The sequence below is a fragment of the Hemicordylus capensis genome, chromosome 4, assembly GCF_027244095.1.
Source record: "Hemicordylus capensis ecotype Gifberg chromosome 4, rHemCap1.1.pri, whole genome shotgun sequence".
NCBI classification, from domain to species: Eukaryota; Metazoa; Chordata; class Lepidosauria; order Squamata; family Cordylidae; genus Hemicordylus; species Hemicordylus capensis.
In genome coordinates, this window is record NC_069660.1 from 252,060,350 (window position 1) to 252,113,907 (window position 53,558).

Sequence of the window (53,558 nt, forward strand, 5' to 3'; positions counted from 1 at the left end):
AGTATCTAAAACAAAACCAAACGATTACTATACTAAGGCTGTATGTGTATTTTTTGCAGTGCTTTCCTTTGAACACAGTGGGATTTACATCTATAATAGTCTGAGTAAGTAAGTATTATAGGGTTGCTTTGCAGACGGTATGTAGTCCTTAAAAGCACTCGAAATTGGAATACAAGTGTAGATGGTATGGTCACACACTCAGGCTTCAAAGGCAAAGCCTACAAAACCGACGCCTTTAGCTTGGCCGAGAAGTATTAGTATTGTGGTCTCTCTCTGTTTTCTAGCATTAGCATTTCCAGCGAGGCTGTGAGCCAAGTGTTGACGGATACAAAAGAAACGTGCTCGACAGTGAAGGATGTTGTTGTGGTTCTTTCTTTCCGTGTCGGTACAACTACGACGCATGCACGCAGCAAAGTCTGATTTAATCAGGGTCAGAGAAAGAAAACATTGCACCAGCAGCAAAGCAGGCCAGAGACTGGCTGGATCGCCCCTTTGTGCAGTCGAAAGGTGTCGGGTTTCACCGCGCCGGCTTGGCCAGGCCCCGCGGCCGCCAATAACACTTCCCTTAGCCGGGCGGGCAGCTGCAGTTAGACCCAGCGTGGCCCCGGTGCTTGCACCTCGCAGATCTCCCACTTCCGCGGGTGCCGTTTGTTTCAACGCGAAAACCTTGCTCAAACTTGCCAGACTCCGGGCAGCGAAGGACTGCGGCGCCCCGCAGGCTCGGCAGCCCACCCCAAGAGACTTGAGATCTGCTGCGAGGTGTGTATTCAGACGATGGGATCCGTGTTAAGCAACGAAGGGCGGGAGGCGGCGGCCCCTGCAAGTGCCAGCAGCCCTCAAGAAGGCATCCGGTTCCCGTTGCATTTGGGGAGAGCTGGAGAAGAGGACCACCAGCAGCAGGTCCCCTCTTTTGACTGCTCCATCTGTTTGGAGGTGCTCCACCAGCCCGTAAGGACACGATGTGGCCACGTGTAAGTGCAACCTTTTGGCTCCGTGTGTGGGAAGAAAGTGCATCTCAAGCTGCACAGTGCGAAAATCCTACAAGATGTCTTTGAGTGCGCCTCCCGTTCAGCCCCCCGTCTTTTTCGCTTTTGAATAGCTGCTGTTAAGTTTCAGAGAGTTGGTTCCTGTTTAGGACAGCAGGCCTTTCAGTACTTGAGGGGCTATGCCCAGTGACCACCGGGGAACTTTCTTGTATAGGGTTGGACACATGCATATACTTAAAACAAAACCAAAAAAAACCCAACCCAAAACCGCACCTTATTTCGATAGCTTTTTTCCTGCTAGAGCGCCAAGGATGATTTTAGTCCTGTGTATTAAGCAAACTCCATTTTGCGGGGTGCGGGTTAAATTAGGGAACTAGATCAGTTTGGGATTAGAAAACAAGGCCCCTTTTGTTGGTAGTGGCAAAGATCCAAACAACAAAAATGGGTTTGGTTGGCTGGCTGGTTGGTTGTTTTTTCTTTAAAACTATTTGAAAGCAGGGGCAAAGTATAACCAATTTAACTTGACGTTTAAAGGCCGGTGGGAGGCGGATTCGAGATTTAGATGATCAGTTAGATTTGGACAATGTTGCTAAAAGATGTTTTTTCGATTGCATTGCTTAATTCTTGTTACTATTTTGGTGGAACAAACTAAGTAATCTAGGGGAGATAGACGGGTTTTGGACGATGTTGCTAAAGTTGTGTCTTTTCGATTGAATTATTAACTCTTGATATGGCAGAAACAAACTTTGAATGAGATATCTAAGGGAGAGCGGGTGTATGCTTCAGATCTGTTTATATTTATCAGCTCAGCTGATGTAGTGTAGTACTGTATTTACTTGAATCAAAGACTAGGGTTTTCCCTTTTTTCTTTCTGTTAATATTAGAAATTGGAAGGACATCTTAAATGAGAGCCAGTCACTGGGTGTCTTTGGGCCAGTCATGTATCTCTCAGCCTAACCTACCTCACAGGGTTGTTGTGAGGATAAAAATAAGTTTGTATACCACTCTGAGCTCCTTGGAAAAAGAGCGAGATAGAAATGAAAAAAAAAATTGCAGAGTCCTATTCCTTTTGAGTAAATGCTGGTATAACCTGTATTTAACCTATTTTTTAAGGGACCATCTTAAATTCAGAGTTGTCTTCTATTCAGGTAAATATGGTAGTTAAAAGAACAGGGTTTGAATTTTACCTTTGCTATGAATTCACTGTAGCCTTAGGCAGCTATCTTTGTGACACAATCCTGTATCTGCAATATGCAAATAATACTACCTACCTTATAAGGTTGCCCTTGTAAAGTTAAATTAAGAATGACAACAAGATAATTATGTAAAATGTTTGAACACTTGAATGCAAATACAAAATACTATTATTATTTTGAGATTTCAACTGACTTCCTAGGTCTCTTTTAACATCACACAATTGCTTGTAATGTATTAAATCAAGTAATAGAGGATCTATTTCAACTGCATTGTCCTTTGTATTTTGATAAGTATTGTGATGCCTTAAATTGAAATTAATATACAAGTGTGTATCCTATTATGCTAATAATTTTGTTTGTCTTGTAACCCATTGAACAATGGTCCAAAATCTGGGGGAAGCCGTACACCCCACTTTGTATTTACTGATATTGAGTCATATCTCCCACCTACACAGTGCAAATATCAGTACAGTTCTCTTTCATGTCAGTTTTCCCAAATACTGGAGGGGAGTGCAATTGTCCTCACTCAGAATTAAAAATCAAAGTCCACCTATTTCCCCATTGCTGCTTGTGGACAAATGGTAGGTGAGCCAAGTTTCATTTTTTTTTTGCTTGATTGCAAGGTGGCTAGAATTTAGATGTAGCGATATATAAATAAGAAGCAAATATTTATATACAGATGCCGCTTTTACTCATAAAGAAAAGGCCTATTGGTTGAACTATTAATAGCCACAATTAAGTTGTTTTTGGTTCTTCAACTGTATGTGTGTTTCTTCAACTGTATGTATGTGTGTTTCTTCAACTGTATGTGTGTTTCTTCGCTAGAATTTTTGAAACCAGTACAACAAGCTTTACTACTGCCTGTTGAGAAATAGAACTCTAAAATGACAATATTGTAAACAAAACATAGCAGTTGGCATTCATCTCATATTCATCCCACCCGCTGGCCCAATGCAGACACAGCAGCCAGACTGTGGTTTGGCTATCACGAATGAGTTTCATGCTTGTGCACTCCAATTCCCTTCCTAACTTTGTTGGAAGTGCACATCATAGTTTAGTCAATTCAGACTTCACAGCAAACTATGATTTACATGAACCAGGAAGTGAGGGAGGGATTGCGGGAGGAGGGAAACTGCAAGCATGAAGCCCATTCATGAGAGACCAAAAAGAATGAGCAAATGTGGGATCTTAGCTTTTCTGGCATAACTGGTTTACTGTACCAGTTGAGAATTTATCCTAGCATCCTCTCTGGTGCTGCAAAGAATCTTGGGGTACAGTGTTACTTCTCACAGACACACCTTGATTTCACACTATTTATGGCTGCAAGAATCTTGAGCCATTCTTGTATACTAGCAAAATGGCAGAACCTACCACTGAAGAGTTCAATGGTATTCCCCACTGTTAGAAATAACAGCAACTGCATACATATGAGCAATTGGCCCATGTAGTTTAAAAGTACAATTCATGTTTAATTGAACTTCATTTAGTTATTGCAAAGATATAACTATTATTTGTAAGCCCTGTACACTGGAGAAAATCAGAAGGTGGAACTTCGATGGCTTAAATCTCTCTAACACAGATGTACTCTGCCAAACTCATTAACTAGGGTTCATTGTTTAAAACCATGCACATGTTTTGAAACACAATGAAAGTTTCCTTTGGATGAATAAAATGCAGAACTTCTTTTCAATAGATGGGGAAAGTGATAAAAATTTGAGCTTGCTCCAGTAATCCTTAGTACAAAAAAAGCCCATGACAACATTTCCTTCTTAACAGGACATGTACAAAAATTAGATATAAAGAAGTCAGTGTTTTGCAGGAATAATTTTTTTAGGGGGCAGGAATAAATAAACTCTCATTCTAATTGTTTAAGCACATTTTAGGTAGAAATTAAGGCCATTAAAATATTTCCTATAGTCAAAAAAGTGGTTGGTAGAATACTGTATAGCAATTATGACCAGGAGTCTAGTATTGGAACCCACAATTATGGAAATTAGTCCCATAAAACTGAGTGGGATGTACTAAGTAATAATGCACATGACTGTGCCACTGAAGTTTTCCCAAAGTGATGCTAAGAATAGTTTTTCAGTCTGGAACACACCAGATTTTAAAATCAAAAGAATATTCTTGCCTTTGTAGGATTTACATGAAAATTAAACATTGGAAATGCAAAAACAGATTTAAACTTCAATTGTGAAAACAGCTTTTTAAAACAAAATTGCTGATTCTCTTATATTTATCAGGAGGAGAGAGACTGTCCCTATCCAACCCTAGCACAGCATCCTTTCACAGTAGTTATTGCAAGTATTTACCTTACATTTCTTTTTAGCTAGTGAGTCCTTTTGTGACATGGGACCATCTTGTTTATTTAGTAAAGCTAAATGTAGAGTGTGCCATCAAGTTGTTTTTTACTTCTGGCACTCACAGAGCCCTGTGGTTTTCTCTACCAGTACTTATTATTCTATGTAACCTGCTTTGAGAACTTTTGTTGAAAAGTGGTATATAAATATTTATAGTTGTAGTAGCAGCTCAAGCCACCTATTGGCGCAGCGGGGAAGTAACTTGCCTAGAGAGCAAGAGGTTGCTGGTTTGAACTCCTGCTGGTATGTTTCCCAGACTATGGGAAACATCTGTATCAGGCAGCAGTGATATAGGAAGATGGTGAAAGGCATCATCTCACACTGTGCGGGAGGTGGCAGTGGTAAACCCCTCCTGTATTCTACCAAAGACAACCACATGGTTCTGTGGTCACCAGGAGTCGACACCGAATCGACGGCACAACTTTACCTTTACTTTAGTAGCAGCTCATCATCATTAGTCATCAACTACCACATAGTGGCTCCATAATCAACCAGGCCTGCTCAACTTAGGCCCCCCAGCTGTTTTTGGACTACAACTTTCACAATCCCAAGCAAAAGCGGCCTATAGCCAGGGATTGTGGGAGCTGTAGGCCAGCATTTGCAGGAGGGCCAAAGTTGAGCAGCCCTGTAGAGGACCAAAAAGTCTTGGAGCTTGTTGAAGGAGGTCATCCTACCTTCATTCAAGACTTATGAAACTAGGCTGTTTTACCATCTGCTTCAAGTCATATTACTAATTATCAGAATGTATTGCACATAGCGGCAACCCTACTCATGGTTTAGCAGGGAAATGACTTGATTTACAAGCTAGAGGTTGCCAGTTCGAATCCCCGCTGGTATATTTCCCAGACTATGGGAAACACCTATATTGGGCAGCAGTGATATAGGAAGATGCTGAAAGGCATCATTTCTTACTGCGCGAGAGGAGGCAATGGTAAACCCTTCCTGTATTGTACCAAAGACAACCACGTGGTCGCCAGGAGTCAACACCGACTCGATGGCACACTTTACTTTATTGCACATAGCAGTGTGCTATTTATTGTAGCATAAGTTTCCATGGACTGTAGTCTGCTTGGTTCTTTAAGGTGTCTCAAGTCCTTAAGACTGTTGCTTTTGCTGAAACAATCTAACACAACTATCCCTGTGGAAGCTATATTAAGTTTGTTATTGTTGTATTCCTATCAAAATGATTCAGGAAGCCACATGAGAGGAATGTAGTTATCTGCCCTTCCTATACCAAAGATGAATTAAACCTTGTGTTTTGTTGGAAGAAAGTTTTTTTTTTAAAAAAAAAGAAAGATAATTGGCCCAGTTTGTGATCAGGACAACTAATTAGGGTCAGCTCTCATTGTCTCCAGTACTAAAGAACTAGACAAAAAGTGACAATCATGGCACAACTGCTGCAGTAGTGTAAATCCAGATTAACCAAGGCTGGCATCAGCACAAGATATTCTGGGGCAATTCCCTCAGGATGCAGCACTTTGCAGGTGCACTACTGATGCCCTCCCTGCTCCCCTGGAAAGGACTGGGCCCAGCCGGCAACCAGTGGGTGAGGCCTCCTCCCGACTGGCAGCAAAAATGGCAGCAAAATGGGTTTCTTTCTTTCTTAGCAGGCCAGCAGTAGTAACAACAGTATTTTAAGCAGCAGCAGCTGCTCCCTATGGTTCCTCCCTACTCCAGGCATTGTTTGGATGCTATATGGAGCATTGTGAGAAGGAGGAGGGAACATGGTGGGTGTTGGCTATAATACAATTGTTGCTGGCCTGCTGCCAAGAATAAAAGAAACCTGTGTCTGCTGTCACAGTAAAGGGAGGAAGGCTCACTGAAGTAGGAGGGGATCCAAAAGATGTCACTTTGATAGGGTCCCCTCAGGCCTGGAGCTGACCTTGAGAATAACATCCTAGCATAGATCTGTTCCACTTGCTGTATCAGTCTTGCATCATATTAAGCTGGTGAAGTATCCTCACAAACAACACTTCATCAAGGAGAACAGGAGGGAGGGAGGGGCACGGGAGGGGCAACAGAGATTAAGCAGGGGGAAAAGAAATGGGAAAGATGTCAAAAGACAGCCAGATAGGTGTGAGGAATAGGTGAGAGATGATGTGGGTGGGTGAGAAGGTATGTGTGGGTTCTTAGGAGTGGAGTGGATCTCGATCATATGCATGATTACTCAGAAACAAGTCCTGCTGCTTTCAGTGGGGATTACTCCAGTGAGGGAATGTATAGGATTGCAGGAGGAAGTCACACCTATAGTAAAACTATACCCTTCCCCCAACACTCTAGAGAATCACAGCCTGATGCTATGTATATCTCATTGGAAGTAATCCCATTGAATTCAGTAAAGCTTACTTACAAATAAATGTGCATGGCAGCCCTACAGCATGTTTGCTTGGAAGCAAGTCCCTTTGTGCCTGGTTCCACAAATCTTGGCTAGCCTACTAAAGGTAAAGTGTGCCATCAAGTCGATTTCAACTCCTGGTGCCCACAGAGCCCTGTGGTTTTCTTAGCCAAGCTAAAATTTGTGGTAGCCAGGACCCTGCCCCCTCCCATGCAATTCTATCCATTGCATGCTGACTTGGTTCCATTGTTCCAGGGCGGCTTACTCCCAAGTAAGTGTGCATAGGATTGCTATATATACTTAACTATGATTAAGTCCCATTGAACTCAGTGGGTCTTACAGTACATGCGGTACAGTAGAGTACAGCACAGTACATGAGTCGACATGCCTTGGATTGTGTCACTCCTCCCATAGTTCCCATAGAGCTATAGTTCAAGTTTGTTCTTTTATTTATTTATTTGATTTCCATACTGCCCTTCCAAAAATGGCTCAGGGCAGTTTACACAGAGAAATAACAAATAAATAAGATGGATCCCTATCCCCAAAGGGCTCACAATCTAAAAAGAAACATGAGATAGACACCAGCAACATTCACTGGAGGTAAGTTGGAGAGGAAGGGAGAGAGGATGAGGATTATTCAGTCTCAGCCAAGAATCCGCCCCCCACTTTCTAGCTTTGCGCTTGCTGGGTGATGAGAGCACCAGAGCCAAACTGAGAAGCTTGCTTCCCTTTTCAGGCTGGAGAAGCAAGGCTGGGGCTTGTGGTGGTGCTAAGAACACTTGGGAATTGCAATGCCAAGACAAACCCCAGGCACCTTCAAAATCCTGGGGCTTGGGAAAGGGTGGTATCACCCCCCTACATACACAGACACTTCCAAGTAGGGATGTGCTCAAAGCATTTTGACACCTCTATTTCCAGGTGCCAGAACAGTTCGAGCTGCCTCAGCCGAATCGTTTTGGTTGGGGGTGAGCAGGCACTTTAAAAGGAGGAAAGCAGGTTGTGCCTACCCCTCCATTGCAGCTCCACCACCGCCCCAGAGCGGTGCTGTTTGTATGAAGCAGCCGGGCTCTCTGCTTGCTGGCTGCATTTGCTCAGGAACAGGAAGTTCCCTGTTCCCAGCAGGAAATGGTGCCTGAGCATGTGTGGATGCCATCTTGATTGGTCAGCAACACTGAGCACTCAAGATGGTGTCCACACATGCTCAGGAGCCATTTCTTGCTGGGAACAGGGAACTTCTTGTTCCTAAGCAAATGCAGCCAGCAAGCAGAGAGCCGGGCTGCTTCATACAAACAGTGCCGCTTTGGGGCGGTGGTGGAGCTGTGACGGAGGGGCAGGCATGACCTGCCTTCCTCCTTTTAAAGTGCCTGCGCTCTGCTGCTCCAGATGTGCAAGAAACGCTCCGTGTACATCCCTACTTCCAAGGTTGGGAGGTAGCCTTGGACTTGCTGGTTAGAGGACACCTGAGCAATTCCTTTATTCTCACATAGGTGTTTGTTGGGCTGCAGACTTCCTGTTTCAGATCAAAGAAACATTTGGGGGGAAAGAATTACTATTTATTTATTTACTACATTTATATGTAGTACAATCTTCTGGAGAGGTCCGGTTATGGTTGCCACCAGCATGGCTTTCTCTGTGGCTGCCCCCAGGGCTTTGGAATAGGTTCCCTGCTGAAATAAGAACATCTCCTTCTTTGTTTGTTTTTCAGGAAGCCCCTCAAGACTCTCCTGTTCTCGCAAGCTTTTAATTAAAATTTTAATAATTTGTTTTATATTGTTTTTACTGTGTTTTGTATTTTAACCTATTATTTTTAATACTAGCCAACCCCCACACAGAGCATCTGTGTGCTCTTTGGGGCTGGCTACCTCTCCCCCTCCACCTGCCCCAGTCTCTGGCCGGGCCCAGGCTGCTGGGCCAAGTGCCGCCGCTGCGGCCGGGCCCGCCTTGCCTAACCTCAGTGGCCAGGCCTGCCGCCTTGCCTCCACGGCCTGCCACTACCTCACCTCTGCGGCCGGGCCCACCTCCGTGGCTGCCCGGCTGGCCAATTCTCCTGGGTGTGCCTTAGCCAATCAGGCGCCTCCGCCGCCCAGCCAATCAGCTGGGTGCCGGGACGCACATTCCAAGGCATACCCAGGAGAATTAATATAATAATTTGTAAACTCCCTAGAGATTTACATATCAGGTGGTATTAAAAATATGATAAATAAATGATAAATGCGTATATCCCGCTCTTCTTCCAAGTTGCCCAGAGCAGTGTACATGGTTATATTTGTCCTCACAACAACCCGGTGAGGTAGGTTAGGCTGAGAGATATGCGACTTACCCAGAGTCACCCAGTGCATTTCATGGCTGAATGGGGCAGAATGCAGCCCGGATGGTGCCCAAATACACTTAACTTTCTCCACTTTTCACCGTGCTGAGTGGCTTTCTATGACGGTCATTGTTGCCTGCTCTGGTTTTTACTCCAACTAAAAGTAACGTTTACATTCATCCTTTGAACCTGGCTATTTTATTTCCATTGAACAGACATAAACAAGTCAAGACAGGTTTTGATATTTATTCTATCCTGAAATGTATCTATGCCAATTGTTTAGGCCACTGGCTAGTAACAGGCTAGTCTATGCATACAGTACATTTTTGTGAATGAAACACTGAGCCAGTTTAGTGCACTTAAGATACTGTATACTGGAGTCAATTGGCCTTAACATTTCTGTATGGAGAAATTCAAAGATATTCAGTGGGACTTAAGCCTCCATAGTTTCTCTCTCTCACACATGCCTTTCCTTTGGTTCAGTTTCTCCTTTACCCTACCCAGGGGTGCACAACTCAAATGCCTCAGTGGGCTGGAAGCAACCATGATTTGTTGTGAAGGGGCCAAAGTTAATTTTCAGCACATTAATTATTACATTAAAATAAATTAAATAAAAATATTAAGGAGTGCGAGGAGGCAGAGGGGTGGAGTCAGGGGGAAAGGTGGGATGATGTCAGTGGGCTCCAGCCCAGGGTGGGGGAAATCTGCTGTTAAGAAACCAACTTCATTCAGCTGCTGGTGGTGGTCAGCAAGACAGACCAAGAGCTCTTCATGGTTCCTGCTGTTGCAGCAGGATATTCCTACCTCTGGGCCAGCAAAAAAGGCCCCGAGGGCCAGACCTGGCCCCCAAGTCTTATGTCGCACAGGTCTGCCTCCACTGTATAGCTAGGATAGAACCTTTGTAAAGGAACAAGGGGCATTCTTCTGTCATACCTTGTGGCATTTAAAGAAAGAGGTTCTCTCAAATTCTGTATGTGCTAAAAATAGAGCATTTATAAGAAAAAATATTTTCTTTCTTAGACTAGTGTCTGAACATGTCTAATGTCTAAAGAATTATTTTGTAAACACAGTTGCAACACAGTGGCCGAACTCCATTTCTAGTCTCTCTTTTTTTTTTTTACAGAGTTATAAAAATTGATTTTCTTTTATGCAGTTTTTGCAGTAGTAAAAAAATGGATGTTCATAATGCTGTCATTAATTTTAGAATACCTTGACTTAGTATTGGTCCGTATGCAATGCATTTGATTTAGTATGCATATATCTGAGCATCAGTTACACTTACATGATCTTAACCCAAATCATTTATTTAGAAAATTCCTTCCCAGAACTGTGTTGATTAAGCACTGCTTGGTTTGGAGATGCTGTAAGACTCCATCTTGTGTGTTTAGAGCAGCATAGAACATATGAAGAGCAACACATATCACACAATTTGTGCAATACGCAAGGCCATTTTCATGCTTTGGGAGACGGTATGTGGAGAAAGGGGTGGGGAAGGAGGGGGGAATCAAAGTTTAAAAACTGAGCTCAGGTTTGTTGCTTCAGCTTTCATTACAGCAGTCTTAGACACAACATCAATAAAGCTTTCATCATGCTCCCAGCATTATCTCCAAAGCCATGTGGACACTATTCTGGCAGTTAGCCTCTTCACAAGTGTATCCATAGAAGCATGTTAGTGCTTGTGTGCTTGGTGTCAGAAGCATCACAATTTAATATCCATAAGACTTGTATTTTATCCTGTAATATGCCTGGTAATTTCAGAAATAAGATCAGCTTTGGTTCCCACTGTCTGCTCTAGGACTTCATTTGCATGTACTCTTTTCCTCTGATTGAATCTGCCATGTTGCATTTTTATTTCAGATCTATTGAGGACCATGACATTCTGCAGTGCACACTCTCAGTCATGTTATTCTTGTGGATTATTAATTAACCTGATTCTAATACAGAGATAACACATGAAAAACAAACAAACAGAACTCTTGCACTTCTAATCAGCTACCTATGGTGTGATCCAGCCAGCGTTAAACACTTGATAGTCCCATTGGTTTCAATGGAAATGTAAAGCACAAGTTTAACTCTTATTTAAGTTTAGAGCACCTAAAAGTGCTTATTCACCTGGATCATACCTAATGTTCTGTTTGCAGTGTTTGATCTTTCATGGAGCTTTACTTATACATAGAGTTTGTAATCACTAGTAGATAGGTACCAAAATGCTAATGAGTAACTTTTGATAATACATAGATAGCCTCATAAGAGAACACACTATCTTCTGTAACCTCACTTTATCAGTTGTCTTATGGATTGTAATGCTCAAGTAAACAAAATGATTAAGAGGCAAGAACTTCAGTAGGAACCAATCTTCTTATAAGGTCATATCCACTCATCATAACTGTGTTAAATTTCAAATTGCTTTTTTAAAAAAGCTGAGTTTCATGCTTACTTTCATCTCTGCCAGATTTTGTCAATCCTGTATTGCCACAAGTTTAAGGAATAACACATGGACATGTCCTTATTGCCGAGCGTATCTGCCTTCTGAAGGGCTCCCTGCAACTGATATTACCAAGATGATGAAAAACATATACCAGAACTGTACAGAATGTGAAACACAGGTAAATAACTACCAGTATTTCATAAATTATTGTCTCCTATGTATTTAGGCATTCTGTCTAAGTTCCATGCACACTTATTTAGGTGCTCGTCCCATTGAATTCAGTAGACATTTCTTCAGAGTAAATGTGTTGAATTGGGCTATAAGTGAAATCAATGCACATTATGCCCAAATTAATATTTGCTTCTGCATTATATTTGCATGATTTACCTTCATGAAAATTAGCACTAATAATTTTCCCTGTAACGATTATCTAGCAAATGCTGACATTTAATATCTTGGAATTTTCCACTTAATATCATTTAGGCTGAAATACAAAAGCCACCTTTTTGGAAGTCAGCTTCATGGGTTACACTCGGGAATGGGGTATTAGTAGGAACCAGTGGGAATGGGCTCTACAGTAGAAACACCCCAGTTTTATTTACTTCAGAAATAGTTTTCATTGAAAGCAGTGGGTGTGATTTCAATATAATATATAATAATATATAATTCTAAATAATGGGCATGATCTGATCAAAGTAAAGCATATTTAAGTATTGATTTCTGCAGAAGTAGTAAATAAGTGCTTAAATTACTCTCTTTGGAACTTAAATGTGCATAATGTTGTCTGAATCATACTCAGTGTGTGTAATAATGGCAAGTCTCATTCTATAGTATTATGGCTTTGTTCCATGGGATACTACAAACAGAGCTGAATAGTAATAAGGATGTTCAGCTATCTCTGGGAAGCAATGCTGACTGAAGATCAAGTACTTGATTAAATTTTAAATGACAGAATGGGAAAAAAATTATACTGGTTCAGCCAGCCCTCAGTGTAACACAAGAAGCCTGGTCAGAATGGCCAACAGGTACAGAGTAAGTAGACAGAACAGGAGATAAGAGATCAACCTACAGAAACTGCTTAATTTCACTGATGTGGATATGAGACGGTGGGCATTCCTATGAAACAGTGATTTACAGGAACATAAAGAAAGTGGAAAGCAACAATGAATCAGCTTTATTTTTCCTGAGTTGGTGCAGCCTTGAACACCTCACAATATCACGTTATAAGAGGAGAAGCAGTTAATATCCAAATGTTCATGCACAGTACAAAATATTGGCATAAAACCAAACATTTCACAGCACGTGGCCCTCTTTTTCTTCTTGCAAAGTTGATCAATTCCCCTCAGTTTTTTGTTTTGTTTTGTTTTTTAAACAGTAGAACAGAATCTCCTTCTTGCTCCCTTTGGCAAGCTCCATCTCTGGGTTTCAGTCAGCTTTTCTTCCTTTTTATTTGGACAGTGATACAAAATCATAAAAAAGCAAACTATTGTTAAGGTTTCTGTTATACAGAAACCTAGTGTTAAGATTTCCATTATGTAGTCAGCAGTCATCATCAACATTATATTGGAGCCACAAGCCAGAGCACCACAGTTAGACAATAGGGTGGGAAATCCAGTTTGTGAGAGCATTCATTAGACCATCGTTTCAATGCCTGTCACGTGGGCAACTTATCAGGCATGTTCTGCTGGGACACCCATAGTGAATAACTCCTTTGTGCATGCATTATCATGAATTTCACAAAAGATTAATTGGATAATAGATAAGGAGGTAGAATTCTAAGTGTATGCCTTCAGACTGAAGGTAGGGTCTCATGTTTTGAATGCTCCCTACGTAACTCCTTGCATATAGTAAACTAGCACAGCAGGGAGAAAGATTTAGCGTAGTGTTCTCCGATGTGCTAGTTTTCTAAATGAGTTTTTATTAGATGAGGCAGCATTAAAAAAACAACATCGCCCACCTGCAATTTGGTGAAATCCACAATTCAATTCTAGATTCTCAGTCTATCAGCTGTGGAATGTGTGGATCAGGTTTTGAGTGATATTTTCATAGGGCCAGTAGTTTATGCAAACTAAGTCTGCAGTCCTATGCACATTTACATGGAAGTACTTAAGCCCCATTCAAATCAGTGTGACTTACATCTGAGTAAATATGTCTTGGGATCAGTATGTCCATGAACAGGATTTTTCTAAATAGCACTATGTAGTCTGAATGAAAGACTGACTATATAATTCTTAATATGATTTAGGTGTGCCTCAGTGAAATGAGAGCTCATCTGAGGACCTGTGACCAATATATAGAGAAATATGGACCTCTACAAGAGGTTGCATACCCAGTAACAAGGTAAAGTATCTTACTACAATCATGTCAAAAGAAATCTACCCTTCTCCTGATTAAAATATTTCTGACCCACCTTATTGCTGAAACATACAAGGCATCTTACATCATTAAACAATTACCAATTTTAAAACACCATAAACGAACAACAAAAATACACAAGGAAAACTGCTAAAACAATTCACAGTAAAATAATTTGAATTGGGCCCAGAAACAGACCAGTGAAGACATTTTAACAAGAGAGTTGCATGCTCCTGGTAGTTGGCTGTGGTCAACCATCTAACGACAGAGAGTAGACCGTATGGACCAGCTGAAGTTTCTAAACACTTTGCAAAAGCCAGTTCCATACATAATGTATTATAGTAATTCAACTGCGATGCAACTAAGGCATGTGTTGGTGTGGCTGGTCTGCCTTCTACAGGAGTAGACACTGCTGGTACATTAACCCAAGATGGGCAAAAGGCACTCCTGGCCATGGCTGCCACCTGGGTATCCAGGTTCAAGGCCACACCTAGAAGTACCCCCAAGCTGCAAATCTGAGTTTTCATTGAGAATGCTACCCCATCCAAAACAGGCTGACCTCCTAATGCCAGATTGGCAGTTCTCCTAATCAGAAGCACCTCTGTCTTGTCTGGATTAAGCTTCAGTTTGTTTGTCCCCATCCTATCCATTACTAACCTTAAGCACTGATTTAGCACCTCAACAGCCTCCCTAGAATATGACAGAAAGGATAGATCAAGTTAAGAGTCATCCATTTTCTGGTGACACTGTACTCCCGACTCTCAGGTGACCACTCCCAGTGGTTTCAAGTATATCTTAAACAGTGGGGGATGGGGGCAGACAAAGACAGACACCATAGGCCAGTGTATTAAGCAGGAGTCCCCCAGCAGCACCTTCTAGAACCATCCTTTTGAAACAATTCCTCCAACCAGAATCAGAGCCACCGTACTATACTTTAGTGCCCCCAAGTCCCATCCCCACCAGGTGGAACAAAAAGATCCCATGATTGGTGGTAGTGAAAGCCTCAGATGTCCACTGCAGAGCCAAAGGGGATGTACTTAATCATTCCCTGCTGCTGGATGAGGACATCTCATGGGTTATCCTCCCCTACACAGCTGCAGAGGGCAGGACTATGCAAATTAGATAGAAGTCTTCAAATATGCTGGGCAGGATAGCAACCCCCCCCCCCATTCTTCTATTCCTGCGCTCCAGAGACAGCACCTTTTCTCTCTCTAAAAGCTCTCGCTCCTACCAAAAAGATGGGGGGAACTCAACTCTTGTCACCCTTTGATTCCGCCTTTCCTCTGTGTACTGGAGTCAGCAGTCAGGCTATGCAGAGGGGACCTCATCTTTGGAACATCCTTGTTCCTAGAGAAAGGCAACATAATTTTACATTCCTTTTACCGAGACCTCCTATCAGCTCACCAAGCACCATTAGGTCCTTGCCGTCAGTTGCTTTGGAAATTGAGGCTGTGGAATTGAGGAAAGGGACATTGGGCTTCCTGCCACCTGGTCACGAGCCCCATTATACTGTACCTCCTGCCTGGCAGTCCTGGTTTTCAGAGATGTTAGAAAAATCCCTCCAGCAAAGCACAGGATAAGAGGGGGCAAGTGGAAAAGAAAAAGGAGAGATCGTTCTTTGTCGTCGTCATCTTCCTTAGCCCACCTCCTAAAGTCAAAAAAGAAGAGCAGCATACAAGGCCCTCTATTCAAACCCATCCAGTCCATACTGCTTCGCCTACTATCTTATAAATTGGCCTTCCTGGTGGCAGTTACCTCTGCCAAGAGAACCTCAGAACTCCAGGTACTATTCTATAACAAGCATCTCTGCATTTTTCCCTTGGACTTTGTGTGACTGATTCCTGGCCCATTAGACACCAGCAACAGCCACTGGAGGTACTGTGCTGGGGGTGGATAGGGCCAGTTACTCTTCCCCTGCTAAATAAAGAGAATCACCACGTTAAAAGGTGCCTCTTTGCACCTACTAATTTCTACTAATGAAATTTGTAAAGTGGCAACGTGGTCATCTCCATTGACTTTCATCAGACACTATAAAATGGATATACACCGCTCAGTAGAGGCCACTTTTGGTGGGAGGGTCTTGCAGCAAGTACTCCCTCTGCAGTAAACCAGGGTGCTCTCACCCAGGAATATCAGCTGTGGCATGTCCCATGAGATGTCCTCACCCAGCGGCAGGGAATAGAGCCTGCTTACCGTGAAGGTTTCTTCCTGCTGGTGGAGTTGAGGACATCTCGGATGTCCAACCTTCTGCTTGGGCTGCCCAGGTCTGTTGCAGAGACTAGTTCCTCAGGGCAAACAAGATGGGAATTTTTACTGCTTTTGTCTCCGGCTCTCTCTGTGTTTTCTCATCTTGACTATTCAGAACTGGGTGGGCTATCCTCCCCAGCGTACTTAAATACTGCTATCTAATTTGCATAGTCCTTCCCTCTGAAGCAGTGTAGGGGTGGATGTGTTCAACTCCAGCAGCAGGAAGAAGCCTTCATGGTAGGCCTCTCCAGCTGTTTTTGGACTACAGCTCCCATAATCCCCAACTACAGTGGCCAATATTCAGGGCCAGTACTCTAAATTTTTTTCATCTGTGCACAGAATGAGTTTTGTTCTTGTTGGCAGTATCAAGGCAGTGCATGCTCATGTGCATTCAGATTGGGGCCTTCCTGATTCAACCTGAGTGGTATCTAAAATCAACTGAGTGGACATCAAAAAACTTGTGTGTGTACACATGTGCATGCCTTAGAGGGAACACTGGTCAGGGCTAATGGGAGATGTTGGCCAATATTTGCAGGAGGGCCGAATTTGAGCATCCCTGCTTCATGGTAATTAACCAATGCTCCATTCATATTTTTTAATCCTGCTTTATCCCATTGGCTTGGGTGCATACTTCCATCACACCCCCGACAGAGAGACTTAATAGAATTCCATCAGTAGCAGACTGAATCACCATCCAGTTTTGCTGTCAGCCATAGAGTGTATTGAATATCAAATACTGAAACATGTAATTGGTGTCCATAAATAATCTGTGTTTTCAGATGTCCTTGTCCTTTCTGCCAGTATGAGTTGGACGAAGATGAATTCCTGGACCATTTTCTCACTTATCACAGATCTGAAAGGAGAGCAGTGGTAATTATCTTGTACTTGGGCGTGAATGTATACATGAATATGTTGTTTAAATCTCTTAGAATTAGTTGGCTGTTTGACAGATTATGTAAAGAAGCATAAACTGGAATAAGCATCCTTACAGTATACTATTAGATTTGAACTCTGGTGTTCTAATTTAACAGAATCCATCTGTTGATAAGTAGTCTCTATGGCCTTTTGCCTTCAGAAACTATGCCCATGTCATGTAGATTTGAAACACTCCAGTATCAGAATTTTTGTTATCCCAGAGAAGCTTTTTGCATTTAGTTTCCAGCCTGTAGCTTTTTTGAACAAGTTTTCTTGTATTTTTGCAAAGATCTGAGCAAACAAATGTGCAATCCAGTGTTGCCTTTGCTGGGGAGTATTGAAATTATTTGCTTCTCAGTAACCCTGAATGTTTCCATGCAGTGGTGCTTAAATATGAGACACACAGGTAAACAACACATCCCCTGGGTTATGTACTAAACAAAACAGAACATGTACACTTGGGATTAGCCTAATTTACTGCTAGACAGAAAGCATATTATATTTGCTGCCAGACACAATCAGGTCACTCAGCTAATGCGTTTTAGCTATAATTGGCCCAAATATTTCATGTTTCTCTCCCTTAGTAATATTTTCTGCTTCATCTCAATAGTGCAAACTCTTCCTTATTTAGTATATTTTTCTTAACTACCTACAGTACTGTCCAATTTGTCGTTTACTACCTGGTGGTGGTCCAAGTTATTACAGCAGGAATTTTATAAGGCACCTTCAGCTCAGACACACATTCTATTATGAAGACTATATAGTGAGTAAATTGTCTGGTTGTTTTTCCTAAGCTATTGCAAAGACTCCTTTATCTACAGCTCCCTCTATATCTCCTGTAATTGATAAGTCATTTGAGGCCATTCAGAGATTGCAAGAATGTCATGCTTGGGGAATTAGAAAGGTTATAAAGACTTCAGAGACTTCAGTGGAGAAATAGTCAGAGGTGCTACACTAGTGCAGGGGAGCAATAATATTGGGCTTTATCAGCTTTGGTTGATGTGACAGCTACGTCCTTTCCTTGAAGATAGTGATCTCAGAACTGTGGTGCACTCTCTGGTAACCTCTAGGCTTGACTACTGCAGTGTACTCTACAGGTGAAACTCGGAAAATTAGAATATCGTGCAAAAGTCCATTAATTTCAGTAATGCAAATTAAAAGGTGAAACTGATATATGAGACAGACGCATTACATGCAAAGCGAGATAAGTCAAGCCTTAATTTGTTATAATTGTGATGATCATGGTGTACAGCTCATGAAAACCCCAAATCCACAATCTCAGAAAATTAGAATATTACATGGAACCAAGAAGACAAGGATTGAAGAATAGAACAATATCGGACCTCTGAAAAGTATACAGTGTACTGTGCTTGATTGGCCAGCAAACTCGCCTGACCTGACCTCATAGAGAATCTATGGGGCATTGCCAAGAGAAGGATGAGAGACATGAGACCAAACAATGCAGAATTGCTGAAGGCTGCTAATGAAGCATCCTGGTCTTCCATAATACCTCATCAGTGCCACAGGCTGATAGCATCCATGCCACGCCGCATTGAGGCAGTAATTGCTGCAAAAGGGGCCCAAACCAAGTACTGAATACATATGCATGCTTATACTTTTCAGAGGTCCGATATTGTTCTATTCTTCAATCCTTGTCTTCTTGGTTCCATGTAATATTCTAATTTTCTGAGATTGTGGATTTGGGGTTTTCATGAGCTGTACGCCATGATCATCACAATTATAACAAATTAAGGGTTGACTTATCTCGCTTTGCATGTAATGCATCTGTCTCATATATCAGTTTCACCTTTTAATTTGCATTACTGAAATTAATGGACTTTTGCACGATATTCTAATTTTCCAAGTTTCACCTGTATATGGGGCTGCCTTTGTATGTAGTTTGGAAACTTCAGTTGGTTCAAAATGCAGCAGCTAGATTGGTCTCTGGGGTGTCTTGGAGAGACCTATTATGCCTGTAAAGCAATTGCATTGGCTACCAATAGGTTTCTAGGCAAAAGACAAAGTGCTGGTGATTACCTTTAAAGTCCTCAATGGCTTAGGACCAGGTTACCTGGAAGAGCACTTTCTTTTGCATGATCCCCACTGCACATTGAGACCATCAAGAGGTCCGTCTCCATATGCCACCGACTCGTCTGGCAGTGACTTGGGAGCGGGCCTTCTCTGTAGTTGCTCCTAGGCTGTGGAATGCACTCCCTAGAGACATTCATGGTAGAGCCCTTAAGACACTTTTTTCCCCAGCCAGGCTTTTAGTAATCTCTGCATGTTTTAGATTTTTAAATTGCTGTTTTTAACAGTTTTTGTTTTTCTTGTGTTTATTTTTGTGAACTGCCTAGAGCCTTAGGAGTCAGGCAGTAAGTCAAATAAATAAATAAATAAATATTGTTTGAATTAGTGAATTAATCCAAGAATTAGTGAAGCAGTTGTTCCAGTCTCTCATACAGATCCTTTCCTCTGTAGAATTATGCTGTTTTAAATCAGTGGAGCAAGGATCCAGGAAGTTAATGGACAGAGGATGGCAAGCAAGGGGAAGGCTTTGTTTGGAATCCTTGGGGAAAACACCAGCTTCTTTGTCACATGAAGAGACAGAAGCACAGAGCTATAGTAACCCTCTCCCAAGCATGTTTCAGTGGTATATGCTGGGGAGAAGCCAGTAACTGATGTAATTATCTCCCTCCCACCCCCACCCATACTATACTAGGCTAGTTGTAGTACTGATGCAATCTTTGGATTGGGGTTACCCATGCTAGTGGCTAGTACAGGTTACTTTTACATTATGTGCTCTTGTGGCTCTCTTTATTTGCAGGGGTTCCATTCTCGCCTATAACCATGAGTACAGAAACCATGAATAAAGAAACCTTGCCCCTATGGGAATCTAGGGGTTAGGTCCCTAACAAAACAAAAGCCAAAAGAGTGGGAAGGGGGGATAAATAAAAGTAGAAATTCATAGAACCTTTATTTCCAGGGAGAATTGCATGGGGCTCCGGAAATACCCCACCCCCACCCCAAATCAGCTGAATTTGGGGGAAATATCTGCCAGAAGAGCTGCAAAATGGCCCCATGCTGTAAAATGGTGGCCAGAAGGGACACGAGAAGTCATTACCAGGTCATTTCTGGCCACTCAGCAACAGTGAACAGGCGAATTTGGGCCTATATTTGTACCACAAATAAACAAGGACTCTTAAGATCTGCAGATAAGTGAAGCTGCTAGTGCCGGGACTGTGGATAATGAGTGCCACCTGTAACTTATTATTATTTACAAAACATTTTATACTACGTTTTCAGTAAGGATACTATAGGGGATTTGTAGAACACAATTACATGGGGCATATATTTGCTTTTTTGTTGTGTTTGTTTAAAGCAGTCTGCTGCTGCTAGATATGGGGAGAAGCAAAAAGCTATGCATATCATAGAGCCCACTGCTTGAACTCCAGAATCTCACTGATCTTTTGGTCCAGACCAAAATAATTAGAATTTTAAATTCTAATCGTTACATTTTATATTCTGAAGAAATTGCAAGGGAAAAGTACACATGGCCCACTCTTTTCGGTTTCATCCAAAGGAAGAAAAGCATTTTGAATTCTTGATCTCTCTTTGAATGTCTGAGGCAGCTTATATCACTCAATGCCAAGATTTGTTGAGTCAGCAGTACTTTGGCTATAGTATACCAGCTGATGTCACAAATTGTGACATTATACGAGTTAAGCAATGTATCAGCACAAATGAGCAAAACCTACACACTTACTATATGGGCTTGAAGTTTTATCTTGTTACATTACATGCAATATACCGTACCCTTAATGCTATTTCAATAACTACATTTTAATTTCTAAATTTTGATTATAGTAAAAAGTGTAGCTTTTTAATCAGCAAATCCTCAATTGCACTGTGATACACCATGTCTAGTGTTAGGTTTGCTTACTATTAAATTTGTTTTTTAAATACATCCTCCTACAAATGTTCAGCAGTTACAGCTGAGTGAAATGCATCAATCTAATTAAAATACACTTAAAATTATAAAAAGCTTCTCTAGAGATATTTGCTTAAATCAGATCCATGGATATAGACCCAGATATCTTGTATGCACAGTCATGCATCTCTCAGCCTAACTAGAAGTGTGCACGGAACCGCAGAGCTGCGGTCCGGCACTGGGGTGGGGGTTCCTTTAAGGGCGGGGGAGGGTTTACTTACCCCTCCTGCTACTTTCCCTCCTCTGGTGCACATATTTTCATCAGTAATTGGGGCGGCAGGATACCTCCCTGCCCGCCCCCTGCCCCCATTTGGTTGCAAAAGGCTTCAAGAAGCCTTCTGTGCGTGCGCATGTTGCGCACGCTTCACGTCTCTGTGATGTGCGTGCGCGGCCACACACGCCCGTGCACGTCGCGGAGACATGAAGCAAGCGCACGACATGTGCACGCGCAAAAGGCTTCTTGAAGCCTTTTGCAGCCAAGCGGGGGAAGGGGTGGCAGGGAGGTATCCTGCCACCCCAATTACTGATGAAAATACGTGCGCCGGAGGGGGGAAAGTGGCAGGAGGGATAAGTAAACCTTCCCCCCACCCTTAAAGGAACCCCCACCCCAATCCAACCGAACCGCCCATGTCCGGACCGGTCCAGAGGCCTGTAGAATGGCCTCCGGACCGGTCCGGGCACATCACTAAGCCTAACCTACCTCACAGGGTTGCTGTGAGGATAAAAATAACCATGTATACCACTCTGAGCTCCTTGGAGGAAGAGCGGGATATAAATTTAAAAATAAAATAAAAATAAATTTCTTTTAGGGAATCAATCCTCACTTTTAGCAGTTCCCCAGAACAGTTTGTTGAGTTGTGTGAGAACATGATCTTCTTTATAAAGAAGATCTTTATTATTTGATTTATATACCACCCTGAGCCATTTTTAGAGGGGCGATATAGCAATCAAATAAATAAATAAAATCCAGATGCTCCCATTTATTGAATAATATCTGTGCATGCAGGGCCGAATTATGACATGCTGAGGCCCTAAGCTATGTCAAATTAAAAAGGCCCATAACATTACAAAATGGCTCAGAGGTCCTGCCCTGGCAGGCCATGCACTCATGGTTACAGCAGCATTAGTCTGAAGAGGCGAATGCTGCCTGTAACCATGTTGGTGGTTATTGGTCTAAACTGGGCTCCGGTCTGGTAACATTTTGATATAATTTACAGTTATGTATTCACAGATTTATAAACTCAATAATGATAAATAATTGTGTAACCTTATAAATATATTTTTGTCTTATCAGAATGATAGTGACTGTTTTAGATTCTTTTCTTTCTCTTTGTTTTTCAACCAGTTATGTAAAAAAAGAAATTTAGTGGGTTTTTTTTGTATTCAGGGGTCCCTCAATGTGAGGCCCTAAGAAGTAGCTTACTTAGCTTGTGCCTAAATTTGGCACTGAATGCAAGTTTTACTTCTGTTGTTGCTGTGTTTGCAGTTAATAGTTAAGTTTAGGGACAAAAAATTATGTTTATTAAGAAAAAATAAATTTTGTGATTTCTTTGTATCATCACATTTGCATTAGCTAGAATGGCCTCATTTGTAATGGCCTCGTTACAAATAGATAACAGCTTGTGTGAACATTTCAATCTACGGTATGTTCTGAATGTCTGATCTACAATATGCAACTTTTAAAATTTCTGCTTTTTGCATTAACATTAGTATATTGATAAGGATGTATTATCTTATAAGTGAAACTAAAGTAAAACAAAGTTGTGCCCTCAAGTCGGTGTCGACTCCTGGCGATCACATAGCCATGTGGTTTTCTTTGGTAGAATACAGGAGGGGTTTACCATTGCCATCTCCCGTGCACTATGAGATGATGCCTTTCAGCACCTTCCTATATCGCTGCTACCCAATATAGGAGTTTCCCATATTCTGAGAAACATACCAGCAGGGATTCGAACCAGCAACCTTTTGCTTGCTAGGCAAGTCATTTCCCCACTGTGCCATTAGGTGGCTATAAGTGAAACTGCTCTGTTTTAATTGACACTTAGTACACAGCTAAAACTAGGGATGTGCATGAACCAGAACTGGTTTGGTAGCAGCGGGCGGGGGGGGGTGTTTACCTTTAAGGAGTGGGGAGGGTGCTCTTACCCCACGCACCCTGCCGCATTTTCTCTGCTGGCGCTGTGACAAAAATTATTGGCGCTGTGATGAGAGTGGCTGGCGCGGAACGAAGCATACCTCCTTGCCGACCTGGTCAGTGTCCTCCGGGAAGTGGCCAGTGTACGTGCACCAGATACTTCCGGGAGGATACTGACCGGGGCAGCAAGGAGGCATACTGCTGCCCCACACCTGTGATTTTCATCACAGCGCCGGGGGGGGGGGAGCATCCTCCCTGCTCCTTAAAAGGTGACCCCCCCGCCCCCGTTGCTGGTTCGGCCAAACGCCAGACCTTCCAAACCGGCTTGGCCCGTAAAAGAACCACCGAACTGGTTCGTGCACATTCCTAACCAAAACCCAAATAAGCCATTGATTGAATACCCGCTCAAACCTGAAGTTTTTGCAGTTTTTGCACAAATAACCTTATAAGACAGTACAAGCCCCAGTCAGCTCAGATGACTTGTATTGCCATAGGATTACTGCTGGCATCACACAAACACTGGAGAACATCTCTGAATGCCTTGCTGCTAGAATAATTTGCCCTGGTAGTGCATATCTCTCAGGTGCAGCGTAGCAACCCACAAGGCCCTGGGAGAGTTACCTTTATGCATGATCTCTGGTCACACAGAGGAAATTGCATTTGGAAGCAGAGTGCCAGGTAGATGTTTACTCTGACAGTGAGTCTCTGAGACTCCATTGCAAGTAAGTACATTGAGTGACCAGAGATCATGCATAAAGGAGTCTGGTCTGGAGGCATGAGGCAGCAACCTTTTTGAAGCTAAGCAGGTCTGGACCTGACCAGTGCCTGGATGGGAGGCCACCTGGGAAACCCATGTATGCTGTTTGGGATGGGGCTGTAGCTCAGTAGTAGAGCATCTGCTTTACATGCAGAAGGTCCCAGTTCCAATCCCTGCCATCTCCAGGTAGGGCTGGGAAAGACTTCTGCCTGAAGCCTTTGAGAGCTGCTGTCAGAGTAGGCAGTATGGAGCTGGATGAACCAATGACCTGTTGTGGACCAGGCCTGATTTATATACTGAATATGCTCATTAGCTAGCATACAAAATTAGGCCTGTCTCATAGTGTCACCAAGTGACCAAGTTCTTTTATATAGTGACCATGTAGGATCTGGGCGCAAGGAAGAAAGGAGATCAAACCAATCCTAAATGATTCAATGGGCTTTATTGAGTATAAAAGAATAACAACATCAATCTAACTGAGCAGAAAGCAGAACATTCTATCAGTATTACTATTTCAACCCTGGCCAGCACCAATATTCACCCAGTGTTCCTAACTAACATATGTGTGTGTATTAAATCTTCCTAAAGCCTAATATGATTCAGATATAGATGGGGAAAGGGGGGGTAAGGAAGGTTGAGGACTGGCATGGGTTGGGGATATCAGAAATTAGTAGAGGGACGAGGGGAAAGGAGAAGAAGGGGAAAGGATGGAGGGACCCAAGGCTTGTAGAGGCAGCATATTACCAGGATCAGAGGCTTGAGAACGGTGGATCTTTCAGCTGAAGGAGCGAGGCTTTAGCTGGGAACAGCAACCTGGGAGCGGTGGCCTGGCTTCTGGTGGTCAAGCAGACAGTTTGTTTAGAGCGAGGCAGAGAATGACGGTCCCATGGCTGGGGAAGTCTAGACTTCTCACTGCGCAGTGGAAGTCACTGACAGCTCCTGTCCATGGACAGAGTTCCTGCTTATTGCCCCGCGGCTTAGCAGCAAACTCTGGGATTGCTTGTGAGCAGATCTTGCTTGTAGGCACAAAATTGTGTGTAGGTACAAGACTGCTCGTAGGCACAAGACTGCTTGCTCTCTGTCCAGTATTAGCCTCATTCTTTATAGTTGTATTTTCCTTTGATCTCTCATAGAGTCTATTCAAATCTCCTCATCTTTTCCTGGGTCCCCAAAAGGGTGACAATGCTGTTACCTTCTGGATAATGTCTTTTAATTATTCAGGATATTGGCCAGTCCAGAGAGGTCTGAATCTCATCTTCTGTTAGCTGCTATCTTGAGGAGGGGACATTGCCCAAGGCAAAGCTACATCTGTGAGCTGCAAATGGGCATCTTCTCTTGTCCCAGATTTGCTAGCCTGATCCCAAAAGGTGTTAAAGTGTTAGTAAAGTAAGAATTAAAGTCTATAGGTGTTTTCTTTGTGTGCATTTACCTATGTTGAATTTCTGTAGAGAGCAACTGAGTCAATCGTTGACAAAGATTAACATAGACTTCTTGCAACAGGAAAGGGGAGATCAGCCTCTGGCCTCTTCCACAGACATTATCTGATAGTGAGTCACATTTTAGCATTTGGATTGTTCTGGCCTGGCTTTTGTGCTTCCTTGAGTACCCATTTCACAATACAATGCTGGATTGCCTCTTCCTTCACAGACCAGTTGAGATCTGGGGTGTCAATTCACCCTGAGCCCAGGCAGTAATTCATTCCTTAATAAAATGGAACTAGACACAGGCCTGAATTCCATATAATTCTGGGCTGGTATCTCTGGGTTGAATGTTGGGGTCAAGGGGGGGGCATCCCCAATGGGGGGGCGGCGTCTCCAACAGACCTGACTTTATATAAGGCAGCTTCCTGTGTTTCTATTTTTGCATCCAAATATGGCTTGCCTTACCCTGATATTGCTTGTGCAGGGAGACCTAAATCTGAGTGGTGGTTAAGTATCAGCCAGGTTGTGATCCTAATAAGCATACATAATCAGGAGTAAACCCCGTTGAACATAGTGGCCCACACATTGTACAGGACGGTGAAGCTAATCCAACCATGCTTCTGCGTACTATCAGTGGATCCATCCATGCTGCTGCAGGCTTGCAGTAAAGCCCCAGCAGTTGGGGGTATTTGTGCAAGAGCACAAATACATTGAATAGCCTGCCTGTGCTCTGGAAGTGCTAGTTAGATTGGAAACATGTTGCTGACATTCAAGCAATCTATTTCCAATCTAACTTGCAGTTCCAGAGTGCGTGCAGGCATGCTATTGGGAGTACTTGCACTCTTGCACAAATACTGTGCAAGTGGATCCATTGAGAGTCCACAGCTGTATGGATGTATCGGCCCCACTCTCCTAATATTGTGTAACGTGGGCCAGTAGGACTTCTGAGTAAACGTAGAGGATTGCATGGTTAACTTTAAATAGCCGAGGTTGATGTTTGGTGGAGGTAATTTACTACTGAATACTATTGCTGCAGGACAATTTTTCTTGCCTAGCAGGAGCTTAGTTTGTTTGTTTGTTTTTACCTGCTTGTTTAACTATCTTTCCTTCTTATTTCAGGATATAAATATAGTGGAAGAAGTTCTCATTGAAAGAGTTCTAGACCGGTCATTACTAGAATATGTACATGTGAATAATCCAAACACTGCATAATCCTATCAAATGGATTGGAAGAAATGCCATATGGATTACTTTGTGAATTAAAATCTTGGTTAAGTACTGCTATAAACGTCTGTAAGACTATAGTTCAGCCTTCCTAATAAGAGATTATATTTAGGCTTGTCAGAATTCAGTTTTTCTTATAGCCATGGTAGAGGTAATCTTGATGGTTTATGATCTGCTGAGGCTGTACACACACCCCAGGATCCTTCTTAAAGCAGTGCACTGTTGAAGAGCAGCAGCAGTAGCCCCATTTCCTGAGAGAAGACAAATAGCACAGCTTCTGAGTTTCCTACCACTGCATCAAGGATTCCCAGAAGTGCGCAGTTACAAGGGACTACACCATATTTCTGACACTATTAACTTTTCATTTCTAGTTAAAACTTTTTAAAAGACTTTCAATTGGCCGCACCCGGTACTCCCACATGGTAGCTAATCAAAGCCTGAAATGTAATAAGTGAGCAAGCCCTTAGCGAGGATCAGTTACCACACAAACTCATGTGCCATCAATTCCATATACAGACTGGCAAAGTAATTAATGCTGTATCGTTTCCAGTTGCTTCTGTTACATATTTAATATTTACCTCTATGTATTTTGACATGTGATGCAGTGTTAGATGGTTATAATACAAGACTTATTTTACAGATAACCTCTGTCATTAGATCATTATTATCCTTTCCCAGTTTTTTGACATTAATACTGGAAAGAATTGTCTTCCAATCATTGTCAAATTAGCCTTAAAAATGATTTTTCTTCAAATAACCTTAATTTAGCTTTCAACTTGTAAACGTTTTTTGCCTTGCCTAATTATATTGTTATTTAAAAAGCTATATTCCCTGATTCCATTGCGAAAAACAATTCTATGTCACTCTTCTGAGTATTAAAATTTTAGTTGTTACTGCCTGTTTCTTTTGTAGCAATAGTTACTCACCTAATTTTTTTAAAAAGTGACCAAAGCTCATGGCATCTTCCGACTACATTTTCCAAGGGTAGGCCAGAGTCTTCAGGACCATGAACATGCTGTGATGTCAGTGACAGAGAGCAAACAACTATTTACTTCTTTAAATGTCATATCACTGATCAGAGAGCAAAAACAAGAGCTATGGCTACATTTTGCAAACGAGAACAGAATATTCATGACATGTTTTACACTGACTGCTGTTGGAAGATCTGATCCAAAGTAAAGAACATCCATAACTGAAAACAGTTAAAATAATGTCCAAAACTGATAAGAGGTTGACAATGTGTCTCATCTTTTTCATGTTATAACTAAATGTGTCTGACTTCTATAGCACAGCAGTAAGACTAAAAGGATGTTTATGTATAAAATATTATTTAACAGTTTCCAATGATGCAGTTCACTGTAAATACATTTTGTAAGAATTAAAGTGCACATTTGTACACAAGTGTCTGAAATGGTGAAAACAGCTCATAAGAAATGTATGCTAAAACTATGTAAGATTTATCACTCTGATGACTCACTAGGGTATAAACATTGGTGAAGTACCAATTGCAAATGACCTAGAGACCTGATATTTGTACATGTGTAGTCTGAGGATTTCTTTTTTGTTACCATAGCTACATGGGGTTGCTTTTCCATGAGCAGCACCTAAACAGCTAGGATAATCTTTAAATGATGAAAGAATATGGATGAGGGTTGATCACATGGTTCTTGATCCTAAACTAAGTGTTCTGGGGAACACTGATTTTGTGGGAAAGATCCATGTTGTTGGATCATTTAAGTCTTGCTGGTTGCACGAGAGCCACTTGGAGAAAAGGTGCTCTCACACACCTAGGGTAATATTTGAAGGGCCTCTGGAATACCTGGATGACCAGAAAAATTGTAGATTCAAAGTGTACCCCAAAATGATTACAGTACGACCTCTTAGCTGAAATTTGGTACAAACATAGTCCACCATAGTATGACCACCAGAAAAGTATGAAGGGCAGATTCTTTTAAGTCTCTTGCTAGAAATGAGGGCAAGAGGTGAACCTCCAGATTAAAGTACTTCCAGATCACTCAAAAGACTGACATTTGATAGGCACATAGCCCAAGACACCCTGCTAACTGGGCAAAGAGGCACCTTTTACCGTGGTGATTCTCTTTATTTAGCAGGGGGAGAGTAACTGGCCCTTTCCACCCCCAGCACAGTACTTCCAGTGACTGTTGCTGGTGTGTATCTTATGTTTCTTTTAGATTGTGAGCCCTTTGGGGACAGGGATCCATCTTATTTATTTATTATTTCTCTATGTAAACCGCCCTGAGCCATTTTTGGAAGGGCGGTATAGAAATCGAATTATTAATTATTATTATTATTATTATTATTATTACTGGAAACATTTGGAAATGGGACTCAAAAGGTCGGGCATAAAGTTTACTTCAAAACAGTGGCAAACATTCTAGCACAGAGTAAGTCAATTTTAACATAAGATGTAATGCTGGGGGCTGAGAATTTCCATTACCTTTTTAGCTTGATTTGCATACTATGCTGTTGGCTCCAAGTTGCAGGATTCTTCTCTCAAGCAGAGACAAGTCTTTTCCAGGAGAGGAGGGGGAGGAGTATCAGGCAGCATCCTTCCCTCCTCTGCATGTGACGGATTGTCTAGGTGCTCAGGCTCAGCCCTCGCACTCCTCAGCCTGACTAACAAGCTTCGCATCAGCCAGTGTTTCCCTCACTGCCAAGCTGTTAGGTGAAGGAAAAGGAGGGCTAAGTCTGAGCACCTAGCCAAGCCAGTCAGAGGAGGGAGAGGCAGGGCCAGGTCGGGCATACTACAGAGCCCTGGCTATGATGCTCCAGAGGACAGGAGAAGGAAGAAAGCCATAGTATTGAGCAGGGGTGGGGAGAATGACCGATTCCAGGACAGATTCATTTAGCTAATTTGTTTCCCACCAGCTTTGACAAGATTTACTTGTTGGGGCAGCACAATTCTTGGCTACTTATATGGGATACCTGAGCTAAAGCTTTGTAACAGAAGGCATATATTTGTTTTTTTAAAAAAACAAAAACGTGAAAGCCCCTGAACTAGAATGTGTGTACAGACAGATGGCAAATCAGCTATTTGTAAGGGCCGATGGCAGCCACTCTACCATTTTAGATTAATAGTTGTAGTGGCTACTGTGTTACTTCTAATGGGTTGAAGAAACTTTGTATTTGATATGTAAGAATACAAATAATGTTGATAGCCTGTGGGTCATTGGGGAATGAAGGGGTATTGATCTAGAATTCTCTCACATCACAATGATGGTGCCTCATTGATGAATGCGTTCTTTGTGGATCAAAAATTTTAGCTTAAGAGGTCTGCTAGATCAGACCAAAGCTCCACTTGGTCCAGCACTGTTTTGACAGTGGCCAACCAGACACTGCTGTGAAGCCCAGGAACAGGGCTTGAAAGCAATAGCTTTCTCCTGCTGTTGCTCTCCAACAACTGGTGTTCATGGGCATGCTGCCCCCAAATTGTAGGTCCCATATAGACATTTTGGACTAATAGCCACTGACAGGAGCCACTTAATGGCACAGTGGGGAAATGGCTTGACTAGCAAGCCAGAGGTTGCCGGTTTGAATTCCTGCTGGTATGTTTCCCACACCTATATCAGGCAGCAGCGATATAGGAAGATGCTGAAAGGCATGGCATCATCTCACACTGCACGTGAGGAGGCAATGGTAAACCCCTCCTGTATTCTACCAAAAGAGAACCATAGGGCTCTGTGGTCGCCAGAAGTTGACACCAACTCGATGGCACACTTTACCTTTAGCCACTGACAGATATATCTTCTGTGAACTTGTCTAACTCCTTTTTAAAAGCCATGCCAACTAATGGGCTACCACCACATCCTGTGGCAGTGGATCTCATCAATTAATTGTGTGCTGTGTGAAGAAGTGCTTTCTTTTGTCCTAAACCAACTGCCAATCAATTTATTTTCATACTGATGCTTCCTGTTGAGTTAGAGCCTTGAAACTTGGTATACACACAGTCTAAGGTGCAATCTGATCGTTATAACCATCTGAAAATGAGACACTTTTAAACCTTTCCATCAAAATGATGGGCTCAAGGTGTACCCCTAAACAGTTATAGTATGTTCAGGACACATAGCTCAAATTTGGTAAACACATAGCCCAAGAAATGCTGGTTAGAAAGCCTGAAATGGGGACATTTTTGTAGCTAAAATTCAGTAGCTGGGATGTGAAGTTTACCTCATAATAAAGGTCAGCATTCCAGCACAAAGCAAGCAAAGGCATACATTCTATTGGGTTGTGGGAATTCCGTTTCCTTTTAAACATGGATTTGGAAGGTTGCTTCCTGCAACAAATCTGAAGGGATTAGGCTGTCAAACTGGAATGCTTTCATTTCTAAAAGACCAGAACTAAAGCCATTGATTCTAGAGGTCCAACTGTATATGGTCGATTTTGAGAAGTGGCACAACGCTATATTACAATAACCATCTGGATTATAAAAAGACATGCAAAACATCAAAATAAGATACATAAGCAGCACCACACTACCCAGTTATTTGTATGATTCCTTGAATATCAGCCTTATTAGTTTTTGTGTTCCAGTTAGCACATTGAATAACTACTGCTAAAATTACTGTGCCACACTCAAAAGAATTTTAAAACCCAAGATGCTGAAATAAGAATACAGTAATGTTTGGATACTAGTTTACTGTCACAACTTGCCTGACTAGCCGGATGAAACATTTAAGGAGATGGAATTGAAAAACATTGCTTTTTCAGTAGAATAAACAATGGATGATGATGATGAAGAAGAAAAATGTAGTGGCTAGAGTGCTGCACTAGGACCAGGGAGACCCGAGTTCAAATTCCCATTCAGCCATGATACTTGCTGGGTGACTCTAGGCCAGTCACTTCTCTCTCAGCCTAACCTACTTCACAGGGTTGTTGTGAGGAGAAACCTAAGTATGTAGGGCTCCTCTGGGCTCCTTGGAGGAAGAGCAGGATATAAATGTAAATAATAATAATAATTAGACTGGATCATATACTCAGGCTTGCTCTTATTGAACTTAAAGTCAGGTTGGCCGTTAACTTCACCAGGTGCAGAATCAAACACAGTGTTTCTGTTCTTACCCAGTCCCAATCTTACATGCAGAATTATTCGCAGCATGTTTACTCAAAAGTAGCTCCACTGAATTGAATAATATTTCCTGTCACATACATCACAGCCAATAAATTTACATACCACCTATACCAGTTGTCTCAAGGTGGTTCACAATCAATAAAATTAGATCAGTTAAGCAAAAGCTGACTGATAAAATACAATTAAGTTCAACAAATAAAAATAAAAGGAACTGAAGAAAAGTACTATACACAAAAAAGAAGAGCCCAGCATAAAAATAATACAACTGACTATGCAACAGGAATAGATCATGCAAAAGTCAATAAACTTCCCACAATTTGATGCTGTATAAAATAAAAGTCAGCATTACTTGGTACCTTGATTCTAAAGATATGATATGAAAGCAGAGCCCATTAAAATGTTATGGCAGCTCACACACTTACTGAGATGGGGATCCTCTCTTTGCGTGCCGGAGGAAGAGGAGCAAGCATTTGCTTTTCCAAAACGGGGGCGCGGAGAGCGGGAAAATGCAAACCAGCATCAACCTTATTTATGTTATATGCAAAGTAAGACCCGCAGAAACGCCGGAGGAACTCCAAATTAATTACAAGATTTACAATGAATTCAGAAGTTTGCAGACCTGTGAAACGCCTATATTCACATCCAGTTTTGTTTTTAATCTCTTGGATATATCTTTATCTAAGCTGTGCCTTTGTTATTTGTGCGGGGCAGACGCTGCAGGTTAACTTAATTAAGCATGATTCAGCTGGCATACTTCGATCAGACAGCAGCTCATCCATTGTAATGTTTGCCGCATCAGTTTTCCTCCTCTCCAAACGGTCAGTGCAATCCAACAAGTTTATATATTGTCTGTTGGGCCATGCAAGCCGCCATGGGGGTAGTCACTATGGGATCACTGGTCAAGAATCGCTAGGAAGGGGGATGGATGCCCGTCGTACTTTTTCTTCAATAGTTTGCACCGGGCTTTTCAGAAGTTACAGTCTTATCTCTGTTAAGCATGACCCCTCTTTTGACACTCATGTAGAGCCAGACCGCCAAAATACAAATCACCCGAAGTAACGATGGGAGTGACTTGTTCGTGCGAACAAGGAGTTTTTGTTTTGTTTTGCATGGGAGGTGGTGGAGGGAAAATCGAATATTCTCCCAGCTTTCTTTCTCCTTCTTCAGGAGAGCCGCCTAATGGCACAGCGGGAAAATCACTTGACTAGCAGGCCAGAGGCTGCAGGTTCGAATCCCTGCTGGTATGTTCCCAGACTATGGGAAACACCTAGGCATCATCTCACACTGCGCGGGACAGGGCAATGGCAAATCTCTCCTGTATTCTACCAAAGAAGGGCTCTGTGGTCCCCAGGAGTTAATACCGACTCGACGGCACACTGTACTTTTTCAGAAAAAGATTAGGCATCCGACCGTTTTCAAAGGCCGTTAACATCTAGAATTGCCATTTTCGTGTTAGGACTCCGGTGCCTATAACAGGTAGATACAGCTGAATCCTTTTCCATCATGATCTCGCATCTCTTGCTAAAGGTACGAGAGACCTGCCGAGGGGAGGAAGGAACTGCTGGCATCCCTAGGAATGCGGGATGGAAACTCGGCCCCTTCTCCAACATTTTGAGATTGTTTTAAGTGTGCTGAGATCCAAGAGAAACTATCTTTTGCCTTCAGCGCATAGATAACAAATGCATTCACTTGCTACGAGGCACACACCCAAGATAGATAAAAGAAGCAGATTTACAGGCTTAATTGTAAACCTCGCAAATTAGTGCGGTCTGCTGAGAACAGGGCAGCGCGGTGTCCGAGGGCACGTCCTGGGCCGGCCCCGTTTCCCGGAGAGCAAACACTTTCGGGTGCCTGCCTGCGACCCAGAGTTTAAAAGGAACCGTGAAAGCACGTGGAACTGGAGGGAGAGGGGGCAAGAAACACGTCTCCCCCGCACCGCCGCCGCCCCACGAAACAGCCCAAAGCTTCACCTGGGAGGGAAATGTATGTAAGTCAACACATGTACGTCCCAGAGGGTTTACTGACTGACTCCTAGGTAAACAGGCAACAGGCTTGTAGTTGCAGCGCAATCCTAGACGTGTTTCCTCGGAAGGAAACCCCACGGCGTTCAGCGGGTGGGTTCTACTCTCCAGGAAAGCGTGCAAGGGTTGCAGGCAGCCGCAGTGAGTGGCCCGGCCCGAGCGAGAGGAAAGGCGGCTTTCAGGGCACGGGCGGCAGCAGCAGCGCGCTTATTCACTAACAATTCCTGCTGGGAGGGGGGCCGTTGCCATGGTGACCGGGCCCAGCCTGTTGGGAGGAGGCCGCTGCGGCGGCGGCGGCGCCCCAAGAACCGCATGGAGAGCGGCGAGGCCTTGCCGGGCCCAGCCCGAGAGAGCCCTGAAGAGCCTGGCCTTGTCTCGAGGCTTAGAAGGGAGCCTGCCCTTCTCCCGTCAGGTAGTGGGGCTGTATCTCCTGCAGGGGTCCCAACTCCCAAGGCGAAGGGTGGGCGTCTTTGGGGGCGGGAATCGTCAGGCTGCAGTCCCAGCCACGCGGAGCCGAGCGCTGCAGTGGGGAAGGGGTGGGACGCCCCCTCACCCTGGCTGAAGAACCTCCCGCGTTTGAGGCGGCACTGCAGCCTGCAGGAATTCGCTACTGGTTCATGATGATATGGTGGTTGCCTTTACTATATCCCGGTTTTCAGATTAAGAGTTTCCAAAGCGGTTTATAAAACAAATCGAAATATCTGAAAACATTCTTTAAAAAGGAATAGAAAAATCAGTGTAGCTAAGAGGGACGCGGGAGAGAAGGGGGAAAACAACAACCCAGCAGCACAAGTTCAGCGCCTCTTCCCAATGCCCAACTCCCTCTTCCAAGAAGCCCTGGCAAAGTAAACAGAGTTCAGCAAGCCTTTGAAAAATGGCTAGAGAAGGCAACTGGAGAATCTCTTGGGGCAAGTGTTCCAGTGTTATGGGGCCCTCACTGAAAAGGGCCTGTACCCAGTAGCAAAGAATCCTGCTTCTAGAACAGGGGGTCCTGGAGCAGGGCTTCTTGGGCAGATCTTTGTGTGGGAGGGTGCCAGGGGTGTAGCTAGGGGAGAGGGGACCCATGTTTGCCCCTTTCCCTGGCAGCCCCTCTGAGTGAGGGAGATAATGAAGAAAATAAAGAGGGGTGGACCTGGGAGTCCTCAGGAGCTGGGGGGCCTGGGTTGTGTGAACCCACTCGTTCACTTATAGCAACACCCCCTGGAGGGTTCCTGTGTAGGCATACTGTAGTGGAGAAGACACACTCCAAAGTAACCCACAGCTCACTTACTAAAGATCCCCATTGAATCCCATGGGACTGACTAAAGAGAAAGTGTCTTGCAGCCCAATGGTGTTTAGGGCTTTATTATCTTTCTCAAATCATAAGCGCAGCGGGGGTGGGGGCAACCCCCCCTGTGTGCTGTTGGGTACCTTCCATTCCTTTGTGGGGCAATTAAACTTGCCTCCATCACTTCAGGAATTCTTGAAATCCTCTTTGCATCCTGGGATTATCATGCTCAGTGGTAGATACATGAAATCCCCAGGAGGCTGCAGTTGTTCACACCATGGAACCAAGCTCAGAAGCTTGCATATGTATATCCAAGTCAGATTCACGCCTATACTAAGGTGCTTCTCGATCAGTACTCTTGTCATAACACTCTTTCTCAGTACTTCTGAGGTATACCGAGAAGGTTAAGCACTAAATAACAACATATGGAAGGGCCATATGGTGACCTGTATTTTTACTTCAGCATGTAATCTGGTTATATACATTTCCGCGCTTTGCTCTTTCAGAAATACCACAATTTGCTGCCATGAATGAAGAATCTGCCACAATTTGTTTCAATGAAGATGATTATTACTGTCCTGTCTGCCAAGATGTGTTCAAAACACCTGTGAGGATTTCCATTTGTCAGCATGTGTAAGTATCTGCTCTGTCTGGTCCACTTCTCAGTGTTTTTCCTCTTCTATCGATAATTATTTGTTTGTCTCTTCATCTTCCCATCTACTTTTAGATAGTGACAGGGCTGTTGGAGCACATGAGGGAAGGGAGAAGGTGTATGTGAGTACAGGGCATGTTCATGTAGTGTCAGACTATGGTTTGGCATTATGTCTGAACTGATTGTTTCTAAATCCAAATAATAAAACCTTACTTGCTATGTTGATGCTTAAATTTTCACCATGCTCCTTCTCTCAGGATGTTCAAAAGCACTCGAAGAACCATCTTTTTAGATAGGCTTTTTATCTGCACAGTCTATAGCCCTCTTCAGACATTTGTGACCGCTGCTGCACTCATGGTTACAGCTTCCTCCCAAAGCAGGGAGTGAGTCCTGCCCAGGAGCTGTCACTCACTCCCTCCAGCTGGGTACTAATGGTGTTGTTTGTGTGAAGGGGAAGTGTCATTGCTGTGATGGTTGGCACTTCTGTGAGCAGCAACCTGGATCGCCCAAGGTTGCTGTTCACAGAAGCACCGACCATCAAAGGCACTTCCCCCTTCAGACAAGGAGCTGTAATCGTGAGCGACCAGCTGGAGGGAATGAGTGACAGCTCTTGGACGGGACTTCCTCCCCCGTTTGGGAACTGTAATCTTGAGCGCCGCTGCACTCACTAACATCTGAAGAGGGCTTTTGTCGAATGGGTTTTTAAATTTTGATAAACTTTTAAGGTTGGTTTTAATGGTGAATGGTATGCTCCTCCTGTATTCTACCAAAGACAACCACAGGGCTCTGTGGAGTTGACACCGACTCAACGGCACACTTTAATGTTTTACATGGCTTCATTTGTTGTCTTATTGTTTTATTACACTTGTAATTCTGCCCTGAGCAGTATTGTACTGGAGAGGCAGGATATAGATATTTTAATAAAATAAACTATTTGTATAAAACTAAGTGATTTGTTTCATAAAAATACCAAATAGTACAATTTTAAGCAATAAGTTGTACACAATACATTTATTTTCTGAAAGTAGTTAAGTAAGTCTAGTTTTGATAACAATGTTGATTGATTAAGTGCTGTCAAGTCAGACTCTTAGTGACTACATAGATAGATTCTCTCGAGGATGATCTGTCTTCAACTTGACCTTTAAGGTCTCTAAGTGGTGCATTCATTGTTGTTGTAATTGAGTCCATCCACCTTGCTGCTGGTCGTCCTCTTCTTCTCTTTCCTTCAACTTTTCCCAGCATTATGGACTTCGCAAGCGAACTGGGTCTTCACATAATGTGTCCGAAGTATGATAGTTTGAGCCTGTGACTTGTGACCCATTTGTTTGTTTTCCTGGCTGTCCATGGTATCCTCAAAGGTCGTCTCCAGCACCAAAGTTCAAAAGCGTCAATACTTTTTCTATCTTGATTCTTCAAAGTCCAGCTTTCACATCCATAGAGTGTCATGGGAAAAACCATTGTCCGGATGATTCTAATCTTTGTAGGTATAGACATATCACGGCATCTAAATATCCTTTCCAAGGCCTTCGTTGCAACCCTACCAAGTGCTAGTCTGTGGCATATTTCTTGACTGTTTGATCCTAAAAGGCAGAAGCTATCTACCATTTCAGTGTCTTCATTATCAATTCTGAGGCTCTGTTCGTTGTCATTAGTGTAGTCTTTACATTTAGTAGTAGTCCCATTTTTTCACTGGGCTCCTTGACTTTCATTATTAAAATTAAATTTCTCCCCAAATTTCAGTTGAGGGGTGGTGGTGGTTAGGGATGTGCTGGGCCGGGGTGGCTCGAAGGGGTGGGAGGGTGCACTTACCCCTCACCTCATTTACCCCGCATCTCACTTCCCCCCCCACCGGCACTCGTTGTCCGTAAAAGCCTTTGGGGCGGTGGTATATCTCCCTGCCACCCCTTCCCCCTCTTTGGCTGGATCTGGCCAGAAGTACCGGGTGCACGTGCGCACGTTGCATGTATGCGTGCGCAGCGTGCACACGCACACCTGGTACTTCCGGCCAAAGAGGGGAAAGGTACACTGCTGCTCCGAACGCTTTTATGGACAACGAGCGCCAGCGGGGAGGAAGTGAGGGGAGAGGTAAGTGCACCCTCCCCCACCCTTAAAGTGGCACCCCCCTGCTTCAAACTTTGAACTCCCCCTCCCACGGTGTTTGACCCTGTTCGGAGGCCTGTAAATTGATCTCTGAACAGCTTCATGCACATCCCTGGTGGTGTTGGTGACTTGTGTTGAGAAGCTGCAGGGGGTGAACAGGTCCCTCCCACCTTTTTTCTTTTCCAAAACAGCAACAACCATAACAGAAATTTGGGAGTATGTGGATTATTAAATGCCTAATAATAAATAAATAAATCTAATAGCCATTGATAAATCTACTGCCATGCCTTCGTCTAATCTCTTTGGAAGCTATCTAAGGTGGTATTTATTGCAACTTTCTCTGGCAGTGAATTCCATAAATTAATTTTATGAAGAAGTATTTGCTTTTGTCTGTCTGAATCTACTGCCTATGAATGCCATTGGATGAGTTCTAGTATAATGAGAAAAGCAGAAAAACCTTTCTCTCCACCTTCTTCACATCATGCATCATTTTATAAACATTTTGTCATGCCCTTCCATAGACTTTTTTTTCTAACCACAAACCTTTCAAATATTTTTGCCTTTCAAGCCCCTTTGGCACAACTTGCCACACATCAACTTCTCCCCATCCCCAGTCTCCCCTGTAGCATGCAGAGTGTACCACATACCTCTTTCCCCAACCCTTCTCACCCATGCAGTACACAGAATGCAATTTTTCACCTATTCATACCCTATTTCAAAATCTGATCTCCCCACCCCTGCAGTAACACTTTGTGTGCTGAGCACCAATTTTCTGCTGCTGATCTCCTACCAAACTCACTGAGGTGTACAGTGTGTGTCAGATGACATTCTCCCCTCCATTTGCTTTATCCCCACCCGTCTTTTTTTATTTGGCGGAAGCCGCTACAATGACGACTTCTCCTCCTCCTCCTCCAGCCTGTTCTACCTTGCCTTTTGAAAAAGAGGGCAGAGAATGCAGTGGCAGGAAGTGTGGACACCTCACATTTTTTGCTGGGGTATTTTATACTTTCTGTGTTTTCAAAAGATAGGCTGCAATGATGACAGGGAAACGGGTCTTCTGTTATTCTGCATAAGTGGCAAAAGTGCTGCCACCATGTATAGGATGGAAGTAGCTGTGGAGTGGACAGTCAGTCAGAGCAGCATAAGGCTCAAAGTGTGGCAGTGTGACTAAGCCTGCCACAGACCCGATGGTGGTGGAGCACCCACTGTCACCTCATCAAGCCTTAGTAAAGAGTTGGCCTTTCTCTGAGCCTTTCGTTGTAAGGAATGTAGTACAATTCCCCAAGCATTTTGGTTATCCTGTTATACACTGTTTTCAGCTCTACAATATTTGTAGATAAAGTGACTAGAATTGTATACGGTCTTCCAAAAGCAACCACACCATAGTTTTACAGGATGACATTATCATACTTGTAACTTTATTTTTCAGTCCCTTTCCTTCCTAATAAAATTGCTAATATGAAATTTGTCACTGCTGCCGCTGATTGAGTGGTTGTTTTCATTGAGCTGTTCATCATGACCCCGATTTCTTTCCTGATTTGTCATTGCCACCCATGGTTGTGGGTGAAGTTAGGATTTTTTTGCCCCAATATACATCACATTTTGAAACCTTTTGTCATTTTGTTGCTCATTCACCCAGCTTGGAAAGCTCCTTCACAGTCCAGTGGCCATTTTTGCCATCTTGAATATTTTGATGTCATTTGCAAACTTGACTATATAGTTGCTCAACCTGACTTCAGATCACGAGTGCATGATACACTATTGTACGGCTTATAACAGAATGGAATATGGAGGGTGCTGTAATAAGAGCAGGTTTTAATAGCTATTTATTGATAATGCAGAAAACATATTTTTGTATGCTAATTTATTTTTGGATTCAGGTTTTGCAGGAAATGTTTCCTAATGGCTATGAAAGAAGGTGGAACACATTGCCCATTATGCAGAGGAATTGTGACAAGAAAAGAAAAAGCACGTCCCAACAGAGCCTTGGATGTTGAAAATAACATGAAGAAGTTGGTGGGGAGCTGTAGATGCTGTGACAAACAGGTAGGGTAGATTTTAAAGTTTATTCTTACAAGTGGACAAAAACATCTTTCTTGCAGGCAGATGTTGTATTATCAACTATCAGATTTCTGCATTATGAATGTGCAGGTAGAAGGCAGATTCTGAATAACAAATATTATGACTAGATAGTGGTATAATGCCTTCCCACACTTTTTTGTTGTTGTGAGAGTTATTTGTGCTTAAGCAGACCTGGAAATCAAGACTTTTTTCCTGTATACCAATGGTTCCCAACTTGGGGTCCTCCAGATGTTGCTGAATTACAAATTGCAGCATTGTAGCTGGGGATGCTGAGAGTTGCAGTGCAGCAACATTTGGAGGACCTTGGGAACCACTGTGGTTTATACATTTTGAGCAACTTAACTGAAGCATAAGAATTCACAAAATATACAAGGAATAACCCAACCATATATAACATTATCCATTCTCCTTTCTGTTTGTAAACATCAAGATAGACAGTATTGTAGACTTCTTGTTTGGTGTCACCTAGTCTAATTTTTCAACCCATATATTGAGCTAAGTATAACAAGAACATAGATAAAATAAGAGCAATTTCTGTGTTACTTGATGTTGTTTCAGGATGGTGATTAGTATATTTGAGTTGCAGATCAAAGGGGTTTTCATTGAAATTTACATAAATTAATTGATATTTCATCTTCCTTAGTCGTGATATTTTTCATCCATAGACTTTTTTCCCCTAGATGTGGCACTTATTTTTCATAATCAAATTTGTGTCTCATAATATACAGATTAGATTATCTCGTATGAGGCAGCATTATAAATCGTGTAAGAAGTATCAAGATGAATATGGTGTTTCTTCTTTAATTCCAAACTTAGAGATATCTCAGGATTCGACAGGAAACAGGTAATTTATATTTGCAAGTAGCTCTGTAGATTTTTAATGTTTATGTTAAAACACACACACACACACACACACACACTGGCTCCCAATTGGTGCATATTGCATGCCTTAGATATGGTTAATGGAGTGGGGAAAATGTGGTTTAGAATTTCCTAATACATGATCGCAACATGATAACTGAAGTAGGTTATATTTAATAATGATAGGTGACATCCAGACCATTTGAAGATAGCATTAAAAAGCAGTTGGACAGTGCTTTTTACACTCTCTGCGCGCACACCAGCAGGTTTCTGTGTTCTTAGGCAGTGGGAATCTACACTCTGCCTATACTGGAAAGCAGGGTCCTTGCACGGTTTTCACAGTTCCACTTGCTGGCCAGCATGTGCTTCCTGTGAAGAAATTATTTATACTTTTCTGGTGAATTATGGTTTTTCACAGAAAGCAAGAGCTGGCCAGGAAGTGGAGGTGAAAAAACTGTGCTAGGACTCTGCTTTCCAGACAGAGTGTGTGTTCTGGCTGCCTAAGACATGGAAGCCTGCTGGTGTGTGTAGAAAGAGAATAAGATCATGCTTGGAAAAGCACTGTTACAGCGCTTCTTATACTGCTTTTTGGAAGTGACTCCAGACTAGTAGCTCTTGTGTAATGAGAATATGCAAGGCATATTCCCTTCTCTCTTTTCCTTTTCAGAGGGTCAGAAGCTTCCTGACCCTCGGAATAACCTGCCTTGGTCGTGGGACTTGTATCAACAGCATAGATGCAGTGCAAGAGACTGCATGAAGAGGGGGAGATATTTGGAAACTGAGAGTCTAGTTGGCCCTGGATTATAGGAAGCTTCTATAGTAGGAGGGGACAAGGAAGATCCCTTGTGCTGACACTTGTTATGCAAGTGCTACTCTGGATATCACCTAGTGCCTCCAAATAAGATTTTGCTAGAATAGTGTTAGAATAAGAAGGGTTCTTATTAGGCTTTGGAACTCAGTTTTGATGATGAAAATAACAGATTCTGAGAATCTCCATGTAAATAAAAGCATGAAGACCCTAACTCTCCAATATCAAGAAGCTGTTGTGTTTATATGTAAAGTGTTGTCTCTTTTCAAGGTTCTGCAGTCTGTGTGGCTTATGGACTATTGTTTACTCGCTATGGTGACTTGGTGAAAGATTTGAGCCGAAGGGATTGACAGTCACCGTGTCAAAGAACTTGTCCAACATCTGCATACAATTGCTTGTTTTAGTTCTATTTAATTCTTATCTCCTGATCCTGTGTATGTTTGTTCAGAAGTAAGTTCAATTGTGTTCTATGGGATTTACTTCTAAGTAAATGTGCATAGGATTACAGTCCTAGTCTACCTTTGATTCTATTTATTTGGAGGAGACAAAAATTGGACTTAGCTCTGGACAAATGCGTTCAGCTACCATTTCTTGTTGTAGTCTCATTGTGTGGCTTCAGACAAGTTGCTGTAAATTAAGAATTGTGGTAGTGAAGCCCCCTTTTTGTTATGTTTTGTTGCCACATCTATCTAGAACTGGCTCCGACCTTGCCATAAGAGCATACTGACTACTCAAAGACGCCTAGGATTTGTCTCGTATCTGTTGTCACTTCAAACTTGGAAACCTCCTAATAGAGAGAGTGCCTAGCTAAGTGGCAATCATTAAGGAACATCTTTCTTTTCATAGTTTGTTTGTTCTTATCCCAGTTGACTTTAGTAATTAAAATAATACATGGGAGGTTACTACGAAAGTAACTCTCCTGTTCGCTGGTTCCAAATCTGCAATTGACTTTAAACCGCAGTCCCAGGCTTGATTGGTCGAATAGTCTGAAAAGAGACTACTTCTCCAAAAGTATCTTTTCCTTTTGGGATAGGATGGGGTCAGAAACCACTCATGGTAGAAAAAATGCTAAATGTAAATTCGTTACATTTTTATTCTGCTGTTCTTCCAAAGATCTCAGGACAAAATATATATTTACTTCCAGCAACCCTGTGAGGTAGGTTAGCCTGAAAGATAATGGCCTAACGTCTGCCAGTAAGATTCACAGCTGAGTAGGGATTTGAATTCTGGTTTCTCTGTTCCAAGTCCAACACTCTGTTCACAGCACCAGACTGTATGGATGCTGCTGTTTAACTTTAGCCTCGTCACTTTCTAACTCTGTTGTCAGATCAGCCCACTTTAGATCAGTGCAGAGCCAGACTTGCTGACTGTGATGAAATTTGCTCAAGGAAGTTCAGTTGAGATGATAAGGACAGGTTAGGTACATGTCTAACTTGTCCTTGAATAAATTTAGTCACAATGTCAGCAAATAAGTTTTATAATTTGGTTTATTTTTGTAATTACCTGCTGATGTTTCTATCTCTGTTTAAATGCTTTAAACCATTGTGGTACTGGAAACTCAATAACAGCCCCATATGCCTAAATGCTTGATGAGCATTACTGGTCTGAATTAGGGATGTGCACGAACCTGTCCGGAGGCCCTTTTATTGACGCCTTCTATGGGCCTCTGAACAAGTTTGAACCCTGGCCAACTTGAAGGTTCGATGGGGGCGGGTGGGGTGTCTGCCTTTAAGGGTGGGGGAGGATGTACTTACCCCACCCTTGCTGTGTTTCCCCTGCCGGCATGCGATTTCCAGAAATCCTGTTGGGGTGGCAGTGTACCTCCCTGCCGCCACATTTACCAGATATACCCGGAAGTACTAGATGTGCATGTATGCTGCCGCCCCAACAGGCTTTTTGGAAATTGTGTGCCAGCAGGGGAAACGTGGCAGGGGGGAGTGCATCCTCCACTGCCCTTAATGGCTCCCCCCGTACCCGCGCCGTCGAACCAGCCCCCGCTGGCTCCATGCACATCACTAGTCTGGGTAGGATTGGATGCTCTGCACAGACCATGGGAAAGACAGGCCTGGACTTAGAACATGCCCTCCTAGCTTTCTCTCCAAGGACAATCTCTAACTTGGAGCACAACTAACCACCTAAAGGTCTAGTGGCAGTAATTAAGTCCTTAAATTTTGGAGGAGGAGATTTGGAAAGATGCTTTTGGAAGTTTGTATGGACTCATAAGCTCTACAGGGTTTGTGCAAAAACTTTGTTTAGACCTATTGATAAAGGAGGATTAGCTTTTCCAAATATAAAGCATTGCCCTCAAACACTGGTTTAATTTTTGTCCTGGAATCTGTCAATACTTGAGTCAATAGAATTCACTGATTCATAGTACTGCTTAGGATTGCAGCCTTTTCTGGAATTAAACTTGAAAATAAATACATATCCTCTGTGTGCAGTTTCAGGAGTGATTCTTCTACTTCTGAAGTTGGAGAAAATTCTAATCTACAAGTTCCTGAAGAAACGACAAGGCAGGAATAATCTTTTGAAGTCAATAATTATTTGACCTTAGATATTGGTACTATGATTAAGCAAAGAATTGGCAGTGGATGAACAGAACCCATAGTAGTAGGCAGGCAAATTAAAAAATAAGCACCAGGGCCCAGAGGCTCTGACGTGTACATCTTTAGGGATGTGTGTGTGTACACACACACACACACACACAACTTAGCACAACTTTGCATGAGCAGATGCTTCTTTATTTACTTCAGTGTCGGTGGTTGATCTGTGCAGGTATGAGATTTCCCCCCAACAAAGTAAATGAAGAAGTCCTTCTGCACTTGAGCTTTGAGCACATGTTGGAGCTCCCTGAACTTTGGACTAGGGTCAAAATGACTGGCTTAATCTGTGCACTGTTTTGTTTATATCCTTGTATATGTCATACATGACAAATATGCTCTAATTTAAAAAATGAGAATTCTTTGTATATCAGTAGATCTCAGTCTTCTTGAGAGTTGGGTCCCATTAGCTTGAAAGCAGCTTTCACCATAGTCCTATAAAGTTACTTTCCTCTATATGGCATTCAAAACCAAAACCTTTATGTTTGCATAGTCTCCTCTTTGACTGAAATATTAAATTCAGCACTTTGCCAAGAAGGAAGGAAAGGAAAGTGAAGGAAAACAGATCATTCTGTGGATTGCTACTTTAGGAGATTATCTGCAGCAGGATCCATATCCCTGCTCTTCACTTGCCAAGCACTTGCTGAGAAAGGAAAAGAAATGCAGGTGTACTGGACATTACTTCCTTTAAGTAGCAACAGCCAGAAATAAGTCCCTGAGGATCACAAAGCCCTCGGGGACATATTTGTAAAAATGAAAAGGACTTTTGCAGGAAGGGGAAAGAAGCATGAATTGCTTGCCCCTCCCCACGCACTGGGCTGTGCAACAAGCCTTCAGTGCAGCTAGTGTCCTGATTCCCTGCTCTGAGTAGAATGTGGGCCACTATATTTCATTAAGTGTTTTGGTTCCAGTTGAGAGGCTTGCATATGCCCTGATGTATGCAGGGATATCTTAAACATATGGGGACTGTATTAATGGATGTATGAACTGCTTCTCTTTACTGAAATTAGGGATGTGCACAAACCAAGGTAAAGGCGGGGGAGTGGCAGCCAAAGATCTTTAAAAAGGAGGAGAGTAAGCCCTTACCTGCTTTCTTCCGTCCCATGCAGCCTCCTGCTGCAGCAGCACTCTTCTGAAGACTCCATGTGTGTGCTGGGTTTTGGGGAGGAGCACTGCTGCAGCAGGAAGCTGCATGGGGTGGCAGAGAGTGAGTAAGGACTTGCTCTCCTCCTTTTTAAAGATCCCACTTGCCACTCCCCACTACCCCACCCCTGGTAACTTTGGTTTGTGCAGATCCCTAACTGAAATTAAAGGGGAAGTCATTGTTAGTGGTGGCAGCCAGCACGGACTGGTTGCCACAGTTCTAACTGAATTCAGACCAAACAACGGGTCCCTGAACTTGTTTGGTTGAACCCATTGGCTGGGCCGGTCGGTTCGATGAACCAGTTTGAAGTGGTTCACGATTGAACCACTCAGAGTGGCCTGGTTCGTGGCAGGCTGGTTTTTGAGCGAACCGGTCCACGCACATCCCTAGTCACTGTGGATGAGGAAGCTTCTTTTACACGTGTTGCATATTATTCCTGTGTTGGAACAGAGCTGTGGATCAGCTTTTATAAAACCGTTTCCCCTCCACCCACCTTCCATATTACACTATCTAATGTTTGTCTGTTTCCAGGGGACAGCCCACCTTCAAATGTCCGTTGTGTCAAGAAAGTAACTTCACAAGGCAGCACTTATTGGATCATTGTAATGACAGGCATCTTTATCAAATAGATCCGGTAGTGAGTATATGTGTATACAAGCTTAAGCTTTGTTAATGTTTTGTTTCAGTATGTGTATCTATAATAGGAACTCATTTTAAAACATATTTTCATGACAATGATACTATGTTGACAGGGAATAAACTGTCCTACTTTCCCCTGTAGCAATGCTGCAGATGGTTCTGTTTCCAGCCAGTGACAACATTTTTTCCTATGCTGTGTCTCTTTCAAGTTTTTAAATCTATAATTTTAAGCCATATTTCTCTTTTGAGCATGATATTTCTCTCCCCCCCCCCGCCTCATTCAGTAATCAAACTGTTATCTTATGGGATTGCTTAATGTAGAAATGGCTTTCACTCTCTCACAAGCTATGTGCACAAGTTCCGCCTTACTTAAACAAATTTAAGCCCCACTGAGTTCAGTGGAAGCAGTTGAGTACTTCACTTTGGAATGGTGCCCTATTTTTACAAGAGATATCTAATATTGCTAAAATGGGAGAGATTAGAGGGATATTTATATTTTCAACTTTGCTTGTCTGAAACTTCATTTCCCCCAAGTTGGTTTTGAGAAAAGGACTGCACATACCTATGGAGAAAGAGAAACAAATAATGGCCTAGTTCAGACATAATGCTAAACCAAGGTTAAGTGCCATGTGAATGAGCCTAAGGGAGCCACAGGCGTGTGTGCATGCACACATACACTTGCACATGAGAGAAAGAAAACAGATAACAGTTCAGTGTTACATATACACTTGAGGAATACCACTTTTTCACTAACTAGAGCTGGAACAAGCCAGGATATTGATCAGCTTTCGTAGGTTCTGTATAACACTAAACTAAGCCAGTGTCCTGTTTAGAAATGACTCCTCAGACCAACGATGCTCCTCAGTCTCCATTACAGCTTTTAGAAAGCATGTTAAATCATGGCTTTTTACCCAGGCTTTTATTTGATTGTCTCTGCTGCTGCTCTTTGTACTCTGTATTGCTTTTATGCTTTTTAAATTTTTAATCAGATTTGTTTTATATTTTTAGCTTAATATTTTAATTGTGTCTTTTTTACAATCTTGTTTTTAAATATTGCTGCAAACCACCTTGGGATTGTTTTTAATGAAAGGGGTATATAAATTTCTTGCATTTTAAAATTTTATTGGTTTTTACAATATCAACAGTCCAATTACATTTAATTAAATAAATATTGACTTCCCGCTTACCAGTCTGCATGGTTCATATTAGTTATACAAATCTACCATTGCTATAATAATTCAAAACACATATACTCCACATTGCAAACTCGATTTTACCCTACCCAACCTGCTGTTGTTACTAAATTTCAAACCCTGCTGAAAGGTCTGTATTGGAAAAATAGTTCTTTAAGAAAAGTAAGAATGGCTCCCAATCTTTCTTGAAACATTCGAAGTTTTCATCCCTTATGAGTGCTGTGAAAGGGGTATATAAATTTAACATTCAATCAATCAATATTATTTGTAAAGCATGTGCAGGAAAAATTGGATGTTAACATGTATCCCTTCTACTACTGTCCCTTTGTTGTAAGAAAGAGTTTGAATTTGAAAACATTACTATGCAGTGTGTTTTTTTTTTTAAAGGATACGGTGGGTAAAAGTAGACAATAAGCATGTGCTATCCAGCTGTTTGTTTTCTTTCTCTCTTGTTCTGGTTTCTCACTAGGCGAGGCTGGTCTGCAGGGCTACAGAGAGGGCTGAGGGAGCAAGTTGACTCACCATCAGTCAGAGGCAGATGGAGAGGGTATTCACATGAGCAGCCCTTCCTGGGCTTGCACAGCCCTACCCGGATAGGGCTGCTCGTGTGCAGTACCGGGATCGGGCCCGATCCCAGTGCTGCCCCTCCAGGTAGCCATAGTGTTTTATCTGGGCTGTTACTGAGGTAGAAAGGCACAAGCGCACCCTTCTACCTCAGTTCCCGAGCAAGCACAAAGCCAAGCAGCAACAATGCCTAGCAGCAGGGGGATCCCCCACTGCACCGCGCGTCAGGCACGGTCAGGGGTGTAGCAAGATTGGAGTGGGCCCAGAGACAAGATTTTAAAATCCCCCCCTCCCCCGCTCACTGAAGCTCAGCTCATGAAGTAAAGAAATCTTAAATTTCTAGAAAGGCTGAATAGTGGTAACAAAAAACCTCTATCTATCTATCTATCTATCTATCTATCTATCTATCTATCTATCTATCTATCTATCTATCTATCTCCTATGTGCCACAATAGAACATCATCCTAAATTATTTTTAAAATTATTGTGCCACAATAGAACATCATCGTAAATTGTGGACGCTACAAGTCATTTAATGGTACTAGAGAAAGACATGCTGTTCTGGTAGCTCCAGGTCTCAACACTCACATCAATTTCGGAGGATGAATACAACTGAAGGAAGCCCGGGCGGGTGCGCAGCTGGGGGAATCAGTCATGTGACTTGCCTCTGGGAGCCCCCAAGGCACTGGGTCCCCAGACAACTGTCTCCCCTTGCCCTATTATAGTTACGCCCCAGGGCACAGTGCATTGTGGGATGCTAGAGGATTAGCTACTCCAGCTCCTGGCTCTGCCACTTACTGTGACGCCAGTCATGTGACAGGCAAGCAGCAGAGATGAGGTGGGCCGAGAGATCCTGTGTGGGGAGACAGGCAGGAGTCTGCCTCCCTGCCTGCCCACCCCAGCGAAGTCATGAGAACAACCTCTGAGTATTTCTGAGTCCAGACTACTCCTTCTGAGTTTTGTCTTCCTTCCTGGAGAGTGGGAGTCTTAAAGGGGCACTTCTCCACTCTGTCTGCTTCTGCCGAGCTTGATAGCATTGACATGTAGATACTGGAAATCATGCTGCTGTGGGAGAGCCTGGCTCTCTGTTGGGCTCAGGTTCTGGGGATACCACTTCAGGGACACTCGGGCCCTGAGGGAGCTACCTCGGGGGACTCCAGCTCCAGAACTCTCTCAGGTTCTCGTCTGGTGTCAAGTTCCAGGGTTACTCCTGGTTCTGCCTCCTTGGCATTTAACAAAAACTCCCATTGGTGCACTACTTGACTTAAGGGGAAAAGCTTGTGTTGGCATGTGCTTTTCCCCCAATGGCTTGAGCGGGGAGTTTTCTGGATCAGGGCCATAGCAGGAGTAGTGGGTTTAAGCCCCTTCTTCTCTCTGCAGTCCTGATCTGGATTGGGCCCACATGCATGCTATATTACACAAAAGAAATAAGCACACAGTTGCATAGTTAAAGTAATGTGTAGTTTGAGCCACGGTGTAATGTAACGTGAAAAATGTTCTGTATGAATAAAACTCAGATCAGGATTTGTGAGCATATATATTTGTTGCCTCTAATTTTCATTCCGTCATTTTTCTTTTTTAAAAGATCTGTCCTATTTGTGTGTCTCTTCCTTGGGGAGATCCTAATCTGGTTACTAGAGATTTTGTTGGCCACTTAAATCAAAGGCATCAACTAGAGTATGGAGACTTTATGGTAAGAACCTTTGTTTTGTTCTTCTCTTTGAATAATGTATTTTACATCTGCACTAAAATACTGAATCAAACTTCACATACCAATGTTAATCTGGAACTAATGGAGTCTGAGAAGTTCTGCAGTTTTCCAATCTTAAATTAATTATATGCTTTGCAAGTTCAGCTAGTTGCCTTGGTAGGCTGTGGAATTTCTTTTCTAGGTAGCCTTTTCAGAAAAGGTTGGAAATGCATCTGAGAATGCCTTCGGTACGGTATAAACACATTTATATGAAGCTGCTTTGTACAGAGTCAAGATTCCAGTCTTCGCACAGTTACATGTCATCAGTTGGTGTTTTTGGCGAGGGACAACCTAACCCTGAATTCTCCAGCACAGGCAGCAAATACAGGGGCATGGGATTCTATCCCCTCCCTTGTGCCTTTTCACTGACTTACCATCTTTTTCTCCTTTCCTTTCCTATCCCTGGTATTCTGTTTGCTTGCATTTGGCCTCTTTCCCCCATAAGTAGACATATCCTCCCTTCTAGGTCTTTGTAGGATTCTGGAACCATAGACTGGTCTCTAGCCAGGCATGAGAAGAGGAGTTGGTATCTGAGAGGAAACGAAGTGGGGAATTAGAGCACAAGCAAGTTAATAAATGCCCAGGAGCAGAACAGATTTTTGAGCGGTGAGAGGAGAGAGGTTGGGGAATAAAGTAGGATGGAAATGTTCTTTCCCCACTACAAAAAGCACACAAGGAAGGAGACTGGTTAAGGGAGATGCATTTTGTGTCCCGGGGTTCCTCCTGCCCAAAGGAAGGAAGAGAGTGGTTCATAAAGAGATGATGGTGGGGGTGAGGAATGGTATAGAAACATATATGCTACCCTCAGGTGCTTGGACAGAAGGTAAGATACCATGGTATCATCTCTGTGCATGGCACAGAGATAAATAGGTCCCTGTGCGGAAGACTCACTAGCTAAAAGATTATTAAGGGAGAAAACAGAGGGAGGGAAGCTACTTGCAGGCAAAGACTAGGGAACAGTATGTGCTGTTTCACAGACATTCAGATGTGGATTTTCCAAAAAAAACTTAGAATTGGAATATTCTCTGGAAACCACCCCCCCATGCAAATTTCTCTATCATTTGCAAAGAATTTGCATTCATTTCTCCCCTCACGCCCCGAGAGATGTGTATTTTCCTGATGCCCTCAATAGATTGTGATCTGAGGAGCCAAAGGTTGGTCAGATGTTTCATGGAAAGGTAGGTTTTGAGGAGAGACTTAAAGGAAATTAAAGAGGAGGCATTCTGGGACATGGTTCCAGGCATAAGAGGCAATAGGGAGAAAGGGTGGAGTCTTAGAGGGAGCAGAGCATCTCCAGACAGCTGAAAATGGTGGCACTGGACAAGTAAAGGTCACGGGCAGGGATGTGTCAGGATATGGGAATAGAGAGATAAGCATGGAAGGGTTACTAATGAGAGGCTTATGCTGGATCTAGAGGAGATAGGAAGCCAGTGCAGGGATTTATGGAGGGCTATGAGGTGAAAGAAGTGGATGCAGAGCCCTCCCCAATATGCATATAAAAGCTAGACATTGTGTGTTGTAAAGTGACTTACAAGAGAATGTTGTTCTGAGACCATCCATGTAACTTTTTCCATTAGGTGTTTGTTTTAATAATATAGAAAATATATTAAACACAGAGTGGAATTGTTTGATTTTGAAAAGGTTTTCCCCCTCTAATCATATGGTGTATTTCTTTTGTGTGTTTAGAATCTTCAGCTGGATGAGGAAAATCGATTCCAAAATGCTGTTGAGGAATCTTGTCAAGTGAACCTTTGAAGTCTCTAGGTTGCTCATGTCACTGTTATCTGCAAGAGGCAAAGCTGCACCAGTGGTCTCAATGTTAATAAAAGGGAACTCTATCCAGTTCAAAAGCAATTGTTATTTTCCTCTAGATTAATTTCATTTGAAATGCCTTTTAATTAAACAACAAAAAAGTAAGCTGTAGTATTACATTTCAGTATGGAATACTCTTTTCTTTGAATAATGAGAGGAAAAATTGCAAATGTTTGGGGAAAATTACTACTGTCTGAGATCAAGCTACTTTGTCCCATTTACATTTGAAAAACTATATAGTATATCCTAGGAATGTTTTTTGTTGGACTGAAACAAGAGCTGAAATATTGTATTGAAATGGGGAGAAGGAAGGAGAGTTTGTTTTTGAACCGTTAACATTTAGCAGACAAAAAAGTGAATTTGTATTTTCTCATATATGTGAAAGGCTAAACAGTTTTATTCTAGCCTGGTACTTTATTCTAGAAGAGCTACTGTGTATGTGTATATTTTATATATAAAAACACAAAGGGGCAGGAACTTTTTTCAAGGCTGTCAATGAACATAAATACAGGGATGTTGACTAAGCCTAATACTATGGTAAAGAGAGCAGCCACAATCCAGAGACCTTTACAGGAGGGTGAGATTTGGCTGCTAGCTATGGCATACTGGAAAGATTAACCTACTGTGTGTGTTCTTTTAAAACAAAATAAGACACTTTGATTGAAAGTGCTGTTTTGGCTGCGGTGGGTGGGGGGACACATCTGTTTCATATCGTAGGAAAAACAATATATTAAGAAGTAATAAATATCTTGAGCCAATACAGACTTATAAAAGCTCATTCATAAAAGGTATTCATAAAAGACTTATGAATACCTCATGGGCTTTATAACAACTAGAAACCTCTGCTAATGGAATATCTTTTGAAATTCAGTAAATATTACTTGCTCTGATAGACTGGAATCATTCAAATGACATAGATATAATTTGGGGTGAGTAAATTCCCCTGGTTCTGATCTGTTGTTCTGCATTTCCATTATGCCTTGGGTACTGCTCTGGTTGTTTGAAGGCAAAATGTTAGTAACAGAACTTGCACATGTACCTTCACACTTTGCTCACTGCACATTATCTTCCTTTTATTTATTTATTTTGACTCTTCTGTATGAATGTACCAGCTTTCCATTGCAGATTTTGATAACTGACCTGAATCTGCTGGTATGCTTCTGCAGAAGAGAAACATATTTTTTCCACTGTAGTGCAGCCGCATGTCACTGCTAAATAAAACAAAAAAGACATTCTCTTCTGAATCTACTGGTGTCCTGCTTTGCTTTCATGGAAAAAGAACACAGCAACAGATCAATAGCTATTTTAAACAAAGATTCTGGATATTGTTTTGTTGACAATATTTTCAGTGTCATAGTCTTCAGGTGATCTGAAGCAATGGAACAGAAGACACTGGTAATGAGTGAAAGAAGAAAGAAACATTGGACTTGCCATGAAGATTTCTTCTGCTTAGTAGATGGAAGGTATTCTAATATGGGTTGCTACTCCCACTTGTTCCACAGGCAGGCCAATCACAGGCAGTATCAATCATAGGAGACTTTCCATGCCCCACCCCAGTTTCATATTGCTTTATTGTAATGAGTGTACACAATGGCAATATGACATAGCATGTATACTATATGTGCATTACCATACTGCTATACCAATGCTTCCCACTAAACCAAGCCAGCATGGAGTAGTGGTTAGAGTACTGGGCTAGGACCATGGAGACCCGAGTTCAAATCCCCATTCAGCCATGATACTTGCTGGGTGACTCTGGGCCAGTCACTTCTCTCTCAGCCTAACCTACTTCACTGGTTGTTGTGATGAAAAACTTAAGTATGTAGTACACCGCTCTGGACTCCTTGGAGGAAGAGTGGGATATAAATGTAAATAAACACCATAAAATGAAAATAACTGCTAAAGTTTTATATAGCAGAATAAAGAAAAAGAAGGCCAGTGATCATCCCCAGTCACAACTATCACAACTGAAGACCCTGGGAGCTCACGATCAACCTTTTTAAAAATTTTTTAAAAAAACACCTCTCATCCCAAGCAGTTAGGTCACTAGAGACAGTTTATCCTGCATCTAGTGAGGAGAATAAACAGTAATGGTAAGTCCAGTTTTCCTTTTTCTCTCAGTGAAGGAGGGTATCCTGATAAGGAATCTTGAACAGCTGCTGTCCCGGGGGTGGGGGGAGGGAGCTACAATATACATTTAAACAATATAAGGCATGTTTTCTGAAAGCAGCAGAGGCGTGCAGGTCTAATTTGTAGTGCTTTGCAAAAGAAGATGCAGAGGACTAGCTGGTCTACATATCCAAGTTGTGAACGGAAGAACAG

At 42.5% G+C, this 53,558-nt stretch overlaps 2 protein-coding genes across 11 annotated transcripts; both read left to right on the forward strand.

The window, feature by feature from the left end:
- Window positions 1-445: 445 nt before the first annotated feature.
- On the forward strand, window positions 446-27,547 carry RNF125 (ring finger protein 125). 3 transcript variants are annotated; one of them, XR_008306474.1, is made up of 7 exons: window positions 446-971; window positions 11,638-11,791; window positions 13,859-13,953; window positions 16,995-17,085; window positions 17,786-17,893; window positions 25,458-25,556; window positions 26,550-27,547. XR_008306474.1 is itself a non-coding variant. In XM_053247642.1 (6 exons), exons 1-6 carry the CDS (start codon window positions 775-777, stop codon window positions 26,640-26,642), a joined length of 738 nt encoding a protein of 245 aa, XP_053103617.1. In that variant the 5' UTR covers window positions 446-774; the 3' UTR covers window positions 26,643-27,547. The 3 variants fall into 3 exon arrangements, 2 of the variants coding, with proteins under 2 accessions (XP_053103617.1, XP_053103618.1); XM_053247642.1 differs by lacking the exon at window positions 25,458-25,556; XM_053247643.1 differs by lacking the exons at window positions 17,786-17,893; window positions 25,458-25,556.
- Window positions 27,548-32,460: 4,913 nt separating this feature from the next.
- RNF138 (ring finger protein 138) lies at window positions 32,461-52,480 on the forward strand. 8 transcript variants are annotated; one of them, XM_053247641.1, is made up of 8 exons: window positions 32,461-32,561; window positions 35,538-35,664; window positions 39,664-39,829; window positions 40,594-40,709; window positions 43,976-44,047; window positions 45,810-45,915; window positions 49,260-49,367; window positions 51,111-52,480. In XM_053247641.1, exons 2-8 carry the CDS (start codon window positions 35,558-35,560, stop codon window positions 51,177-51,179), a joined length of 744 nt encoding a protein of 247 aa, XP_053103616.1. In that variant the 5' UTR covers window positions 32,461-32,561; window positions 35,538-35,557; the 3' UTR covers window positions 51,180-52,480. The 8 variants fall into 8 exon arrangements, with proteins under 8 accessions (XP_053103616.1, XP_053103614.1, XP_053103615.1 ...); XM_053247639.1 differs by lacking the exon at window positions 32,461-32,561 and adding an exon at window positions 33,338-33,730; XM_053247640.1 differs by lacking the exon at window positions 32,461-32,561 and adding an exon at window positions 33,338-33,726.
- The last annotated feature ends 1,078 nt before the right edge of the window (window positions 52,481-53,558 follow it).

What these genes read in the sequence shown, in the direction of transcription:
- RNF125 (XM_053247642.1), top strand. Translation starts at nt 775, where the DNA reads ATGGGATCCGTGTTAAGCAACGAAGGGCGGGAGGCGGCGGCCCCTGCA. An exon ending in GTTGCATACCCAGTAACAAG is followed by an intron (nt 13,954 to 16,994) that starts GTAAAGTATCTT and finishes CTGTGTTTTCAG; the next exon opens with ATGTCCTTGTCCTTTCTGCC. An exon ending in GATCTGAAAGGAGAGCAGTG is followed by an intron (nt 17,086 to 17,785) that starts GTAATTATCTTG and finishes AACTACCTACAG; the next exon opens with TACTGTCCAATTTGTCGTTT.
- RNF138 (XM_053247633.1), top strand. Translation starts at nt 34,077, where the DNA reads ATGGAGAGCGGCGAGGCCTTGCCGGGCCCAGCCCGAGAGAGCCCTGAA. An exon ending in CAGGATTCGACAGGAAACAG is followed by an intron (nt 40,710 to 43,975) that starts GTAATTTATATT and finishes CTCTGTGTGCAG; the next exon opens with TTTCAGGAGTGATTCTTCTA. An exon ending in TAGAGTATGGAGACTTTATG is followed by an intron (nt 49,368 to 51,110) that starts GTAAGAACCTTT and finishes TTGTGTGTTTAG; the next exon opens with AATCTTCAGCTGGATGAGGA.